The 60,973-nt window shown below is 36.9% G+C and overlaps 1 protein-coding gene and 1 pseudogene across 1 annotated transcript; both read right to left on the bottom strand.

Annotated features, from left to right (window-relative positions):
- Positions 1-1,326: 1,326 nt before the first annotated feature.
- On the bottom strand, positions 1,327-28,134 carry LOC100392340 (pregnancy zone protein-like). The gene is made up of 22 exons (XM_002752296.6): positions 27,860-28,134; positions 18,801-18,968; positions 16,735-16,813; positions 14,916-15,027; positions 14,181-14,409; positions 13,560-13,686; positions 13,237-13,358; positions 12,971-13,022; positions 10,219-10,302; positions 9,555-9,731; positions 9,167-9,254; positions 7,791-7,947; positions 7,043-7,117; positions 6,578-6,755; positions 5,927-6,150; positions 4,834-5,052; positions 4,531-4,661; positions 4,085-4,175; positions 3,499-3,567; positions 3,030-3,132; positions 2,169-2,210; positions 1,327-1,497 (listed from the first exon to the last, which is right to left on the bottom strand). The coding sequence occupies exons 1-22, from the start codon at positions 28,022-28,024 to the stop codon at positions 1,475-1,477; spliced, it is 2,715 nt and encodes a 904-aa protein (XP_002752342.6). The 5' UTR covers positions 28,025-28,134; the 3' UTR covers positions 1,327-1,474.
- LOC103795163 (AP-1 complex subunit sigma-2 pseudogene) lies at positions 21,919-22,595 on the bottom strand (annotated as a pseudogene).
- Positions 28,135-60,973: the final 32,839 nt, after the last annotated feature.

Below are 60,973 nucleotides of genomic sequence, written 5' to 3'. Positions count from 1 at the left end.
GGGAGGTGCTACACACTTATAGATAACCGGAACTTGCAGAACTCTATCATGAGCACAACAGCCAGGGGATGGTGCTAAACCATTAATGAAGGATTCACCCCCATGATCTAATCACCTCCCACCAGACCCCACCTCCAATTCCGGGGATTACAATTCAACACGAGGTTTGGTAGGGACACAAATCAGTAATACAAGAAAAAGTGAAAACAGAGAAATGAAAAGACATCAGCCATAGCAGTTATTAAAACATTTTATTAAGCTACAGTAATTCAAATATTTTAATCCTTATGAAAGAATAGACCAGGTACTCAATGGACTAGAATAGAACATTTAGAAACTAGCCTTAGTATACATGATAATTTATTATGTGATAAAGGAGGCATGGTTTATTTTATTTATTTATTTTTGAGACAGAGTATCACTATGTTGCTAGGCACCAGGCTGCAGTGCACTGGCATGATCTCGGCTCACTGCAACCTCCACCTCTCTGCTTCAAGCAATTCTCCTGATTCAGCCTCTCGAGTAGCTGGGACTACAGGCGTGAGCCACCACACCCAGCCAATTTTTGTATTTTTAGTAGAGATGGGGTTTTACCATGTTGGCCAGGATGGTCTCGATCTCTTGACCTCGTGATCTGTCCACCTCAGCCTCCCAAAGTGCTGAGATTACAGGCGTGAGCCACCGCAGCTAGCCCAGAGTTATGGTTTATTAGCAGGAAAAGATTGAATTGGTTAATCAATGTTAATAGGACCATTAGAAAGCTACATGGAAAAAAAGTCAATTTAAATGCTCATTTACTCACTCACCATTTCCCGATAAATGAGAAAGTAATTTGAGATAGAATTAAATCCAAAAATTGGAAGCAGGATTTTGCTTCCACACATGCAGGATTTCATCACCACAAAAACTCTTTAATGCTAGCCGCTTACAGTCACACCCATAAAAGAAATCATACAGATTGTGACCTTTTGAGATTGGCTGTTTTTTCCCATGCAGCCTAACGCTTTTGAGATGCACTCAAGTCATTGTGTGTGTCAATGGTTTGTTCCTCTGCACTGTCCAGCAGAACTAGTTGTAAGGATGAGCCACAGACTGCCAAACCGTTCAACTATTCATGGATTTATTGCTGTTTCCAATGTTTGGAAAAGCCATTTTCTTTTTCCTTTGTGGGTTTATTGACATTTTTTTGAATTCCACTTTAATTCATCTGTAGTGCTTTTGAGTGTACCTCTTTGTATAGCTTTTTTGTTATTTAATAAATGCTATGGAGAATAGATACATATTCAAGAAAGGGAATATGATATTGATAAGGAACAAAAGAAAAGATAGAGTTATAAATGCCATAAATTTATTCAACACACAAATTTTATACATTTCCAATGATCTTCCCTTCTTTCTCTTACTGTCCTCTCTCAGTAAGTCTGTTCTTCGTTTCTGAAGAAGTTCACCTGATGAGGTCCATAAGTTCCTGTTTTCAAGCATTTCCTTGTTGAGACTCTAAATAGTAAAAGAAAAGGGAGAAATATTAAGGAAATTTTGTGACCTATCTAAGAATAATTCTTTATATTTCAGTTATAAATATTTGAACTTAGTAACTTTTAATGATAGGGATGTTCTCCATTTTTTTGTATTTAAAAATAGAGAAGCAAAGGTTTCATGGCAAATTCTGTGTCAAAGATGAACACTGTCAATCAGCCTAAAGGAAGGTCTTACAGATCACACCTTTCATGCTGTGCTATATGCATAATTACAGTGACAAATTTCTTGACTTTAACTAGTGTACACTTAGAAATATCCTAGAAAGGCTATTGGTGATGAATTTATCACCACTGGGTATAGAATGGAAACCACATATTAGATAATTTAGCTTTTATATGTGGCAAATTCTTGGATTCATCTTCAAATAAGTCACCCAAGACACCAGTAATTCTATTTAACTTGCATTTTTTTCTGATAAATTCTATAATACATTTGATGTAGTTCAATTTATATATGGTACATCAGGGGATTTTAGGATTTGGAAAGAATACATTCATCACAAGAAGCAGCTGTATGCAGAGAACTGAGATACTTATTTATTTTGAAGTTGGGATTAGACTTTACTGTTTAACTGAAATGCTTATTTAGTTTCTTTCAATTGGAGTTAGTTTGAACCATTTATACTTTACCAGCACTGCAAGGGGCATTGTATTCTTCAAAGGTGAATTCATCTGAAACACAGAAATTATTGGACAGAAAGAGTGAAGACATTCAGGCATAAGCACCTAAGATGTGAATTGTAAATAAACTGTGTAAGCTAAGAAAGAAAGTAGAAAGCCTCACTATAGAGCCAATAAAAATGACTTCTCTATTAAGCTGTTTGGGATTGGTGGGAGGAAACTAAAGAAAATCTGGCTTGGGAACAGAATTGAGAGGCAGGGTACATGGTGGTGTGCCTGAGTGTAGTTGCAGGACTCTGTAGATACTGCCTTTTTGCAGCTGCGTTTTTCTCATTGGAATTGCACCTTCCTCTCTGAACCTTTCCTTAATGAAAGAAGAAAAGTTTTAGCACTACCATCGTGCTACAATGCTGGTAACTTTCTAGCTCAAAGCTGTGAGTAAATGAAAGTATTTCCTGATATATTACAAAGTTCCCCAAATTTTGTGAGCCAAATCAAAGCACAAGTCAAAAGCAGATTAAATTTTAGATCTCATGTCACACATCAGCACTGAGACATGTTTCTTCAGTTATTGTACTCTTCTTATCTTTTTGGAATAATTCAGCCCAGGACAAATAACTTTATAGGGAAATTTAGATAGAGTGGACCCTCTCATTGCCTTATGGTCAATGTATAAGAATGACTCTAAGACTTGTTTGCAGCGGACATGAGAGGTTAATATACAAGAGCATGATTATCCAGTGCCCACAAACTCACTTTTTTCCCCAGTGAAAGATTGTGAAGTTTTGCATTTAGTTAAGGTAATCCTTTACTAGGATAGTAGTTTTTTTTTTTTCATTTCAAAGCTTAGCATGTCTGAATCTCACTCACCTGTCTCATAATAATCATAGACTTTTACCATAGCTGGTTTTAAATTCTTTACTTGCATATCTTGTTCCACCAAGAAGGAAAAATGCCGGTTTTGATTGGTTAGCTGGAGAGGCAGGAAAACAATTGGAATCAAAGATTAACTTAGTATCTAATTACTGTCCTCTCTTCATAGGATATAATGAAACCCTGTAGTTATGCTGTACATCTATACCAAAACCTATGAAAAGAAAGCAGAATTCTGTGACCTGCATAACATACTCAGTAATAGATTAAAAAAGGACAAAAGAGACAATTTTGTAGACAGCCAAATGTAATAAATCAAGCCTGTTGACAGTCCAAGCTTCATTTCTTTTTATAGCCACTTTGTCCTCTCCCACCTGTATGTGAACAGCACCATTTGGAATCTGTTATGGTTTGTTAGAACCTCTAGTTGTTATTTCAGATCTAGCAGAGTCACAGAAAATCTTACCTTTTCAAAGTAGATTAGGACATGGTTGGTGCTCACTTCGGTCCTCTGAATCTGAGGCTGTGTCTGGAGCTGTTGATCGAGAGGATAAGCCGGAAATATGGAATGAGAAAATTTTATACTGGCAGCAGTTTTCAGGTATTTATGATCTAAACAGCTTCTCGGAGCATCCAAATGGATAATTTTGATTTCTTCAAGAATGATAATGGTAATAACAATAGTAATACTTATAGAACTTTAATTCTCTATATATGCTATAAGTATATATGCAGATATGTATGCGATATATATATGCATGTATACACACATATATCCTTTTCTCTTCTTATATAAATCTGGAAAATAATTCAATACCATTCCATATAGCTAGGTGTCTTGGGCCTGTTGGAACATTATTTATCATGTTTCTGACTTATGCCCTATACTTGACACCATGTAACCAAGGCACCCTATTAAAATGATAGAGATGCCTACTAGAGAAGCAATTTTGAGGGAAAACATCTCTTGAAAAGTCCATCAATAAAGTCAAATTGACGACAAATGCCAGCATTTATCATGATTTTACTATTGCAAGGGATCCAGGGATTACCTGTTTAACTGATTGTTTTATAGGAATGAAGCCTGATACCATCTTCACATCAACAATGACCATGTTGGAGCTGGGTCGGTCCCCAGTATAACTATAAAATCAAAGCATAGGAATGAGGGATTCAAACAAAATTTTTTGGGATTCATTCAAGACAAACTCTCTCTTTACCTTTTATTTCTAACACTAAGTTACTACATCTGCTGTATCTGTTTCTGTTATGGTTGTTTGGAAAAACCATCACTTTAAGCTCACACTCATCAGATATTGTAATATCATATTCTTAATGTGAAGGCTTTTCCAAAAAAGTTTCTTGTTGATAAGCACTGCAAGAATTCCATATTCATTATGTGTGGCTTTGGATAGTGGAGTTTGCCCACATAAGAAAATCAATTTCTCCATATTCTATTAGGTTGGTGCAAAAGGTCTGGTCATGATCTAGGAGTTACCTAATGTTGATGTGAATCTGGAACTTTCTGCGAGCATCCACTCCATCACAATTCTTGGGGAGCGTATTAACCTGCAGAGTGAAGGGTTCTTTCTCTTTTTTCTTGGGTAGGATGTTATATCTCAGGGATGTCTAAAACAAGTGAAAAAAATCCTTCATTTTTTGCACTCAAATTGTCTCATAATCTGTTCCAGATGATTCATACATCCCTTTAGCACACATTTCTTTTTCTTATTTTGAAATTCAAATATAACTCTTGAGACTTTCTCTCCCATTTGCAGCATATCCTAAATCCCAGTCTCACCTGGAGGTACACACATCCTGACCCTGACACAGTTGTGGTGTACTCCCCTGGAACCTTTGGCAGCTGGACCTCCTGCAGCAGCAGGCGGTTGGCAGCATCCACTTGGAATTCTTTAGAGAACGTATCTGAAGATTTGACAGTAACCAAAGCTGTTTTCTCACTGTTGGTGAAAGTTGCTTTTCCATATTCAGAGAGGGCTTGAAGAGCCACCACTGTATCCTGTAAAAACAATGGGTATAGAAATCACAGGAGAGGAAAGCAACAAACTCACACTGGATGTAAATCACAACAACACTATTAGTTTTCAGAATTATTTAGTCATAAACACAGTCAACTAACTCTATTTCAGTTCAGTTCAATCTGGTTAGTAATGACAAATTATTCTAGGTACTTTGAAGGTAAATTTATACAAAGTTTCATCATTCAGCTAGTTTACAATAAATATATGGAGATAAGACTCAGATATTTGATGCAAGCCCAGGCTATTTCAATAATTTATAAATTTATGCAACCACATTTGTTATAAAAGTTCAGAAAAGAGAGAAGAAAGTATGGGTTAGGACAGTAAGAGAAGACTGAAGGAGGTGAGAAATAGGGTTATCTCTGACTAGTGAGCAGGGCATCACTAGACAGAAGAGCAGCATCAGGGTGGGGGTTGCTCTACGTGAAGTCATGTAAACTGCAGTGAGCCAATTCTGGAAAAAGCAAAGGGATCTGCCTCATCAGATTGGTGCACTCGTGTTTACTGGGGAGAGAAAATATTTTAGATAAAATACTAGATAATTTTAGGCTTTGGGTGAAAAAGAAGACTTACTTTCTAAGGGAAGTAATCCCATGAAGACATTGCTTTGTCAAGACAAACCTACCTGTGTGGTTGGGGGTCCACTAAAGAGTTCAGAAAGGAGAGAATATAAAGAGGACAGAGCAGTAATCCATGTATAAGATAGTAAGACCAAAACTTGTCTGCCAATGGAGGGATGGAGAAGGTGTGAATTAGAAATATGAACTATTCTGTTATTCAACTCCTAGGGGATGATTGTGTCTTCATATTTGTTAATATATTTATGTTTCCTTCTAGAGTCTCCCCACAGACCTGAGTGGAGGAGAAGCCCCCATGGGGGTTTTGCTGCTTGGTAATCCACTTCACAATACGTGATGCCACAGACAGGTCCTCTGAAGATGGGGCAGGCTGGTCAGTAACATAGGCAAGGAGCACATAAGATGCCATCTCCACTTCCACAGAGGGAGCCCGGAATTGAGAATAGAGTGTCTCATCTTCTTGAAGTTTCCCAGGATGTTGCCAGTGGATTGAATCCTCTTTGACATGGAAAAGGGTAGAATTTTAACTTAAAGAATGGTTTCAAAATCTAATCCATGAGTGATGATTATAATTATGGTTCATCTAATAAATTGACCTTTCATTTTAATGAAGTGAAAGCATTAAATAAAATGAAAGCATTAGTCACCATCAAATAAATCTTTGTCCAGAAAGTAAAGTCTCAGAGAATATAACATTGAGTCTGTGTGTCTGTTACATGTGTGTGCTATTAGAAGCTGGGACTGTAGAGTCTATACTGTGTGGATTACTAAAATGATCCATGTTATCCAGTCTTAGATCAATGATAATTATTCTCACTGTCACTAAATTAAGGTAGCATGATAGGCATGAGCTCAGTAGAGGTATCCTCCCTTCTTCTGGTCACTGGTGGTTGTTAGAAGTAAACTTTGCAGTAGCAGCTCTTACCTTCTTTCACAGCCTCTCTGTTTAATGATTCAAGCAGCTCTCTTCGCTTGACCTGGTTTCCTGCTAGGGCAAAGGCATAGGCCAATAATGCTTTGGTGTAGACGAGACTTCCTTGGGCCTCTGTGGTGGATCTCCAGGCCGTTTCAAGGCAGAATAGGGCCCTACTGACACTTGGGCTCTATGAAGAAGACGAAAGGCTATTGTAAAATAGCAGAACCAGGTGAATGACCTTCCCCAGGCTAACTGTAGATTAAAAACCCTAATGCGCCTGTGTAACCTCACAGTTCTGACCAGAGAGGAGTTTCCTCTGCTGCTTCCAAAAGGATCTGGTCCTTTACATTCCAGTGAAATATGCCAAAATTAAATTCCATAAATATCACAATTAATTTCCCTCAGGGATCCATCATATCATAATTTTGTTCTTTACATGTGTGAAGGTGGTACAGAGGATGTGTGTGAACATACCGTGGCAGGCAGTGTCATCTCCAGCAGAGCTATGGTGATGTAGGCAGAGAGTGTCACCTCATCGTCCACCCCACCCTGTAGGGATCAGAGGCAGAGAGACTCAAACACTTCAACAGCCATGAGGCAGCATCTGCTAAAACATCCTTTCCTTTTGACATCTTCACTAGATGATTTCGTGTCTTGTGCTAGAATGTTGATTTTCTCCTCTTCCTCCTCTACCCTAAAATTCTCACTTTTTTATTTTTTGGAAACAGAGTCTCATTCGACATGTTGTCAGGCACCAGGCTGGAGTGCAGTGGCACAATCTTGGCTCACTGCAACCTCTGCATCCTGGGTTCAAGCAATTCTCCTGCCTCAGCCTCCCGAGTAGCTGAGACTACAGGCCCATGCCACCATGCTCAGCTAATTTTTGTATTTTTAGTAGAGATGGGGTTTTACCATGTTGGCCAGGATGATCTCAATCTCTTGACCTCATGATCTGCCCGCCTTGGCCTCCCAAAGTGCTGGGATTACAGACTTGAGCCATCATGCCCCACCCTCACTTTTTATAATGTGGAGTTTGGAGTTTTTTTGAACACTATTTTCATTTAATATAAAACTGTTAAGGTACTGCTAGATTTCAGGAGATTTAGAGTCCAGCATTCTTCCTGAAATCTATGTCAGTAAGACTGGAGGACTCAATTCAGATGTTGTTTCCTCCCACATATCACTATCTTCAGGGACAGAACAGAGATAGAGAAGGCATCACCATAATAGCGTTGTTCAGCAGTGATCCAGAGCGTTGGAAACAGCCATTTTCCTTTTGTCTCTCTGAGAGCCACATGAAGGCATCCCTGAGGTGTGAGTCATCCACAAAGATGTACGCTCGGGCTTGAGCAAAGGACTTGAGCACAAATGCAGTGAGCCTGTTCAGCAAAACAGAGATGCAGACGTGAGGACCACCTCACTTCCACACCACCTCACTTCCACAGCTGACTTTGTCTACTGCCTCCAGACATTGTTCTTCACAATTAAGCAGAGAAGATCACTGGGAGGAATTGATGAGAAAATAGTATATAAGAGATGAATACACTCTAGTCCAGCAAACATCTCAATATCTTTTATTACCTCTCAATTTTATTGATTTCTCTGAGTTGATAATTTTTAAATTTTTTGTTATGGAACATTTGTTGGCGCCTCCAAGCCTCCCCACCACCAAAACTGCATTTCCAGAATGACTTGTTCTGATTTTCCTGCTTCACAGACTCCTCTGTCCTTTCCCTTCTCTCCTTCTTTAATGTAGTGTGGGAGCTTCTTCCTCTATCATTTTATACAATTACATTTTCTGCCTCATATTTCCATTTAGAAGATCCTCATTTCACCACGTTCAGCTGTGTTATCACAGCAGGCGAGCTTTCAGAGATGTCATGGTGAGATTACCCAACAGGAATGATACATAAAGCATATGTGTTATTTAAAGACTAACAATTTCCAGTCCAGTCTATCATCGATAGGCATTTGGGTTGGTTCCAGGTCTTTGCTATTGTAAACAGTGCTGCAATGAACATTCGTGTGCATGTGTCCTTATAGTAGAACGATTTATAGTCCTTTGGATATATACCCAGTAATGGGATTGCTGGGTCAAAACATATACACCATGGAATATTATGCAGCAATCAAAAACGATGAGTTTGTGTCCTTTGTAGGGACATGGATGAATCTGGAGAACATCATTCTCAGCAAACTGACACAAGATCAGAAAATGAAATACCGCATGTTCTCACTCATAGGTCGGTGATGAAGAATGAGAACACATGGACACAGGGAGGGGAGCACTACACACTGGGGTCTATTGGGGGGAAAAGGGGAGGGACAGTCGGGGTGGGGGAGCTGGGGAGGGATAGCAGGGGGAGAAATGCCAGATGTGGGTGAAGGGGAGAAAGACAGCAAATCACACTACCATGTGTATACCTATGCAACTATCTTGCATGTCCTGCACATGTACCCCAAAACTTAAAATGCAATAAAAAGGAAAAAAAAAGACTAACAATTTTCCACACAAACTCCAGGTATTAGAGAATAGCGATTTCTAGAATCCTGGAACATCATGGATCTAGAGAGAGCATAGGGAAAGAATAATCTTACCAAGTGTTTCCCTCGCTTCTACCATCATGGTCCCCAAAGGTGCTGTAGGAACCATCTGTGTGCTTATAATTCAATTGCCTTTGGTACCCTGAAGAGGAAGTGTTCGCAGAGTTATTAAAATGGCAAAGACATTGGAGGATTGTTAAGCTTTTTTTCTCAGTGCTGTTAGGAATAACAGGGTAACTAATATTTAATTAAAATTCTCCCAACCCCCAATCACAGGCTTGCTGATACTATTGAATTTTCTACTTGTATATTGGGCCATTTTATTGAAATTCACAATGACTATCAAATCTTAATGATCTTAATGAAAGAGATGTTGATTTTAGTTCACCATAAAATGTTTAAGAGATAAAGTAAGGCTCTTCCTTTTGAGGTAACATCTCACCACTGATGAGGTAGTTGATCGCTTCGGCCTTGATTTCCTCTGTCAGCTGTCGTGTTGTACTCAGATAGTTCAGAACATAAATGTTGGGAACAAAAAGGACCATATTCTGCTCTCCACAACCATAGGGCATCTGGAGAAGGTTCTGAAGGTTTTGTACCACAGAGCCTAGTATATCACCTGTGGAATAAAAGTTGAAAAGAAATCAGAGATGGTTGGTATTGGGCTAGGAAAACAGATTGTTAGCTGACTGAGAGGCCAAATGATCTATATGGGGAAGGACGAGAAGACTCTAAAAAGTGAAAAACAAAAATATGGAGGGAAACAGAAGGTGATAGGTGATCTGTCTTTTCTCATGCTCTACATGCCTGGTAAAACTCAACCACAACCATTTTCAAATTGACTAGGAAGCATTAGCACCTAGCAAATTGCTTGAAGATGAGGTCCCAGAGAAGCAACCCTTTCCTTTTAGAGTATATCAAGGCATAATATGTAGAACAATATATATTCAACCCCCCTTCCAACTGTAACATAGTATAACCCCTGGCTTAGTGTTTTCTCTCAATTCACTGCCCATTGTCAGAGACCTCATTAATCATGGTTGGCGAGGCCCATGCACTAGAATTATAGAACTAGACAGCTGCTTCCCTTGGGCTGAAAGACTCACCCAAAACTGAATATGTTGCCCTGGGAGATCCTTCAACCACATTTGAAGGAACATTCAGTGACACCTTTTCAGATACTCCAGTATCTAATGAAAGAAGACAAACACATGTAAAGGAGGGGAAAATGAGAGAAATGCTCTATTTTTCTCATGAATCATTTTTCTGTCCATCATCTAGATCCAACCTTTTATTTTCCTTGTTCATTATTTAACATCTTCTTCTTTTTTTTTGAGATGAAGTCTCACTCTATCACCCAGGCTGGAGTGCAGTGGCACGATCTTGGCTCACTGCAAACCTCTGCCTCCCAGGTTCAGGCAATTCTCATGCCTCAGCCTCCTGAGTAGCTGGGATTACAGGCATGTGCCACCAAGCCCAGCTAATTTTTGTATTTTTAGTGGAGTGTGGGTGTGGATGCTTATAAACATCCACAGGCTGGTCTCAAACTCCTGACCTCGTGATCCACCCACCTTGGCCTTGCAAAGTGCTGGGATTAAAGGCATGAGCCTGGCCTTTTTTTTTGAGACAGAGTCTCGCTCTGTTACCCAGGCTGAAGTACAGTGCCATGATCTCACTGCAACCTCTGCTTCTCAGGTTCAAATGATTCTTGTGCCTCAGTCACCTGAGTATCTGGGATTACAGGTATGTACTACCATGCCTGGCTAATTTTTGCATTTTTTGTAGAGAGGGGTTTGGCCCAGCTGGTCTTGAACTTCTGGCCTAAAGCGATTTGCCCACCTCCATCTCCCAACGTGCTGGAATTACAGGTGTGAGCCATCGTGCCTGGTTCAGTTATATATAATTTATTTGAAGCAATCAAGTTTCCCTGAAAACCATGATTCATCTCTCAGTGAAGTTCATATTCATCATATACATTTATGCTAAATTTCTATGGCTTTTCTTCTAGGCAGATACTTGTGGTATACATATTTCCTTCTCTTCATGATGTATGTTAATTCCTACTACTGTTAGTGCTTTTCAAGAATTACATTCCTTCCATTCATTTGTATTTAGTATATGCTATGTACAAGGTTCTGTTTTAAGTACAATGATACTGAAACTTTCAAAACAAATTTCCTGGCCTCCTGGAGATTTCATTTTTAGGGGAGGAGTGAGATAAAGAAGCAAGAGTATATTTAGTATGCTAGATGTTGGTAAGTGTTTTAGAGAAAATTAAAGCAGGGTAAATATTTCTATGGTGAGCTAGTAAAACAAGGCAGGTCAGGAAGTGCAGGATGTGGGGAGGAGCTCCCTATGGAAAACCTCATTGATAAACACTCCTATATGAGCAGAGACTCTAAGTAAGTCAGGGAGCCCAGATTTACTGAAGCCTGGGAGAAGATACTTCCAGGAAAAAGGAACAAAAAGTAAAAGGATTCCAGAGAATGAAGCATGCTGGTTGTATTCCAACAGGAAGAAGGAGGTCAGTGTGGCCGGCACGGGGTGAGCAAAGGAGAGATTAAGAAGATGTGAAGTCATGGGGTAGCAAGGGTTTCTAAGTGGCATTAAAAACTGAGACTTCAACTTTGGGGGATATGGAAGATTTCTGAAAGGGTAGAGAAGAGGAGGGACACGATCTAACACATGCTTTAAAGGATCCCTCTTGCTGAAGGAGAATAAGAAGAGATGATCAGTAGACCAGTTAGAAAGCTATTGAGAGCCTGCAAGTGAAGGACTAAAGCAGTAGAGATGGAGAGGAGGGGGCAGATTCTGGATACAATTTGAGGGTGGAATCGACTAGATTTGTGCATGGATTGGGTAGGGAGTATAAGGAGAACTCAGTAAAGAAGAACTCCGAAGGTTTCTCCCCACCAAGTAGAAGAATGGATTTTTCATCATCTGAGATTAAGGAAATTGAGGGAGGATCTGGTTTGTGAGGATGAGCAGATACTCAGTTTTAAACTTGCTAATTTTGATATGCCTGTGAGACCTAGAAGGCTGTAAGTGGAGAGGAGTGGGCAGTTGAATACAGGAGTTTGAGTTCAGGAAAAAGGTGGGAATCATAGTTGTAAATTTTGGACACTAGTACATAGTTGTTATTAATGCCATTGACTAGATGGTTTTATCCAGGGCTCCTCATGTAGAGAAGAGAGATCTGCAGACTGGTCCCTATCCACAAGATGATTGAAGATGTCACAGAGTTGAATTTTTAATGATCTCTTAAATAAATTTTCAAAAGTGTTAGCTTTTCCCATTCTCTTTCAATATAGTGGTATTTTTTATATTGTTATGTTAATAATATTAGTAACATATTAGTTTTCTATACAAGTTAGTGACCTGGAGTTCCTTTTAAAATAACTTAAGTAAAAACATGAGTACATTTAAACCATTAATTGAATAATAAATCATACTAATGTCACACAGATATTTCAGTATTTTGAACACAGTTTAGGAAAACATTTGAGAAACACAGATATATTAGAAAGAACTGTGTCCTGAGGTCAACAGCCTTAGTCCTTATTATTAAGCAAGAGGTTTTCAGCTTCTTAGAAAGTCTTTCATATTCTCTATGCTCACTTCTTTATTCTTAAAATTTGATAATAATACTTTATCCTGAAAAGCACTGTCTGTTTATTCCCCTAAGAAAATTCATCCTTTCATCAGGACAATGGTTTTCATCAAATGTCCTTAGATTTGGAGGAGGGTAAGAGTTTTTTTCTCTCTCTCAGGAAAAAGCATGTCCCCAAAAGACATTCCACAACTATATACTCTGGCAAGTTACTTAACATGAAAATTTTCTCTATTTATTACACTTACCTGATACGCAGAGCAGCATGTTGAAAGTTTCCTCCTTGGCTATTCCTTCAGGCTTTATATTGACAACAAAAATAAAAAAGTAAAGCAATACTGAATTTACAGTAGAAAAATTAAACACTTGAAAGCAAAGGAGGAAATGTTGGTGAAAAATTGGATTGTAGATCTGTCCACATTCTTGGGAATGAAATGTTACTGTCAGATCATATTAGATAATACCATATGCAATAATAAGGCCTCTGAGACTCACAGAGAGTAAACTCACGTACCTCAACTAGTAAGGGCTTGACTACAGTGTCCTTTGGTGCATGTCTTGGGACGTCAGTCACCTGATTGTCACACATTTCCTGCAAATGCACGGCTTCTGCGGTAGCCGTGAAATTCACCTGTCCTGGGGAATAAAGTTCTCAAGGAGTTAAACGGTAATTCTATATTGAACTGTTTATTCTTTTTAAGTTTCCTCAATGTATCCAGTGGTTGGCTCCCTCTTGATTAGTATTAAAGGAGGAGAAAAAGCATGTATTGGGGTCAGTGCAGAAAACAAATTATCTGAGCACACAAAGTGGAATTTGCTAATAGCATTACTACTCACCCAGTGACTTTGGGGTCACAGTCCAAGACATGGTTTTCCGTCCATTTCTACAGACACAGTGATGTTCTTCATTCTTCTCTACTGGGACAGCCAGGAAATCGGAAGAGACCTCCAGCTGCACAATGACCTGTCCCCCACACCCAACCACAAGTTTGTGAAGAGACACAGAACAGGGTGAACACTGGGGAAGACGCTGGGAGGGACAATGTCTGTCAGTCCAAAGGTGCTGAGAAGCTGTGCAAACATGGTCAACTCTATCAGACACCTTGTTGTTTAGGTGTCTGAAATAAGAAAACTGAAAAACTGACAGGAATTAGGATAAGTGTTTAGGGTTTAGCCCTGTGCCAACGGAAGAAAGAGATGTTTTCTTTAGTCAGAGTGAAAAACATGAAGCAATCAGCTGGACATAATGTCTGAATTTAGGAATACACAGATATAGGAGCCTGAATGAATATAACCTTACCACCTTGGACCTGTCAGGTACCTTTGCTCTTAGTATCAGGTCTATTCCAAAATTAGGATATATCATATGCAGTTCTGATTTCCTGGGTTACCTAGGAGACCTGGTAATGAAAGGTGACCATCTTCTACTCTCATTCACTTCCAGAGAAGTGCCCTTACCCGAATACAAAAGGCCAAGTGGTTAAACACAGTGGCTTTGAGTGTGAAGGCTTCTCCTCGCACCACAGAATAAGGGAGGGTGAGGTCTACGAAGAAAGGCTGGAAGACTTGAAGAGACACAGTAGGAGAGAGGCCAAGGCCTGTGGTTCCAGACAAGCAGAATGCGCTGGCCTTCCACTCTGTGATGGTGTCAGGGACCTGCATCGCCAGCTCACTTCCACCTGATGAGCTAGTGAAGGAGCAGAGAAGAGGACTGTGAGCAAGTCTTTTGTTTTTTTTTTTTTTTTTTTAACACAAACTTTGGCTGATCCTGGAACATGATGACTCAGTAACTAGTCTGGGAAACGCTAAACCTATCTAAGCGTTGGTGCTCCTAGTGAGGTCTTTAAGTGTTTCCCTTCCTCCCTTCTTTCCTCCCTCCCTCACTTTCTTCTTTTCTTCTTTCCTACATTCTTGCCTTCCTTTTGTTCTTTCTTTCAATCTCCCTCCCCTCCCCTTCCCTTTCCTTTATTTAAGAGTGATAGTAACATCCTATTTCTACTATTTTAGATATCTATAGACCAAATTAGGAAAAAATTATCACTGTTTATTATGAGATAAACAAACTGTACACCTCAATATTTACCAGAAAAAAGCAGAACAGAACTAAAAGAATCAGGAATCAAGGATACCATCAGCCATACACAAGGATTCAAACCCTCTCCTAAACTAAATTCCAGGCAACACACAACTTACTCAACTACCACCAAATTCCAGATCCAGGTCTCAGGGAAGTACTTCCGGACTATCTCTTTCACTTGCACTCTCTGAGGTTCTTCATCGAACGTTTGGTACATAATTTCTGGTTCTGATCATGGAAGACAACACACAGGCCCCAGTGTGAACCTCATTTTTATCATCAATTTCTTATAGCTGCCTTTTTTCTCAAGCAGAACTAGGTCATATTATTGGAACAATTTAACCTTGCAGCTTGTTATTTTGTTCACTTTACTATAGAAAGGCTAACCCTATTTTTCTTCAAATAGAATCTAGAGCTAAATATATTGTTCTTTATAAATAAAAATAAATGAACTGTACACGTACCTCCTGAATCTAAAATAAAAGTTGACTTAAAAAAGCAAATGTAGCTCTAAGATGGTTATTCAACTGGTGAAGGGAAGAATAAAGAGTAATTTAATACACAAAATATTGCTCTTACACTGAAATTATGGTCACCTCTTCCATTTGCAGTGAGAATAAAACAAGATGAATGGATCTTAGCCAATCAAGATGATTTCAGGAATGATTTTTTGTTTGTTTCAACATTGAATGAATATGGAGACATAAACAATAAGCAAGAGGATAAGGTAAAGTATGTGGTTTAGACAATGGGAGTCAAGAATGAAAAGACAATCAACTTTAGATAGGCTGGACAAGACTTCACCAAAGCAGAGCCTAAGGTGATCACTGGTGCATTGGAAGCAGAGGCGAATAGGAAGGCATTCCCAGGAAAGGACCGCACAAAAATATACACAAAGGTGGAAGGGTGCTTCATGGGGGGTGAAGAACTTTCTTCTCTAGGATTGTTTCTCTTGTAAGGAAATATCTTTAATGACTCCTCTGTTTTCAACTAGAACATTACTCCTTGCCTTCCCAGCCAATGAATCTGCTGTATTAAAATGTGTTTATTTTTTAACACTTTTTACTGCCATCCTCATTTTTTATTAAAAAGTAAACTTAGCAGACATTCAAGCATGCAGAGAAAAATTTCTCTAGGCCTGATGACAGTAGAAAAGAATTTTGAAAGTTAGGCCCTTTTCAACTTCTCCTCATTTCCAGGTATACTTGAAACACACTAGGAGACTAGGCAGCAATAGAGTATCTGCCAAAAGTTGAATTACTCCCTTTTGTTCAATATTACAAAACTCACTTCAATTTTCATAAGAAGATATGAGAGAGACCATTAATATCCATATGGGCCTTCCCATTTCTCAGCCTGCTTTGCATTTAAAGCAGGAACATGGGCAGAAGTGATGTATACCATTCCTGGTCCTCGCTGTAAGAGTCACATGCCACCTCCTTCCCCATCGGTGTGACCCTGAAAGCCACATTGGTGATGGCAGAGTCACCAGAGGAAAGCAACTGGTTCTCTCTGATTCACTGTTTGCCAGGGAGCTGTTCTGGAGAGTGTCTGAACTTAAAAGTAGATTTTCTATGAGCAAAAATCAAACTATTATATGCTTACCCACTGAGATGTAGGAGTTTGTCTGTTACTGCAATTTAATCTAATTCTGACTAATTCAGGTATTGAATCCACCATAGATAAGGAAGATCTAAAATGCCAAGACTATTAAAGGCAAAAACAAAAAGGTAGTTGATATTGATGTCAGAGAGAAAATAACAATAATTGCTTAAAATCCTATATTTGAGGAAAAAAATATTATTTTAGGTTAACTTACCTAAAATTGCTGCAGTCTCAAGATGCAATACTTAGAAAAATAGCTTTTTATCTTAAACCAACCCAATAAAGCACCATTTTCTTCTATTCTGTCAGACAAATAAATCGCACCCTTACCTCTTCTTGAGCCTTCTTGATATGGACACAAATGTGACTTATGGATTTTTGAGTTGGTGAAAATATCTAATCCTATGGACTGAAAAAAAAATAATTGTTAAAGCATAGTGGCAATCCAATCTTGAGACTAAATAATTGATTGAATTTGTACTGTACTTTCGCTATTATTTTATATATAGTTTCTAGGCAGATTATGAAAACTATACATGAGGAGAGCTATTTATAAATTTGACAATTACACATAATGAGGAGAGCTATTTATAAAAAGTCATAGAGGGTCACGTTCATTGAGCTAGTGTGTGAATAGGATTTGGAATTCAAACCCATTTCTGATTCTTATTGCTAAATATTGTCTGGTATACTTAATACTCCTTAATTACTTTTTTTGCCTCCATAAAACTGAGTATCTTAGACTTAGATGTTTCCTTCTCTTTTTTTCCTCCATGAAACAGGTACCTGTGTCTATGTATGCATACACAGAGCTCTCCTTAAGCTTTTATTACAAGAGAGTATTTTTTGCTTGTTTCTTGTTATTTTAAATTGAAGTCTTGCATATTGGAGGTCATTCTTTTCAGTCTTCGTAAACTCTGTTTTGTTTATGTTTTATCAGAAGATATGGCTTTTCCTGAATGTCTACACTCCACTCATTCCTGTGGTCCTTTCCTCTTTTTTCTCAGTTTCTTTTAATTGTCTCAGATGCCTGCATCTAAAGCCCATGTTCAGATGCCCCCAGTTGTCTAGAGTCCACCGGTTTCCATCTTCCCTCTTCTTCAGTATTAGTCACAGATAAATATTATTCGCTATTTTATCTCAGAGTATTTGGGAAACTGTGGGACTCTTGAGCATAGTTGTCAGGGGGGTTGTGATACACAACAGAAAGAAATAAACCAGAAATAAATGTTCAGTGATAAAACAGCTAGTTAAAGTAAGAAGTGTTCTTTCCATCCTTCTACCACCCGATTAAAGAAATAAACCAGAAATAAATGTTCAGTGATGAAACAGCTAGTTAATAAACTAAGAAGTGTTCTTTCCATCCTTCTACCACCCAATTTACGTTTCTGGAAGGTCCAGAAGGAGAGATTTAAATTGCTTTCAGCTAAGCTGTAGACCTCTATCAGATGAATGATCTGTCTTTCTGAAGGTATGATAAAAGTTCTTAGTGCTGTTTGATAGTGATAAGATTTAATTTCATAACCTGGATAATTCTCACCAGTTATAGTTAATACTAGAGAATTACATTTTTAAGACATTCTAACATTTCTAATACAAGTTTCGTTAATCTTTTTTTTTTTTTGAGATGGAGTTTCGCTCTTGTTACCCAGGCTGGAGTGCAATGGCACGATCTCGGCTCACTGCAACCTCCGCCTCCTGGGTTCAGGCAATTCTCCTGCCTCAGCCTCCTGAGCAGCGGGGACTACAGGCATGCACCACCATGCCCAGCTAATTCCTTGCACCTTCAGCAGAGATGGGGTTTCACCATGTTGACCAGGATGGTCTCGATCTCTTGACCTCATGATCCACCCGTCTTGGCCTCCCAAAGTGGTTAATCTTTTTTTAATGAAAGAAAACTTTAAGTTTTCCTGGAATTTTATTGCCCTGTGAGGACTAAAGTTTTGCACTTTATGCATTCAATCCCGAATTCGTTCAACAAGTGTTTTTTGTGCAAATGCTGAAATGATGGTCACCAGCATGGTGCTCACCTTTCCAAGGGTGTCAGACATGTGTCTGACATATGGAAAATATTTTGTTTTGGTTTTCTCACATATTGGAATCCCCGAGTCACTAAGAGGGCAATATGATGGTAGTAAGTAGCTTTGGGATCCATTTGGTGAAGGTTTGCAGCCTAAAAGTAAACCACCTGCTGTTTAAAGTGGTAGAGAAATTCATGTGTGAACATCTGTGTGTCCACAAAGCTCTCTGTCTCTGAGATTCCTATATTTTTCTGTTACTGATTGCTTTGTTGGAGGGAGGAAAGAAAAAATCCTAGAGCTTAGACCCCATTGTTTCTCCACCTTAACAGAGGCATAGAAATCCATTTTTGTTATGTTTTTAGGAAAAAGAATTACCTTGAAGATACTGTAAAGTTCATACCAATCCAGGACCCGCTCTGTTACGCGAAACGTTCTCTTAAGAGTTATGCCTTTTTCATCGAGACAATCTTCACCATAGTCAACCCCAGGAATTCCAACTCTAAAGGTATGTGAAGAACTCTTTACTGGTAGCAAATCATAGACCTGCAACATTGAGAGAGCAAAGAAAATCTTTTTCTTTTGAACAAATTTTAAAATGTGATAATCAAACACTGCATGTTCTCACTCATAGGCGGGTGTTAACAATGAGAACACATGAACACAGGGAGGGGAGCATCACACACTGGGGTCTGTTGGGGGGGCTAGGGGAGGGGTAGCAGGGCGTGAGGAGGTTGGGAAGGGATACTATGGGAAGAAATGCCAGATATAGGTGACGGAGGGATGGAGGCAGCAAACCACATTGCCGTGTATGTACCTATGTAACAATCCTGCATGATCTGCCTATGTACCCCAGAATCTAAAGTACAATTAAAAAAATTTTTTTAAATTAAAAATGCCTGCTTAAGTTGAAAAAAAAAGTGATAATGTCCCAGAGGGGATTTAAAAGATTACGGTGTTTATTTAACATTCCCATGCTTACATGATGCAAAGCAACACAGAGACTCATGGAGTGATATCAAAGGTCATGGATCCTAATTCTTTTTGTTGTACAAAAGAAAGTAATACATAGAGAGCTGAAATGAATCGGTCAAAATCTCCAAATTCACGTTGGTTGAGTAAAAATAAAACTGTCTCTATTTCCCAGAAAAAAATGCCTACTTTTAAAAGAACATAGAAAATGTGGACATCACAGAGACATGTAATGAAAGAACAAAAGCCACTCACAGCCCCCACCTAAAACAATCCCTATAAATACTTGTTTCATTTCCTTTTTCCATTTCATGTGGCTAATGCTGTACCAAGTTTTCTTTTTAGTCTATTATGTTAGGACCAAGTTTAGCTTAAGAAAAATTGAGGTGCAGGGACAATGGAGAAATAATTCGATTCCATTTTGCTTTTGCCCAGAGCCTAGTGTAAGGCCACCTGCTCAGGTATACAGTGTTCGGGCCATTAAACACATGTGCAGACCTTCTGATCTGGCTTCTGTCACCTGTCATCTGTGCTACTGTAGTAACCTCTTAACTGTTCTTGTGCTTTCATTCTTGCTCACATACTTTTAGCAGCAAACATGATCTTTTCAATAGATTCATCTCAATTGTCCACTCTCCTGCATAAATTTCCTCATTGGTTCACTATTGCACTTACTATCAACTCCAAATTCCACACCAAGTAAACAGAGCTTGCCATAATCTTCCCAGTTTTCCATCCTACCTGCAGCCTCTATCATCCTCCCCTCTCACTGCTACGTATTAGGTGATTACATTTTCCTTTACAGTACACTCCAAATTCATTCTGACTCAAATCCTTTGGCATGCTGCTTCCATTTATTGGTAAGTCTGCTTTGGACTCTATACTATTCTCCAATGTAAAAATTTTAAAATTGCTCAACGATTTCAAAAATTTCTCACCACCTTTATTCTTGATATCAATATTCTGTTTATTCTTTTTATAGTATTTATAAAAATCTGGAATTTTTATGTTTATATGTTTTTGTTGCTTGCTTGTTTTTATATCTCACAAGATTATAAATCTGCACTGGTAAAAGAACAAATCTGGATTGTCCATCATTAGTAATCCTGCTCTCAAAAACAATGTCCATCTTATAGTCAAGATGCAATAAATATTTCTTTTTTTTTACATGCAATACTTCTATTTTAGACATGCGAGGAAAGCTATTTCAGAATCTACTAATGTAAAGCAAGCAGGTGTATACAGATAGCCAAAGAAGCAACATTTTGTTACAGCTTAGCCCAAGGCATCCAACACAAACAGGCATGAGACAATGCATAGTTATGTAGCGTTAAAACCAGATGAATAACATATTGTGGGGCAGGAGGAGGAATGGAGAGGGAAAATGGAAATGAAAGACCAACGTGTTTCAATGCTTCCAATGTACGGTGCTAAATTTCCCATTTGATAGCACATCCAGGTGCTTCAAATGTAGTGCATTACAGTAAGAATGTTAAGAATGGAAAATCTTATCTGTATACCTGCCTAATGCTAAGTGTGGTCAAAATACATTTTCTTACAGCTTCTTTCAGTGGTAAATCAGTTTGAACATCTTGTGAAGTTATTGTTTAATAAGTTACTTAACTCAGGCTTTATGCTCTCTAGATATAAACAATGAGTTGTTTTCCTTTTGTAATAAAGTATGCAGCAAGTTTTATTAAGATAATATGCAATAGTTATCAATATTAAAGGTTTTAAAATTCAGAAATATAATGCCACAGTTAACAAAGCATTAAGTATTTAAATAAGGACTTAATATATTAGAATGCCATCACTAGTAAAATATAAATATTTAGGTATTAAAACTGAATATTAGAATTTTTGAACTATATAAACTCAGGATTAATGCTTTGAAAGAGTTTTTGTTAAGCAACAGATATTGCAGAACAGACTTTTCAGACATAGCTCTCTAATAAGTTCTTAAAGGGATCGTTTGATATTATATAGCACAAGTGTGATTCAATAAATGTGGCACTACAAAATTTCCTCAGACTGAATGTTTTAACCTTAAATATATAATAGCATGAATTAATTTTAGTTTCTTGTATTATTTTCACATATACTTTTATGTGATGCTTTAGAACCCATTAGCTCATATAGATTGTAAGATAATCACACAAAATAGTTTCTTTTTTTAACCTCAATATTTGAAGACCAAACCATACTGTGTATTACGGTACTGCTCATTTCAACCTAGCACTTCAGCTATATTTTCTTTGGTAAGTATTTTAACAATTGTCATATTTTCCTCTTGTAAGATTAATCATAGGTGGTTCATTAACGATATGTATGTGTTTAAAATTTTATATTACTCAAAAAACTTCTAGGTCATATTTTATCAAGATGAAATAAAATCAGTTTCAGAGAGGAATGAGCTGTATCAAGATCACGTATAGAAAGAAAATAAAACAGAAAAGTTTGGAATGTGGACAGGAAAAAAATGCAATAATAAAAGTACTAGTTCTAAAATATTCTACTATAATTATACAAGATAATAAATCACCATGCTGAGGATATTTTCTTTCATATGTATATCAGCATTCTATTTCCTCTGTGAAATTCTGCATACTCGATGGGTAGTCATTTAGTACACAGGGACATTAAAATATTCATGACGTGGCTCCTGCAGTAGATCGGCCTGCTCAATTGCTTTAAGGACATTTTTCTTGGATGTTTCCTGAACTTCCCCTCCCAAAAAAAACTCATCCAAAATAAAATAATCCTTCTCAAAATTAAAGATGATATCTAGTTCACAGACACTGCCAAAATACTTGTCAAGTAATTCCACATAATGATGAATTATTTCCAGAGTAATTAGTTCATTGTCCTGATCCTCAATAGCACAGCAAAAATACAGACTTGCATATCTTTTGTAAACAATGTTCAGATCTCGCCACTCAAGGAAGCTGCAAATTTTAGGTTTCAGTGCTAAAACGGTCTGAACAAGTTCTCTGGTGATCTTTTTCTTCTCTTTGTCTGATAATGGGACATACCATTTTTGCAGTCGAAGCTTTCCCTGACGACTAAAAAGCAGCATAAACTGCATGGCGGCCGCGGGCCGCGGGCGCTGCGGAGCTTAGCCGGCAGCGGCGGCTAAAGGGGAAGCCCCTGTCGCCTTGCTGAGGAAGAGAAGCCGTGGTGCTGTGGGGAGGGGACCCGGCTTGCAATAAATATTACTTAAGTAAATAAGTGAACCAAGAAACCAGCAAAATATAGGGCTGTTCTGAAAGTGCTTCATTGCAAGAGACATTTTTAAAGACAAGATTGAATGGAAATTCTCTTTTGTCCACACTTAAAACCAGTGAGTCAGTGCCTGGATTTTCAGAAAAGCATAAAAATTTTGCATAATTACTTGAAGTTATATTAGTGGTGGGTTGGGAAGTGGACTTAAAAGAAAAGAAATTAGAATCAAATTCCTCCTTTAAAATGTATTGTTTTTATCATCAATGTCTTATAGCTGCCTTATTTCTCAAGTGGAATAAGGTCATATGCTCAGGGAATGTTTATTATTGGAACAATTTAACCTACCAGCTTGTTATTTTGTTCACTTTTCTGTGGAAAGGCTAACCTTATTTTTAACATATTGTAGTTATATTTTCTTCATTCATAATATTAAAGTAATAATTCCCATCTAAAATAATTATTATTCATTTACTCACTCATTAAAAAATGTGTTGATAATTTGATGCACATAAGATTATCTGTGGGGCAGGATGGATAGAGTCAAGATCTATCAGTATGCTATCTTCAAGAGACCCATCTCATGTGCAAAGACACATATATGCTCAAAATAAAGGGATGGTGGAAAATTTACCAACCATATAGAAAACAGAAAAAAGCAGAGGTCACAATCCTAGTTTCTTTTTCTTTCTTTCTTTTTTTTTTTTTGAGATGGAGTTTTCACTCTTGTTGCTCAGTCTGGAGTGTAATGGTGTGATCTCAGCTCACTGCAACCTCTGCATCCCAGGATCAAGAGATTCTCCCGCCTCAACCTCCCAAGTAGCTGATATTACAGGCATGCACCACCATGCCCTGCTAATTCTGTATTTTCAGTAGAGATGGGGTTTCTCCATGTTGGTCAGGCTGGTCTTGAATTACCGACCTCAGGTAATTCACCCGCGTTGGCTTCCCAAAGTAACTTTGGAAGTGAGTCACCATACCAGGCCCCTAGTTTCTAACAAAACAAACTTCAAACCAAAAAAGGTGAAAAAAGACAAAGAAGGGCATTACATAATGGCAAGGGGTTCAATGCAACAAGAAGAGCTAACTATCTTAAATACATATGCACCCAGTACAGGAGCACCCAGCTTCATACAGCAAGTTCTCAGAGAATTACGAGGAGCCAGTCTCCCCCACAGTAATAGTGGGAGATTTTAACAAAGGTATTACAGGTCCTGAATATCTTTGTTGATTTTGTGTCTTGATGAACTGCCTAATATTGATGACAATATTGATGGAAATATTTACCAACAATATTAGGCAGTTCATCAAGACACAAAATCAACAAAGATACTCAGGACATGAACTAAGCTCTGGATCAAGTGGATAGATATCTCTGGAACTCTCTTCAGTTCTTTTCAGTTCTTTTGCATTTGCTGAGGAGTGTTTTAATTCCAATTATGTGATCAGTTTTAGAGAAAATGTTATGTGGTGATGAGAATATATATACTATATATATTAAATAGAATATTGTATATAATATATAATTATAATTATATGTAATATATAATATATAATTATAATTATATGTAATATATAATATATAAACATAATATAATATATAATGTAATATATAGTATATAATATATAGTATAACAATATATATTTAATAATACAATACATAAATAATATATAATTATGTCATATATAAAATATTTTTGTATTATATGTACTATATAGTCATCATATAATATATATTCTTTTCATTACCACATAGCACTTTCTCTAAAATTGATCACATAATTGGAAGTAAAACACTCTTCAGCAAATGCAAAAGAACTGAAATTGTAACAATCAGTCTGTCAGACCACAATGCAATCAAATTAGAACTCAAGATTAAGAAACTTGCTCAAAACCACACAACATGGAAATTAAATAACCTGCTCCTGAATGACTCCTGGGTAAATAATGAAATTAAGGCAGAAATCAAGAAGTTCTTTGAGACTAATAAGAGCAAAGAGACAACATACCAGAATCTCTGGGATGCAGCTGAAGCAGTGTTAAGAGGGAAATTTTAACATTAAATGCCCATATCAAAAAGCTAGAGAGATCTCAAATCAGCAACCTAACATCACAACTAAAGGAACAAGAGAACCAAGAGCAAACCAATCCCAATGCTAGCAGAAAATAAGAAATAACAAAGTTCAGAGATGAACTGAAGGAGATGGAGACACAAAAACCCTTCCAAAAAGTCAGTGAATTCACCACCAACCCCACAGAAATGCAAACAACCAGTAGAGAATACTAAAAACACCTCTATGCACATGAACATAAAATCTGGAAAAAATGGATAAATTCCTGAACACATACACCCTCCCAAGACTGAACCAGGAAGAAGTTGAATCCCTGAATAAACCAATAAAGATTTCAGAAACTGAGGCATTAACAAAAACCTACCAACCGAAATTCGAGGACTAGACAAATTCATAAATGATTTTTACCAGAGGTACAAAGAAGAGCTGATACCACTTCTTATGAAAGCATTCCAAGAGACTGAAAAGGTGGGACTCCTCCCTAACTCCTTTTGTGAGGCCAGCATTGTCCTGATACTAAAACCTGGCAAAGATACAACAAAAAAAGAAAACCAAGCCAACGTCCCTGTTGTACATCGAAGCAAAAATCCTCGATAAAATGCTGGCAAACTGAATCCAGCAGCACATCAAAAGCTTATCCATCACAATTATGTTGGCTTCATCCCTAGGATGCAAGGTTGGTTTAACATATGCAAATCAAGAAACGCAATTCAGCACATAAACAGAACTAAAGACAAAGTCACATGATTATCTCAATAGACTCAGAAATAGCCTAAAATAAAATTCAGTTAAAAATTCTCTTTGCGTTAAAAATTCTCAATGAACTAGGTATTGAAGGAATACACCTCAAAATAATAAGAGCCATTTATGACAAACCCACAGCCAATATCACACAAAATGGGCAAAAGCAGGAAGCATTCCCACGGAAAACCTGCACAAGACAAGGATGCCCTCTCTCACTGCTCCTATTGAACACAGTATTTGAATTTCTGAGTAGGTCAATCAGGCAAACAAAAGAAATAAAGCATATTCAAACAGGAAGAGAGGAAGTCATATTATCTTTGTTCACAGATTACATGATCCTCAATCTAGAAAACCCCATCATTTCTGCCCAAAAGCTTCTTAGGTTGATATGCAACTTCAGCAAAGTCTCAGACACAAATTCAATGTGCAAAATCACTAGCATTCATTCCTATATACCAACAATAGACAAGCAGAGCCAAATCATGAACGAACTCCCATTCACAATTGCTACGAAGAGCATAAAATACCTAGAAATAGAGCTAACAAGAAAAGTGAAGAACCTCTTCAAGGAGAACTACAAACCACTGTTCAAGAATTCATAGAGGACACAAACAAATGGAAAAATATTTTATGCTCATAAATAAGAAGAATCAATATCATAAAACTGCCCATGCTGACCAAAGAAATTTATAAATTTAATGCTATTCTTATTAAACTACCATTGACAACTTTCACAGAATTAGAAAAAGCTATTTTAAAAATCACATGAAACAAAAAGAGAGCCCAAATAGCCAAGACAATCCTAAGCATAAAGAACAAAGATTGAAGCATCATGCTACCTGACTTCAAATTGTACTACAAGTCTACAGTAGCAAAAACAGCAGAGTCCTGGTACAAGAACAGACACATAAACCAATGCAACAGAACAGAGGACTCAGAAATACGACAACGGGGAAAGGATTCCCTATTTAGTAAATCCTTCTGGGAGTGCTCGCTAGCTGTATGCAGAAAATTGAAACTGAAACACTTTCTTACACCTTATATAAAAACTAACTGAAGATAGATTAAAGACTTAAATGTAAAACCCAAAACTATAAAAACCCTAGAAGAAAATCTGGCCACACCATTTAGGACATAGGCATGAGCAAAGATTTTATAGCAAAATCTCCAAAAGCAGAAACAAAAAAAATTGACAAATGAGACTTCATTAAACTAAAGAGCTTCTTCACAGCCAAAGAAACTATCATCAGAGCGAACAGACAGCCTACAGATTGAGAGAAGATATTTGCAATCTATTCATTTGACAAAGATCAAACATCCAGCTTCTAGAAGAAACTTAAATTTACAAGAAAAAAACCAGCCCTTTTAAAAAGTGCGCAAAGGACATGCGCAGACAATTCTCAAAGAAGATATTCATGCAGCCAAAAACGTATGACAAAAAGCTCAATCTTACTGATCATTAGAGAAATGCAAATCAAAACCACAATGAAATACCATCTCGCAGCAGCCAGAACGGTGATTATTAAAAAGTCAAAAAAAACAGATGCTGGTGAGGTTGGGGAGAAAAAGGCACATTTTTACAGTGTTGGTGGGAGTGCAAATTAATTCAACCATTGTAGAAGACAATGTGGCGATTCCTCAAAGATCTAGAAGCAGAAATACCATTTGACTCACAATCTCATTTCTGGGTATATACCCAAAGGAATATAAATTATTCTATTATAAATGTTCATTGCATCACTATTTACAATAGAGAAGATATGGAATCAACCTAAATATCCATCAGTGATAGACTGCATAAAGAAAATGAGGTACATATATTGGAATACTACGCAGCCATAAAAAATGAGATTATGTCCTTTGCAGGGACATAGATGGACCTGGAAGCCATTATCCTCAGCAAACTAATGCAGGAATGGAAAATCAAACACTGAATGTTCTCACTTATAAGTGGGAGCTGAATGCTGAGAACACATGGAGCAGACAACAACACACTCTGGAGCCTGTTGGGGCAGCGGCAGGGGGAGGGAGAGCAGAAGAAGAACAGCTAATAGATGCTGGGCTTAATACCTAGGTGATGGATTGATCTGCGCTGCAAACCTCCAACTATGGCAAACGTTTACTTATATAAAAAACCTGTACATCTGGCATATGTATCACAGAACTCAAAAGTTAAAAAAACAAAAAATTCTGTGCCGGGCATGAAGGTTGTTTTGGCAAGCAAGATTGCTCCATCAACGAGAATATAACAGAATACAGCGAGATAAAATACGTAAATTACTTCATGCAATTTATGCTTGCTGTGGAATTACACTATGCCTGTCACACTGAAGAACTTGCTTTTTGTAAACATTTTTGGAACATCTAACTTCCAAAAATGATCTTATCATGTAAGCATTTCATGATCCCCAAGGTTGAAATGGGACTCACAGATTCAGGTGAGAGTTCAGCTTTAGGCTTCATTAGCAGCACACTCTGGTCTACAGCACGGAGGGCACAGAGGGAGAAGGGGGTGGCTGTCACCTTCAGGCGGTTTTCTGAGGCTGGTAGGCTCTGAGCTGAGGAGAATCTCAAATTTACCTGTAAAGAGAACATGATTAAAGCAGACAGTTTTATAATTATTACAGTAACCAGCCCTTCTTCTACTCCAGAGTAAGAGTAGGCTTTTCTATACTTTCTCTTTATTCATCTCAGAGCAGAATTAAGAGGTGAACAGCTTAGGAACTACCAATTCAGTGTTTCTGGAAAACCTGGACATTTGATTCCAGTTAACTCAGGTTTTCCATTCCTTGTATAACTGGTGAAATATAAATGGACTTTAATCATATAGAAATAGAACTCTGAATAGAACTGAAAACACACATACAAGAAAGATGCATCCCTTGCTATCACTGACCTATCTCTGTGCCATGTTTTTGTGATGACTGGATGACTGTGTGTAGTTTGCGCAGTGATGTGAAAATCACATTCCACCCCGGGACCAGCCAAGAGGCATCTCCTCCAGTTGGCAGTCTCAGTCATCTGAAATTCTAAAGCAGTGTGGGACTGTTCATCATGATTGGGGATTTATTGGTCTATTTAAAAAGTTAAATATCCAATATACAGCCTAAGAGTTAATTGGTTCAGACGATTCAAAAATGGTGAATAAAAAACAACAGAAAATTGTACAGAATTTTCCCATATATTTGATTCTACTTTGGCCAAAAATATTAATTGGTAAGTGAATCTATTAATTCCTTCTGTGGATATAGACATTTCTTGAGAAGAATCTGAGTTATATAGTCGTAGCATCAGGTAACTTCCTTGATTCTTGTACTGAAAACTGATTTGTATTGGAAAGAAATATCAGAATGTTTAGCTAAACTAGGTTGCTAAATTTCACTATGACAATCCAGCTTTGTGGTCTGCCGAATTAACATAGCAGTTTGGAATCGCTTATCATAAGACATATATGAAAAATAAATCAATAATTATTTATCTTCAAGATGCAGTAGTGTTCATCTTTCTAATTCAAAACATTATGAAAACATTGCTTACAGCGAATATCTTTGAAATATACTTGTTTTTATTTTTAGAAAATTTCAGTTCATTAAAATGTATTAGTGACTGTCTATGTCAAAAGCACAAGTAATTTGAGATTATAATAAACTAGAAACACTATTAGCAAGAAGGGGACATTTTAGAATATAGAAAATGTTTTACTGATATGAAAACTGAAACAGAACTTTAAGGTATATTTCCAATGAAGTCTGTACCTCATATATTATATTAGTTATTACCAATGTTATTCTTAAGGAATAATTATATCCAGTTGGGTATAATAAACAATTCCAACTATTATATAATATTTAATGTGTGCACTAAATCTGTTGTTTTTAAATGAAGAAGTAAGTATATGAAGTTTGAATAGAAAACTATTTTCTCTGTCTCAGCAAAGATTTAAAAAAATTTTAAATGTATCATTTTGCAGGGATTCGCGTCTGACTTGGGATCTTTTCTCACATCCTCTGTGCACTGTTTATTTCCTCACCATCTCACCAAGATGTCTAACTTTTAAGGTGCTTAATTTGTAATTTTAATAGATCTGCTGTTTTCTTTAACTTTTGTGGTAGTCAACTTTCTTCTGAATCGTCTTATGAATCTTTGTTCATGTTATTTTTTATAGCTGATCTTCAGTTCTGATCAATGATGATTTAAAAAGTATTTAACATGAAGTAATTGAATATAATGTCCATGGGCTTTTGCTTCTCTGGTGAAGTTTTATACTGTTGCACAGGGACTATCATATGTTTTGTAAAATCAGAAGTGTTTTTCAGACTTGGAGTCTGGGGAGAGAATTACTTTTCTGCTGATTCTGTTTAATAATACTTCTCTAATTTCCAGAGTGTAAAGAGGATACTGATCCAGAAGGAGACTCTACTGCTAGAATGAATGAGGTGTGCTGAAAGCCAGAGCATAACATGGCAATTTCAAGATGGGACAACCAACTAACTACCCACCATTAACAGTAAAGGTATTGAAGCATGAAGGAGTCTCTTCTCAGTGGCTATGAAACACACAGAAATCTAAACAGAACAGACACTATGCTTCTTAGACACACTGTCCAAGTTTAATAGCACTCTTTAGTAAAATGGAGTTAAAGGTTTACATCGGGATCCACTGTGTATTTTTCTTATTACACTGTATATTTAAAACAAGATAATCTAAATATAGGTCTCTGGGCAGAAATGTTCACTTGCTATAAACATATTTTATTTTAATCTCCACAAAGCCCTTGTTAAAAAAAAATCCTTCCAGGTATATTTGAAAACAGGTATCTGAACTAGGCAACTCTTTTTTTTTTTCTCTATTTTTTTTTTAAATTGCATTTTAGGTTTGGGGGTACATGTGCAGAACATGCAAGATACCATCTGACAAAGGGCTGATATCCAGAATTTACAAAGAACTCAAACAGATTTACAGGAAAAAAACAAACAAGCCCATTCAAAAGTGGGCAAAGGAGATGAACAGACACTTTACGAAAGAAGACATATATGAGGCCAACAATCATATGAAAAAATGCTCATCGTCACTGGTCATCAGAGAGATGCAAATCAAAACCACATTGAGATACCATCTCATGCCAGTTAGAATGAACTAGGCAACTCTTATCTGATTGCTAACGTTATGATTATGCTGCTAGAGTAGTGAAAATCAGATAAACAGCACCAAATTCTGTCGGAATAAAGCATATTTATATCTCGGAGAGCTTCACCTGGCAGCTTTGAATTCCTTAAATAAAAAAGATGCCATTTGAACCTATGTTAAAATTTTAGGCTATCATTATTTTTCAATTTTATTTTTATTTTTTTGAGATGGAGTCTTGCTTTGTTGCCCAGCCTGGAGTGCAGTGGTGTGATCTTGGCTCACTGCAACCTCTGCCTCCCAGGTTCAGCTATTCTCCTGTCTCAGGCTCCTGAGTGGCTGGGATTACAGGTGCGTGCCAGTATGCCCAGCTAATTTTTTTGTGTTTTTCATGAGAGACGGAGTTTCACCATGTTGGCCAGGTTAGACTCAAACTCCTGACCTCGTGATCTGCCCGCCTTGGCCTCCCAAAGTGCTGGGATTACAGGATAAGCCACCACACCCATCCAAAAATATTAGTAACAAAACATTTAAAAATTAAAACTATTAAAGGTTTGTTTATAGATTACTTGATTTTGAAATCCATATGAATTTTTTTTTTTTTTTTTTTGAGACGGAGTTTCGCTCTTGTTACCCAGGCTGGAGTGCAATGGCGTGATCTCGGCTCACCGCAACCTCCGTCTCCTGGGTTCAGGCATTTCTCCTGCCTCAGCCTCCTGAGTAGCCCGGAGTACAGGCACGTGCCACCACGCCCAGCTAATTTTTTGTATTTTTAGTAGAGATGGGGTTTCACCATGTTGACCAGGATGGTGTTGATCTCTTGACCTCGTGACCCACCCACCTCGGCCTCCCAAAGTGCTGGGATTACAGGCTTGAGCCTGAATTTTATAACAAAACAAGAGACTTAAAAATTATGTTTGTGGTTGCCTGTTTCATACTAGACTTCTCAGTATGACATCACTCTACCATTAGAGGTAGTTGGGAGGAATGTTTTAGGAGCACTGTCTATTTGTCTCTTTCTTTCTTTTCCACACATCACAATGGGAGAAGAATAAAAGGACTAGTCTTAAACAAACAACCCACCTTGTTGGCAAAACAGTTTTCAACCACAAAGTAGTCAATGTCTGCGACGATCTCTCCATTAGGTAAAATAGTATAAACAAGCAGATGGGCCCTGGGACCACGGACTGATTCTACTCGAAAGGAAAAGGAAAACACCCCTTCCACTGGAGAATTTAAAAAGAAGAACAAGTCCAGAATAACACATTAGGAACAGAATTATCAATTTTTTTGTTTTAAGAAAAGGCGTTTCCAACTATGGACTTTATTTACATGTGGAGCACACTGAAGTAAGAAAAGACTTACATTTATACCACTGTGCAGGAAGTAGTGTTCGATACATGTATGCTGAGCTAATGATATTTTCCCTTAAAGATATAGGTTTAATTGTCCATTTCCTCTGCTTAAGTAGGAAAAAGACATTTAATGAATGTCTCTATTTCTAAATTTAAAAATATTATTCAGAAAGCAGTCAAGAGGGATGAAAGAGAACTTCTAGACACTTTTGGTTATAATTCTTGTGTATGTAAGGGCAACACAAACAATGCAACACAGTCTTTTCCTTCAGGCCACTTATAATACAGCAGGGATACAGACACGGATCACATGCAAAGCCTTGTGAGCCTTTGATTTTTAGAATAGAATTCTGTGTGTTCATCTTAGTAGTTGTCCTCTGTGTGAACTACATAGTGCTTATGTAACATTCCCCTTGAGTTTTTTCATAAATGTTCTAAGTTTTACCTTTGTAGCATAAAATTATTCTCTACAAATTGTACCTTTCCTGTATATATGAAAGATTTGAAGACAGCTTTCATGAAAATACAGATAAACAGCCAAGTCAAAATAAATCTGAAACAGTCAGATGAAAGCCAAATAAAGGTCGAATTCTGGAGCAGGGTTAGACATAGGCAGGAGTTAATTTTATTAGGAAGCTGCAATAAATGGTTATTACACTAGAGTACTTAAGATTTTCATTGAGTTTCCTAAATCTCAAAGACAAAGTCAAAACAACCATTTACATAGCTGTCATTAAATAAAATGAAGTATATTTTTTCTTAAAAAGAGAGCCACTCAGCCGGGTGCAGTGTCTCAGGCCTGTAATCCCAGCACCTTGGAAGGCTGAGGTGGGTAGAACACCTGAGGTCAGGAGTTTGAGACCAGCCTAACCAACATGGTGAAACCTTGCCTCTACTAAACATACAAAATTAGCTGGGTGTGGTGGTGCATGCCTGTAATCCCAGCTACGTGGGAGGCTGAGGCAGGAGAAGCACTTGAACCCAAGAGGCATACATTTGAGGTGAGCTGAGATCACACCATTGTACTCCAGCATGGGCAACAAGAGTGAAACTCTGTCTCACACACACACGCAAAAGACAGAGAGAGAAACGCTTCTCCCCACCCCAGCACCTTAGTATTCAGTCCGTACAGGATTTAAACTCTACTGCAGAAACAAACTTTGAAGACACTGGTTTGTTAGGCAGTTTATTTTTCATATGTTATGAGAGACAATCTTATCTGCTTTAAAAAAATCAATATAATGTTCAATAACATAAAATCAAGGATTAAATGAAAATTTAGAGTCAATGTTTCATATTTGAATGAATTGATTCAAATGTTATGCTTTATTTCAAGCAAAAAGAAAACAGCGTAAGAAATTATATAGATCTAAGAGATGTTACAGACCTAAGAAGAACCTATGGTGAGCGGGGTTTCAGAGTGTGGGTTTTACATCTTTATCATGACCTTAGAAGCCTCTTGCTGGATCAAAAAGACTGGGAGAAAGTCTATGAAAAAAAAAGTTTTCATCTAGAAGTAGAGTTACAGGAAATTTCTTTAGAGGCTAATCTGGAGCTCAAAAAAATTACAAACAAACATCATATTTTGAAATCAAACAAATTCATGATTAATTAAAAGGGTATTTTAATCAAACTTTACATGACTATTTAAAGGAAAAGTTGTAAATAATTGAGTTAGGTGACTAATTAAAATCAGTTTTTATTTGAAAACATGTACAGGATATTAGGGTATAAGTTTTGCTTGATGCTGCATTGAACTACTTAAGTAAAAAGAGGCAAAGGGGAGCTAGAGAAATATAATGACTGAGAGGAGAGTCTTCTTGGCATAGGCTTTTACTAAGTTGAGCAAGTAGAGATGCTTTTTTAGGTATCAACTTTCACACAAAATAAAGTGTACGGAAAACTCTAGGGTTTTATTTAGCTCTTCTATTAAGAGCATTTAGAAGAAATGGGATTTGTTATAACTTGTAAGTGTTTAGGTGCTTAAACAGAGGCAGCACCTCATTATCTCTACTTGACTGTGGGCATCTTGAGGGCATAGAGCATGCTTTATTAACACTTATCCAAAATTTGTATTACAGAGATGCATTAAGACAGGAATGTATACTCCCTTTGGATATAATTCTGATGGATTTTTTTTCACAGTTGGGCTCTGGTAAATTATAATCCAAGAGATAACTTATCCTTGATTTATGAATTCATTTAAAAAGATTTATTATCTCCCCATTGTGTGCCAAGTGTTAATACAAGAAACGATGTTTCAGAGTCAAAATATAAAACATATGCCAAATCTTAAATACATATTCTTCACTTTTTCCTGGATATATTAACTGACTCTAGAGGTATGGGTGTTTTGATCTTTCTAAATGAGCTCTGTTAATAAAAGTTGCTTCAGCCAAATGATAGCTCAAAAATATTCAATTTTGTTTTAAATTTTAAAACAAACTAATGAAAAGAAGTCTATTATTTCCTTATGAGATTTAATGTGGGGACAATAGATAACAAGTAAGTAGGCCAGCTGCACTTAACTTTTGTTAAAACAATTTTACTTATCTTTCTATGAAATGTTAAACATACTTCCCAGGATGACAGAAATTAATAAGATATTTATGACTCAAGGAAATAAAAGAAGAAAAGTGTGATCTAAGATAGAGAAATTCTATTAACCCAGTTGATATCTGTGACATTCAGAGAACACGTAACAGCAGCAGAATACATATTCTAACATTTACCAAGATAGACCGTATTTACTGAGCTGTAAAATGTCTCCATAAATTTAAAAGAAGTAAAGTCATACGATCACAATGGCATTAAATCAGAAATCAGTAATAGAAAGATCTGTAAAATGTCTCCCATTTAGAAACGAAATAACACACTTCTGAATAATTCATAGTCCAAAGAAGAAATCAAAAAGGAAAGTAGAAAATGTTTTAAATCGATTCAAAATTAAAGCATCACTTGTAAATGTTACGGGATGCAACCGAAGCATTATTAACAGAAAAATGTGTAACACTAAACACTAGTACTAGAAAAGAAGAAAGTTCTCAATCAATGACCCCAGCATCCTCATGAAGAAAGTATAAAAAGAAGACTAAATTAAAATCAATCTTTAATTGATAAAGATCAATGAATAACACTGACACAAAAATAAAAAAAGAAAATCAATTAAACCAAAACCCAGCTGTTTGAAATTACAATTGAGAAGCTTCTAGCCAACCTGATCAAGAAAAGACATAAATTATAAATATCTCGAATAAAAGAGGTGCTGTCACTATAGAAATTACAGATATTTTAAAACCATAAAAGAATGTTATGGACTATTTTATGTCAATAAATTAAACAGTTTAGAAAAATAGACAAGATTTTAAATGACATATACAACCAAAAATTTACTAAAGTAGCAGCAAAGTTAAATTGCACTTAATTAAAGAAAATAAATTTGTATTTAAAATCTTCTCACAAAGAAAATTTTATGTCCAGATGGCTTAACTGGTAAAGTCAACAAAATATTTAAGAAAAAGAAATACCAAATGTTAATGAATTTAGATATTTAGGGAGAAGCTTTTAAAGAAAAGTGTTAAAGGGTTAGTCTGACTCCTTCTTCCTGTTTATAATAAAACTGGAAAGAAAAAACTTAAATTGAATGAGGAATTCATCATCAAAAATGAACTAGGACTTGATAATTTGGAAATTTCCCAGCTTATCTATAGTCAGTAAAATTAAGACATTCATTGTCAGGAAATTGTGCTCTAGAAAAAAAGCTATGATGTGACTGGAAAATTGTTTGCTAAAGATTTGCTTTGCAGAAAAACAAAAATGTCAGAATAATTTAGTCACAGAATAGGGCTATTTGAAAATATTAAGTGCATGACTCTTAGATACCCTTACTCATCTCAGCAAAAGCCAAAATAGGAGACAGAATGATCCAGCCAAAACGGGAGATAGAAGAAGAATTTTGTTTAACAGAATTCTCTGTGACACACAGGAGACCTACGTGGTTCTTGAAAAATTTATACTGAGAGAAACACTGTCAGCTTCAGCTAAAAGGGACAGAGAGAGCATAGAATAAAAGAAGAATGTCCTCTCATATTATGCAAACAGGAAACAAGGTCTGATAAAACACAGCTGCAAACACATTCTTCATGAAAAATGGTGAATGATTCCAAGAGTGGATCCTGGAGCCCAGAGGATAGAGACATGAACTAAAGGGGATTTATTCCCAGGTGTTGAAACTATGTTGTTTTCCCAGTCAGATTTCAGCACTTCTTGGGACTAATGACTCTTTTTGCCCTATGATGAATTATGTCCAGTGCCTCATTAACACCTAATTTAGATGATTGAGATGATGAGATTTGGATCTTTTGAGCTGATGTAACTGTGAGCTTTTAATGTTGTGTTAATGGTGTAATGGAGTGAGGCTGCTAGGGATGATGGGTAGAGTGAATGTACTTTGCATGAGGGATGAATGTGAATCTCGGGCCAATCAGAAGACAGTGGTAAATAGAATAATGGCCCCTGAAGACATTCAATTTCCAAAGCTTCTGCATATGGTACTTTATATGGCAAAAGGGCCTTTGCAGAAATGATTAAGGATCTTGAAGTGTGAAGGTTAGTCTGGATTATCCAGGTGGGCCCAATGTAATCACAAGGGTCTTTCTAGGAGGAAGACAGGAAGGTGAGAGAGATTTGAAGACAGTATGTAGCTAAATTTGAAGATAAAGAAGGGAACCACAAGCCAAAGAATGCAAGAGGTTTTTAGAAGCTGGAAAAGGCAAGAACGGTCTCCCATCAAGCTCCAGCAGGAATGCAGTAATGACACCTTGACTTTAGCCTAGTGAGACTTCTGACCTCCAGAACTGGAAGATAGAAGTGATGTTTTAAGACACTAAAATGAAGAACTAGAAGTATTGTTTTAAGCCTGTAAATTTGTGATAATCAGTTACAGTAGTAATAGGAAATGAATATACAAGCATAAGAAGTAAACTTTTCTTGCGGTTATTTTCCATAGTTTTTCGGTTATTTTCTGCCTTTTAAAGACATTTAATTATAAAATGAATATATATTAGTTTAGGAATGCAATTTAAAATGTAGGAATGCTATAAAAGAAGAAAAAATCTTAACCGGGCTAAAGCAAACCCAGTATGTCATCTTATTACATTAGCTTCTTCATCTTTGGATGAAGAGGTTGGTGACTGTTTCTTCTAATGTGAAAATAGCTCCAGATTGCTAACTTGTTCAGAATATGACAAGGTGATAGAGAAAAGAAAAATGAAATATCAAAAATACTTACTGTTTCCTTGTTCAATGGATAACACATGGATTCCTGATTGGGCGATGCTTCCTCTTGCTTCGATCTGAAGACAGAGGAAAATATGTTCATCATTGTTTTAAAAAATACATTTTAACCTAACTTTAAAAGTCATGTTATATTGGTGAACCATAATTTTATTACCCCAACCTATTTTGCTCACTAAACTTCCTTTTCAATATCTTCATATATGTGTCTTTACCTACTTTAAATAAAAAATGTATAATTTTATAATGTTTTACTCTTTAAAATTTTTCACTTCTAATAAATGTATTATTTGTAAATATGCAAACAAAATTTATGCACTTTTTAAACAAACATCTTCCTTATGCAAATATGTAGTGAAGGCAGACATAAAGTATACATAAATATTCTCTATTATTGCCTCTATTTTTAAAATACTATATGTATTGAGCATTCTCTATATGCCAGGAACTTAAGTAAATTAATATTAATTTGTTTAATTTATACTATAATTCCATGAAGTAGGTATTAATATTATCTACAGGACTAAGTTGAGATGACTGACATTTCTCTTTCCAGATGAGACTAGTAAACTATCCAAGGTCCTATATCTAGGAAACAATCAACCTAGAAAATTCAAATTTATTGTTAATTTTTCTATTTTTCATGGAATTAAGAAAATGTTATTGACAATTAATGCTCTTATACAGAATTTCCTACATTTAACCTTTTCTTTTTAAAATGACTTAGTTGAGTTTTAGCCTTGGACATTTTAAATTTTGGGGCATTCATAGGAATATTGGCTTCAAAATTATCACTCCAACTTTTGGTCTGCCTGCTAATGTATCACTTCTCTGCAATCACACCAGTCATGAGCTTTGTAAAATAATTAGAATGGAATATTTTTCCAGAAAATTGTTTATAAGTTTTGTTTCCTTTTGAATTAGTTCATGGTTCCTAGCCTATGGTTATTTATCTACTGAGTTCTTAGAAAAATTTTTCTCTTGGACTAAAATCATTTTATCCTAGGCTCTTTCCTCTCCTGTTCAATAAGTTGCCACTGGGACTGTGGAAGGAAAAATTCTAAAAGTTTCAGTGGTGACCAGAGCATAGAGGAGATATTAAAGCATTCATACTTGTTAGGAAGTAACTTCTCTTCGAGAATAAAACAACAAAAAATGTATTATTGATATCTTGTAAATGGCATTACTTAGACAGGAACCCAGCAATTTTGGAGTCTACACAATCAGAAAGAGTTACAGTGGCTCTTATTCTTACCAAATAGTAGAAGGCGAATTCTTTTTCATCCTTGAGAATCTGTTTATTCAGGAGGTAATGTGCTTGAATCTCCTGGGTTTGTCCACAGGTCAAGGTACCGAGAATAGGTTTAAGGTGAATATAACTGTTGCTTGGGGAAACAAAATGCTTTGCAACATAAACTGTTTGCGCATGTAATTCTCGAACCCGCCAGTTATCAAAACGATTGTCATTATCTCTGTGTTTGACCTAATGGAAGGAAGAATAAATAAGCTGTTTATATATATATATATGTACATACATAAAGTAATATAATAAACCCATATCAGAAGCTGCTTTCTCAAATATAGCGCAATCTATAAACTGCTTCCCCTTGAGATCATTTAAGCTTATGCTATACTGATTTAGTAGATGGTATTCATTCACAAACAAGGTCAATTACTTTTTCTTAGCACCCTATGGCTGCAACTTGCATAAGGAGAACATTTAAACATTCAACACAAAATGAAAATAGTAGTATGCCAGAGAAACCAAGCAATATCTAACTTGTACTAGAATCATAAAAATATTCAATTTTTCAAAGGAATACCAAGATGATATATTCAATGTCTCCTGAAGCTAAATCATATTGTCAACAGAGTTTACATACAAGTAAAAGATTTCTGACAGATTTTTCTGTTTTTATAATTTAGGTCTCCACATGGCTTAATTTACATTTTACTCATTATCACTTTTTTTTTTTTTTAAATTCCTGGAGTTCACGTGCTTCTCAAATATCTTTAATTCTGACCACAGTCATATCTGTCTGTTTGATCCCAGATGCCTCTTTCCACTTACTAAAACTGTAATAGAAGGTGATGTGTAGTTGGTGGTGTCAAGGGAAATGTTCACTAAACCATGCTCATCCGTAGTTGCACTGGAATGGTATCTGGCTTCCTCCACACTAACAAATATAGTTTTGTTGGGGATTGGCTGATGCTTTTCATTGACTAGAAGAACCTAGAAATATAAAAGTCATAGCTGGTTAAAGTGTCATATGGCAATAATGTCTTCCACTCCATCATGTTTACCTCGAGGTCATTCCGTATTATTTACCAGCAGTCTTAGAATCTGAAAACAAAACTTGTTTTCTGAGCTCTATACTTTGGTTTTTCTTTTTAATACTACTTCTTAAAAATTATTTTGAAAGATAAATGGCAGTTTATTTTCTATTATTATTCTAAATTCACGAATCATAATTATATACACTTCTGGGGCACGATGTGATGTTTTGATATATATATACAGTGTGGAATGATTAAATAGACTAACATATATCACCTCACTTATCATTTTTTCAGATGAGACATTTATAATTTATTTATCATCTTGAAATATACAACATATTATTACTGACTCTAATCATCCTGTTATGTGATAGATCTCGAAATCTTGAATCATTTTCTTGGATATCTCATGGGCACTCAAATTGAGAATATCCAAAAGCGGGATCATCACACTGTCATCTCAGACTTTCTGCATCTCCAGTGTTCTCTCTTTCAGCATATGGTTCATCCATCTGTTAGATAATTGATGCAGGAATACTGAGGAGTTGGGTTTTTAAAATGAGTCATTTTCCTCTTTCACTGCTTATTTCTGACTCATTGTCAAGTGTTATCTCTTCTCCACAGCTCCCACCAATACATGTTAATTCTATCTACCTCTCTCCAAATCTGTTGCTACCATTCTAGTTAAACCACAATATTTTCTCCCATCTGGTTTCCAGTAGCTTTCTATTTAATCTTCTGCATTTCCTTGCTGCTTCATTCTTGTCTGAACCATTCTACACAGCCTGAGCTAACCTATGTTACTCTCTTAAAACCATCAGTCACTTTTCAATCCAAAATTCTTACCATATCTTGAAAGGCCTTAATAACTGTTCTTGCTTGACTGTGATTGTTCGGTCAATTTGGTCATGTTTTTAACCTTTGCGGTCATTACACTGGCTGCTTTTTAGTTCTTTGCTCTTGAAAAACTGTTTCATACCTAGAGCCTTTGGCATTCTCCCTTTTATCTGACATTTCTGGCCATGTCATACTCATCCTTCAAGTAATCAGTTCTTCTCATGATCTTCGCTCTACTGAAATGGCTATACAAATCTATATCTGTATATTTATTAATTTCTTGATAATTTGATATGAAATACTAGGATAAATGAAGAAAATATAAAATCCAAGAATACAATATCAGTTATACAGTTCAAAGTATGACCTGAAGCATTTGCTCATGAATTGTTAATTCAAAAATTAGTTACTACAAAAGATAATTTAAAATACCTAGAAATTTTACATCTCTTATATGAAAGAAAATTGATAGTTTACTAAATGTTTGGCTCCAAAATGTGCCAATATTGATACCTGTTTTAAACTTTAAAATGAAAACTACTTAAAAAAAGTACCAGCAATAAAGCATTCAATCATCTAGATGACTGTGTTTGAATCTTCCTGTAAAAATTGTTATAAAATCATTGTTTATAAAGAGAAAATCAGAATATGCAGCTGAACTACACAAATGTATAACAGAGGTATGTGAGGAAGTTAACAAAACATGCTTTGTTTTTCTGAATTTTGCAATTATATTTGCTTTTAGAATTATAATTTGCTGTACTTTTTTCTATTTGAAATATTATTTTTAAAGTAAATTTTGATTTTGTGATTTAAAACTTATTTTCTTAAAAACCTCATGCCCCAAACTATGATCATGTTAAAAATATTGTTTTTTTACCTGTCCATACCAGGGGAGTCCATGTCTGTACTGTGAATTTGCTTTAGTAAATCTCAGTGTGCTTAAATCATTTGCAATTCCACATGATCCATACCCAGTTAATTCCAGCCCTGAAAAAGAAATGAAGTTGAACCATTCTGTGTATTAAAAACTCTCCTCCTACCTCCTCCCCAGCCTCACGTCATCATAGCAAAATACCATCCACATTCTCTTTTCTGTATTCTTCCCAGAGTTTCCCGCACTTACAAGCTATTTGACTAGCAATTTGACATTAGCCTCACCTGCACATGAAACAGTATTGGTACCCATAATCCCTAATTCCTCTGGTTTTCCACCCATGTTATTGATTCTCTCATCTCCTCTATAATCTTGCTCCATCTTGGTTTCCCCCTCTCTCACATCCCTGCTCTCCCTCCACAACTTTCTGTACATGGTTGGATTCTTCACAATCACACTGGCCTAAAATGTGCTTTAATTTCTAATACAAATTTTGTTTCCAGAAAGACCTGTCATTTCACTGCATCACCTATCCAAAGGATGGTGGACATCTGGTGCTTTTTCATTCCATGATGTACACTCTTCATCTTGTTCTCATCAAAAACACAGTGCCATCAAACTTTTAAAAGATCCCTTCCTTGCCCTCCATATTGAATTCTCATCTCAGACTTCATGGATGAACTCTCAGTAGTACTCCGCACTAAGTATCACTGAAACTCTTCCTTCCAGTGGCTTCTAAAAAATTATCCTTTTTTTTTGCCCCAGCTCTATGATTCTTACTTAATTATGCTGATTTATTTGTTACTTTCTATTTCTGAAATTCAGTTGTTTCTGTCCTTGTATACCTATTTGTCCTGTCTCTATCCTAAATTTAGCAGTGCTAAATGAGCTCACTTTCAGAGTATTTGCACTTACTCTTAATAAGACATAGACACAATGAGAATGGATTTAGATTTACACCTCTGGTCTTAATTTAACTCTGGCTCTCTTTTAAAATTATCAGCTAAATACATCCCCTTGCATTTTGATATTCCAAATTACAGTTAATTATCTTTACACATCTCATCACAATAGTTCTTTTTCATCAACTCAATATCCTGGTTAATGGCATTTCCATTTCCCAGGCGCCAAATTTAGAATCTTTGGGATCACCTTTATTAATCTTTTGATGTACCACATTGCAGCACATTTTTTTCAGCTAGCCTATCCTCTTCAGGTCTGCTAGACTTACTTTTTAAGAACAGCAATTTATTCAGATTATTCTTGTCAAATATATTGAAAGATATCCAAGCTTTTCAGAATAAATTTAAACTCTTTAGTGTATGATTTGCTTTTCTTCACACTTTAGCACCAGCCTACACTTTCAGATTCTTCTGAGATCAAACAGTTTTGATGCTTATCACATTTTCCCCCTCCATCATTAATCTTTCAAAATATTACCTCCCTCTATAAATCAGTTGAAATGCTATTTTATCTATAAGATTTTCTTTGGGCTCTAGAAGGTATACTAGAATGAATTACCACTCTCATATTCACTTGGCCCTCAATTTTGCATTTCTTGCAGAGATTTGATTGTGGCTATGTGCACACATACACTTAATTTCTGTGTTTAGATGCACAATTCCTTGAGGGCAGGCACCATGTTATTTTCATAACCTCCAGAAACTATAAAATGCTTTACATGAAATGAAAGCTTGATAAATAGGTATCACATTAATAAATATTTTAAAATAATACAAACCAGTTCCCTCCTCTTTGACCTTGGCTTCCACTTCTATTTTCATGTCATACCCTTTTCGTTTCAGCTGAAATATTTTAGTTTTTAAGAGTTGTGTGAAACATCCTTCACTGTTTGCCTGAAGAGAAAGGAAGAGAATACTTGGGTCTTCCAATTTGCTACTTAAAAAGTTAGCTGTCAATTTATGAGAATTATTCATTGGTCATAAAAATAAATGTAACAAATATTCTGACCATCCTTTCAGTGCTTATCTTTTCCCAGCCCAAGAATGACATAATGTTTCTTCATTCATCATTAATTTACTCATTATCAACCTTTGGCTTCTCCCCTTTCTTCTGAAAACTGATCCCATTTCTGCCATATTAAACTTCCTAGAGTTTCCAAACATGCCATGTTAGTTTGTAATTCTATCTTCTTGCATATGCTGTTCCACAAATGATAAGTTTCTTTCTCCCATTCTTACTTTAGCCAACAGTTAGGCTCCTCAAAACTTAGACATAACGTATTCTGAGAAGGTGTTCATAACCACCATTACCTAAATATTGACTAAGGATTGCTATGTTTGAATTTTTTGTTGTTTGTTTGAGACAGAGTCTCACTCTGTCATCCAGGCTAGACTACAGTGGACATGATCACGGTTCATTGCAGCCTCAACCTCCTGGGCTCAAGTGATCCTCCTACCTCAGCCTCCCAAGTAGTTGGGACAACAGGTATGTGCCACCACACCTGGCTGATTTTTTATTTTTTATAGAGGCAGGGGGGTCTCACTATATTACACAGGTCGGTCTCAAACTCCTGGGCTCAAGCAGTCTTCCCACCTCAGCCTCTGAAAGTGCTGGGATTGCAGGTGTAGGCCACTGCACCCAGCAAGGATTGCTATGCTCTTAACTGTATATTCTCGATATCTAGGGCATTAATAGGAAGATATCCATTTATTAAATAGATGAATCCTTGCCATAAACAAGTTTTCAAACTAAACGTTGGGGTACATGTTTTAATAAAGATTTGTTTTCATTTTATATGTTTTTATAGGAAAGTCTTTATTGCATAATAAAATATAATCATATTTAATTTATTTTTATATAGATGTCATGATTCACTTGAAAATAGTCTCCCTGATACATTACAGATTTGGGTAGCTAGATTCCTCCGATGGATCTTGTTTATCAGTGTCTGCCTTGGTGTTCATTATTATATTAATTACTCTGGCCTCTCATTCATTTGCTCTCTGCAGCTTTGATAATGTTCTTTTCCATATCCTTGAGGTAAGAGGTGGGACTCAGCTTTGGAAGTGGATCTCACACACTGGACCAAATTGAGAACTCACTAAAACAGGGATGCAGGAAAGGCTGCTTTCCATAAGACATGCCCGTCGGTGTGCCAGGTCAGTTTACCGTTGCCATGGCAACACACGAAGGTAATGCCCTTTTCCATGGCAATGGCCTGACAACCCAGAAGTTACCACCTTTTTCCTGGAAATTTCTGTATAATCTGCCTCTTAATTTCCATGTAACTAAAAGTGGGTATAAATGTGACTGCAGTACTCCCTTTGAGCTGCTACTGTGGGCACACTGCTGATGGGGTAGCCCTTGTCTGCAAGGGGCAGTACCTCTGCTGCTGCTGTGCACTGCTGCATCAATGAAAGTTTCTGTCGCTAACACCTCTGGCCTGCCCTTAAATTCTTTCCTGGGTGAAGAAAAGAACCCTCTTGGGCTAAACCCCCATTTGGGGTCTTGCCTGCCCTGCATCACCCTTCCAGCGTCTGTGCACACTGCCACACTCTGGACTTTTTCACATTCTGCCTCTGAAATCAGTAATTTTTGCCCCCTTAAAAATTACATCACATTCTACTTCCAGCTGTTTCCCTTAATTATTCTTATTTCACTTCTTCCTTATGTGTACTGGGCCCCCGATCTGTCGTCCATCGAAGTCGTCCTCTCTTCAGCCTTAAGCCTGTACTGCTTTAACTTCATTCCTCCAGTGCGGTTTACGTTCCATGGCATTGCCATTTGATTCTCCCACTAGCCAAATTCTTAACACTTGCCACATATATTTTTCTGTTACCCGTTTGATAAAAGCCAACTTTGGATCCTTCCACATCCTTCTATGCCCTTATGTCTGGCATTTTGACTGCTGTTGGAAGGAAATTACCAAACTGACCAAATAAATACCACTCTGCACCCCTGAGCCTAGCCCACAAGGAAGCCCCTGACACTGCCAGGCAATCTTAGAATGTTTCCCCTACTCCTCCATTTTGCCTGATGGGTATTTCAAATTCTCTGTTGTATTTTACGCACTATTGTAATCCATGAGAAGAGAAAACCTTGGTATTAGTGTCCTGAGGAGAGCGGTTTCCACATACCTGTTGACTGAATTCTTCACAGATATCACATGAATAGTTATTGTTGCAGGTAGGCTGGGATGATAAACGTTTTCTGCATACACTAAGTGTCACCAGACCAGGGACAGGCTCTCCATATGTGTACCTATAACAATAAGGTGGTCACGCAAAAATCTATTTCATACGAATAATACAGATGTTTCTTCACCTGATTTGATGCATTCATACCATCCACCTTAAGCAATTGTATTGCCTCCCATACTATTTGCATTTTACAAACACGTATTCTGAGAGACTGTGTCTTAATTGTCTATAACTCTAAGAAAAAATACTGAGAGACTCTTTCTGAAACAGCTACAAATGGAAAATTACCAATTTAGTTTTTCTCAGATCTTCCTTCCCTCTCAGTAGCGGTTTTACTATAAGATGGTCCTATTTCCCGCTTTCTGCTGTCAGACTATCTCGATCCTGATTCCAGCTTTGACAACACATTGTTTTAGGGCAACATATTAAGAATATGTACAGTGTGTTTCTGAGTTCTCCTTGATTTATAAGTACTTTAAGAGGGTAAATGAGAAGTTAGATGGAAAAGCAGTAGCTATAAAACAAAAATGTTACATCATAATCAATCAGTTTAATTCTGCCTAATATGATCGAAGAATATGACACAAAGCCATAACTAAGTTGTTATTTCTCAGAGCATGTTTTGTGGCCCACCAGCATTGAAATGATCTGGGATACCTGCTGACATGCAGATTTCTGAGACTTTCCTCAGATGTATAATTGGAATCTTTGGACATGGGGCCATGGAATCTGCATTTTTAGTAAGCACACACCCACACCCATTGATTCTGATGAATATTGATGTTTGGAACTATTACCTTAGCCCAAATGGTGGGGCAGATAAGGTTTAGGGTCAGTTCTTTAGGGTCAGTTCCCCAAGCTTCCCCTTTGTATTGTTTTTTCCCTGAATTCCAATAAGTGCTGATAAAGTCATAAATCATCTACTAAATTGCAGTTACTTTTGGAATCTTTAAATCTGGATCAAAAGGCTTTCCCTCTGATGAAAAATTTAAAGCACTGAGTGTAGTGAGAAGGATGAAAACATGTTGTTCATACTACCCCCAAAAGCAAGAGGGGACTTTTCTCTCTTGTGTGTGGAGGATGCTACAGTGCACTAAAAGGCAGTAAAAGGCAATCGAAGGAAGAAATAACTACAATACATATTTTTAACTCTATCATATGCATCCAGGACTTGAGCCTAGCTTCCTCCCAATGATTTTCCATCTTTTCCCATAGTTTAAGAAATTAGAAGCAATGAAGAAAAGGGAGATAATAGGACACAGAAGGCATGAGCATGAGATTCCCGAGTAGGATGGACTGGATTCAGTTTAGCACTGAGTCTAGGATACATACATGCTTCATAAACCTAGCTTGCTTTTTAAATTGCAGAAGCAATATAGAATAGTGATGAAGAGTTTGGGGTCTGGTTCTAGAACATTGGATTTAAATTCCAGTCTGCCATTTACTACCTGCTGTAATGTGAGCGAATTTCTTACTCTTTAAATGTTATGGTTTCCCCATTGTAGAGTGAGGATAACAATCCTTCCCATCTCACAGGATCACCTTCAGAATAAAAATGTAAGTAAGCATAAGGCACTTAGAACATTGTCTGGCACATTTTAAATGTCCAGTAAATGATTTTATGATTAGCAGACATGTCATCTGCAACCGTCCCTGCTCCCTACTGTGAGCTTAGGCCAGCTATGAAATACTTCCAAGTTTAGTAACTGTTACGGGCAAAACAACCCCTCAAATAAAGTATGGAAATAGAAATGAGATGAAAAAAAATGCAACTCACAAGGCACAGGCAATTACCGCAAATTCTTCATCTAGAAAACCAATAATCTTGGGCACTTTTACTTGGACCTCAAATTTAGGCAAAACTGTTTTCATAAGAGAGAAAAAAAAATGGTGAGAGTGGGCCGGAGATCTTGCGAGTATTAGTAGTAGATGCTATGACAGAACCTTTACCATGTGATCACATGAAATGACTTCAGCTACAATAGGGAGCCCGGGGACAATACTGAGACAGAGATGACATCCATAACCATGAGCAATCTGTACTATGTTCACTTGGTTAAGTTGATAACACATTACTCTCCTTCCCTGAATTTGAGCAAGATTTCCCAAAAAGAGGGAAGGCAGCACCATTAGTCCCTGAAGATCATCACAGCTAGATGGGGTAAAGAGGGACCAATAGGTTTCAATATATTCTTATTCTTTCCCTCCCTATGCCCAGCTCTTCTTCCCAAATGCTAGCCCTGCTGACTAACAGAGGTCCCAGGCCCACCATCTGACACTTGGCTATGAGCCTACTGAAGTGCTAGCTATGCAGAGCACAGAGGCAATAGCCTAGCATAGATTCTTCCATCAGCGCCTCTGCATGGTTGGTCCACTTGGGCAGCTGAGAGTACCTGTCTTCCCAGACCTTTTCAAGCTCCCATTTATATACCCACAATCATACTTCAGAACTGGCTAGTAATTTTCTCATCTGTCAAATCCTCCTGATGGCCTCTTACTTTCCTAGGTTCTCTCACAGTTTTCTAAGGTGTTATTCCTGTAATATATTCCTATTCTGGGATTCTGATGGCAGTTCTGGTGAGTTTTGAGAACCATGTTTTGTGACAGGACTTCTCAGCCATGTCATGAAACATTTAATTTACATCACAAAATCCACACAATTGATGGCTAATAAGATGGCTTCAATGTCTGACTTAGTAGACTATGGTTGAGTATTAACTAAATCAACTGTGTTAAAGTTTAGTTGATTACTATACTTATTTGAACTATAGTTTAGTTGATTACAAAATGCTATGATTTAAGAATCATAGTGGATTCGAGTAGTACAGGTGTAGGTTATAGATAACCATAAAATAATCCCAGGAAATACTTTCAGTTATAAAATACAAAAAACAGGCCAGGCACGGTGACTCATGCCTGTAATCCCAGCACTTTGGGAGGCTGAAGCAGGCAGATCACAAGGTCCATGGATGGAGACCATCCTGGCTAACACAGTGAAATCCCATCTCTACTGCAAACACAAAAAATTAGCCAGGCAGAGTGGCACAAAGCTGTAATCCCAAGCTACTCGGGAGGCTGAAGCATGAGAATCATTTGAAGCATGAGAATTATTTGAACCCCGGAGGCAGAGGTTGCAGTGAGCTGAGATCGTGCCGTCGCACTCCAGCATGGGCAATGAGCAGGAGTCCGTCTCAAAAAAAAAATGAAAACCCCCCCAAAACAGGTATATAGTGTATGTAAGTGACACAATGTATTGGTTAACAACTTATGTTTGAGAGGGACAGCAGGGGGTGGGTATTGGGGAGAGATAGTATGGGGAAAAATGCCAGATAGGTGATGGGGAGGAAGGCAACAAATCACACTGCCATGTGTGTACCTATGCAACAATCTTGCATGTTCTTCACATGTACCCCAAACCTAAAATGCAATTAAAAAAACAGGAAAAAAAATCAAAGGGATCTATTCAAATCTTTTTTGCCTCTTAATGACTGAATTTTTGTAAGTTACTAACTTTCCCAGTACTGATATGCTCATTTGCAAAATGGCGTAATAGCAGTATCTGCCCCAGAGGGGCATTGTGAGAACTAAATGAGGTAGTACATAAAAAGTACTTAGCAAATATATAGGTACATTTAAAAGCTTGCTAATTTTCAACTGTCATATGCTAGACCTTTTATTTTTACAGATATGTAAAATTTATCTAATACTAAATACTCTGATGTTATAAATGCCCTACACATGTAGCATTCTTACCATATTCGTTCACCGTAAATGAGTGCTTTATATTCTCCCCTGACTTTTTCTGCAGTATGATGTTGTAGGAACCCAGAAATGGCTCCACTGAGAGTGGGAAAGAGAGTTGGCTGAGTCCCGTTTCCAATTTGAGACTTTGCCACTGGAAAATTCGGTCACCTTTGGGGTCCTATAGGGAAAACAGTATGAGTTCATAGAAACAATTGAAATATATACCTTTGAGTAGAACGGCAGCTTTACAGGTAAGAATGGCGTAGGGAGCTATATCACAGGTGGTCGGTAAACTGGACCAAAGGTATTAGCAAATGTTTATAGGAATTCCAGCCAGAGATAAGGCCAATAAGTTTACTAGGTGTGAGATATTGCAGATAACATTCCATACTGATGCCTCTTTTTGGTATTATGTATATTTAGGTTGGTCAGAAATATTGGACAAGTCACTAAATTGCATCATCTCAAGAAACGTTCCTCCATTTATATCTTACCCACTTAGAGTTTAAGGTGGATAGGGAAAACGATATTTGTTTAGCTTTGGTGAAATGGGGTGGGGAGAAGGGAGGAAGGCAGTTCAGTGTAACCTGTAGTGAATCCTCATTCCAGCTGTGATGTACAATATAACACTTACCTCAATATAAACCACTGGAAACTGAAAAGAAAAGAAGCTAGTATGAGCACGTGGTAGAATACAGAAGGACAAAAACCATGGCACTAGCACTGACAGAGCGTATGGACAAAGAAAGTGAGCTTCTGTTTTCCAAATGAGGACAACCCTGTTTGCTTCACAGCACTTTATACGTTTAGTTCGGGACACGCATCTCTCCAGAAGTCAGGACTTTCCTATTGTTAAATAACGTACAACTGAGGAAACCTATTTAGATCAAAAAGTCTGAATAAGTTTATTATTATTTCATGATGATCTTCGTGTAAGAGGGAAATCAAATTCACACCTTTATTCAATGAAAGTAACTGGAATCTTTAAGAGGACAACCTCAATTGCATGCTGGATTCACTTTAAGAATGCAGTGTATGGAGTACCTTGATTCTGACCTCTTTTCTTCTTCTGGCAGAGGTACCCTTATGAAATCTTTCTGTAGTGGGTTTAAAGTACCTCTTTTATTGGTCTCAAGTTTCCCAAAAGAATAGGTTTTACATTTTCCCTCAACCTTCACCTATCGTTATGGGACTCACCATTTCATCAACAGGGTGGAAATTGACGTCCACAGAGACAATACGGAATTTCACTGAAACAGAGATATTTTTCTGTGAAATACCCCAGCAGAGCCTGAGGGAGTAATAGCATCCCTGAATTCCCAGTACTGCAGAATAAAGTAATGAAGAAGCTCTTCCCCTCTCCCAAAGGTCCACTTGCTTATTTGGTTCCGCATACCTGTTTGCCCTGGTTTGTATATGTGTTTGTCTGTCTGGACAAAGACTAGGTTGTCTGGTGTGGTTACGTATACTGGTTTCCTCTTTTTGAAATGCAGAGTTGGCCCCTTTACCTCCATAGCAATGTCCGCCCAGGAAAATGGTAATTTTGGAATCTGTAAAACAGAAATGAGCTGAAGAATCTGCCCAGACTCGCTTCCAAATTTCTCAGCCATTAGGAGTTTCTGTCTTCCCTGTTAATCCCTGAGAATTAGTAAGGGACAAAGTCAAGGATTATGCTCCTTGTTTTAAAAGTAGATTATTATGATGTTGTAACATAACAGTAACAAAATTGAAGGCGAAAATATTGCAATAAAATGAGCGAGTTCTTCAAGCCAGTTATGACTGAAATGGGATGCCTGCACTTTCATAGCAAAATGGTGATATTAAAATCATTACTAAAATTTATTTTTCAAAGATCAAAAGCATTACATATTATCTGACTAGGCATGGTGGCTCATGCTTACAGCCCCAGCACTTAGGGAGGCCAAGCTGGGCAGATTGCTTGAGCCCAGGAGTTCAAGACCAGCCTGGGAATCATAGTGAAACTCCCACCTCTGCAAAAAATAAAAAATCATCCAGGCATGACAGTGCATGTCAGTGATCCATGAGTCATTATATATTTTGAATCCAAATTTCAAAATTTTAAGATATGAATTAATCAACAAATCATCATAGTTCCAGCTACTCAGGAGGCTGAGGTGGGAGGATCACCTGGGCCTGGGAGGTCAAGGCTACAGTGAGCCATGATGGCACCACTGCACTCCAGCCTGGGTGCCAGAAAAAGACCCTGTCTCAAAAACAAAAAATGTATGTTATTATTTGTGGTAATCATGCATAATTAAGCACTTAATACCTTAAGTAGTAAAAGGTCAAAAGGACGGTACATCAACTATCAACCATTGGTGAGATCTTAGATAAGTCAGTCATTTGACTTTATAAATCTCAGCGTTTCTGTCTGTAATGGCACGAATGTTATTTATCTCAGAAGGTTAAGATCAGATTAAATCATTTCTGTAACTACTGTTACATTTTATGCATGGCACTCCGTAAATATGATGTGAGCATATTCAGTAGAACTTCCATTCCTAAAATCTAATTTGAGATTCACTCCGTATTCCTCATTTTTCCTTCATTATGCATTTTTATTTTCAAAGGATCACAAACAAAGATATCAGTTAATATGCTCTTTCTCTACCCATCCCCCTTATTTCAAGGAGCAGTACTGACAGTGAAGGGACGGCAGTAGAAAGAGTTTCTCCTGGTCACCCGGTCTGTGAGGAGGGGCCTGCTCTGCATTTCATACATCAGAGTTACATTCAGTGTCACTGTCTCATTCAGGTGATTAAGGATGACACAGGCCTGTTCAGGAACTCCACTGTAGAGGTGAGATGGGACCAGCAGTAGGTACTGCCTGTGGAGGAGAGAGGGCCAGGTTAGCTATGGAGGGGTCAAAAAGACATCAACATTATCACCATATTCTAGATAATCTTTGCTTTTGTCACCAGTCACAGAACAGAGACGTGTTTCAGCAGGAGTATCTTCTTCAAAGGCCAACTCAAAAGATCTGAGGAACTGAGAAAACCCCAAATTAAACCCAAGATATGCTTCTCTTTTGTTGTGGAAATATTCACCCACATAATATTAGAAATCCTGTCAATAGTCATGGATAAGTAATCCATGAGTCATTATATATTTTGAATCCAAATTTCAAAATTTTAAGATATGAATTAATCAACAAATCATCATTGAAAGCATTAAGAACCTCTCTGCATGTGGTCTTGGGTTTGGCATGGATGATACTACAAATCTCTTTGTTCCAGGAAACTATATAAAAAAAATGTTTAATACATTGGGAGAAGCTGAATTGCCTATCACTACAACTTTGGGAGTAGCCATATCTTTTCTTTCTTCAGCTCTTTGGTGATGGAGACAAGGCATGCTGGGCTAGGCTGACCACCAGATATGTTGCCATATACACCTGGAAGAAAATACCACTCTCCTGTCACCAATTGCCTCTCACAGTCACCCAAACAGAATATACCTTGGGATGCTGTACGTGTGCACACTATTCTCTCTCTTCTTGAGTGTCCTTGTCTACCTGGAAAACTTCTATGTGCTTCATTAGACTTATCTCAAAAGTGACTTCTCTGCACAGAATTTGGTGAAGCCCTCTCTCTCACATCAGGCCTCATGAAGAGTGAGGTTTCTTTGGAAGTAGTCTGTCAGAATCCTGCAATGCCTGCTTCTGTTTGTGTTCTATAGTTCATTCTCTGTGCACCATCTCTCTACTTTTCCATACTGTGAGATGCTGAGAGCAGCTTCTGACTTTTGTTAAACTGTAGATTCCCAAGACCTAATGCCAGCTCTTAACAGTGTGCTGTTAGTTGAGTGAACTGCCACACAAATCTTAGCTTGTTTGTGGATCATGCATTCATCTTGGCAATCCTTGACTTGAGGAACAGATAGTTATTGAGTCATTTCACAACTGTTACAACATGCAATCCATTTTATGAATCAATAAAAAATGTATCCCTTTTTGGGTAGAAATTCTGTTTTCTTTTCTGGTAAATGTTTCATAGATGTTACTGACCTATGTCTGTGAGTTTCCTGAAATTGGTGGATGTCTCTTTTCACATGAGCAGTAATGACTTACAAATTCTTCCTAGCCCTTTTGACAGCAGAAAATTGTGTAGGGAATTAGGAAACACAGATCAAAGAGATAATACAGTGGGAAAAAAGGAGGACAATGTAATTTTCTGGAAATAGTGCTTACGGTTCTGAAGCAGCTGAAGCATCACTGGGAAGGAGCAGCAAGAGCAGGATCAATACCGGCTGGGGCAGTTGATTTCCGGTCATGGTGCTGCAAGGAAGAGGGCAGACTGGGAGTCTGAGCCCTCAAGTCTTTGAACCATGTTCTTATACCAACTCGCTGGTTTTTATTTTACTGGATGGGCAGTGAAAGTAAACTGCCAATCATTTATTTTTGTAACATATTAACTACTTCCAGTATAAAAAATCAATTCCAGATAATTTTTATGACCATATCTATTATTTTATTTACTTTCCCAAATTTTCTAAATTCCTAAAAAATAGTAGTTTGAGGCTATCACTAACTCAGGTCATTAATCAGATTTTAAAATATTTTCATAGTTTGAATTTCTGGAATAGAAGAATAAATATCAAGAATTATCAAAACTTTATCATCTTAATTTTTAATTCAAAATTTTAGATGATACATTTGAAATATTTGACATTACAGGGCAAAAACAATAATTTCTCAATACTGTCAGCTAAGGCCTCTATACTCTTGTGATCTTCAAACATTTTCCTTGTATTCTTTAAAAGAATTTTATTAAATATGTAATATCTTACATATACTTGACAATTCTTAACAATTAGCAAGATGATAAAAAAGTATAGTACAGTACAATACTGACATTTAAAAAATAAAAGTGTAAGGGCTGGGCGCAGTGGCTCAAGCCTGTAATCCCAGCACTTTGGAAGGCCGAGGTGGGTGGATCATGAGCCTCGGTGATCCTGGTCAACATAGTGAAACCCCGTCTCTACTAAAAATACAAAAATTAGCTGGGCGTGGTGGCGCGTGCCTGTAATCCCAGCTACTCAGGAGGCTGAGGCAGGAGAACTGCCTGAACCCAGGAGGCTGAGGTTGCGGTGAGCCGAGATCGCGCCATTGCACTCCAGCCTGGGTAACAAGAGCGAACTCTGTCTCAAAATAAATAAATAAATAATAAAAAAATAAAAATGTAATATCACTTTTTAAATGTATCCAATGAAATGTAAATACTGCAGTAATTTTTTTTTGCCTACTTCTGTTCCTGTAAAACACATGTGAATACTTTTTTCATGAGTAAGAAACTTTATCAGTTTTGTTTCTTTTTGATCTTGTGTTTTCATTCAGCTTCCTCAGGTAATTTTATCCTCGAGTTGCATACTTCAGTATATTTTATTGAATACCCTATTATATGTTTCTGGAATTAAATATCATCAAAAATTATTATAGAAAATATTCTTGAGCCTGTAAAGTTCTAATTAGTAATAAATGTTTTCTACATCACATTATCATTAAAATTATTATCAACATACTATTTATAAAATTATATATATCTACTATAATCTTAACAGATATTAAAAATGAGAACATGTTCAAATTTTTTTTAGTGAAATAAATTGTGTATTTCAGTTGGCTCCCTCAAATAAGATTGTGTATTCTTGGATGAATATTGCTTATTACTGGATTAAAATAAGCTTCACTTATTCTCTATTTTTTCTACTCTGCTGTATTTCAATTCTAGAATAATTCTATTCTCTTTTCTATTGTATAGATGCAAGCAGTAAGAAAATCTAGTCACATAAGAAGAGAAATAGAAATAGAGGACATTCTATTATAACAATGTTGTTTAATTATTTAGGCTTCCAAGTTATAAGCCTATAGATCATTTTAAAATCATTAAAAATTGTTTTAATGATCTATGAGCTGATAAATCTTCTGTAATTTTACTGAAAACAAAGTACTAAACCAGGTCAATTGCAAAAGGATTTGGAAATCAGTCATTTTGATCATCCTTATTCTCAGTTCCTAGAAAGTATTCAATAAAAGCTTAAAAGGACTTATAAATGGCCACCAATTATTACTCTGCTACTTAAAAACACGACTTTTACCATATACTCAAAAAGTTTGGAAATTTTATAATATCATTAACTTTAATATACTTTTGTCAATATAAAACCTCATAAAAATCTTTCATCTGATTAGAACCATAACCTGTACATTTAACTCATTTCATTTAAAGAAAGCATCCACCAGTGACCTAATTTATAAAACCCGTCCTTATTGTCAAAATGATCAGTCAAATTAGACTCATTTCTGATAGGAAAAAACGTTGTTTTATTTTTAGTTTCAATAAACCCACTAACATATATTCCTGGGACGACTCTCCCATTCTGCAATTCTAAGATAAAGAGTTTGGCTGAATATTTGCTACTTAGATAAAGTAAGACAACCCGACCTTGATATTTCTTTCCATGCTGTCTGCTTAATTCTTACAGAAATCTCAGGGGGAATATAAACATTGACAAGAGTTGGAAAAGAAAAGAGGGGAATTTTAAATGTAAATTGTAATTTTACTGAAATTCGTCCATATTGTAGAGGTATCTGTCACCTCTGCAATATGAACAAAGACAGAAAATTTCAGAACAAGCCAAAAGAATCCATTTCTGACATCATGTTTTTCTTATACTAGAAATTGTTTTAAGACAGATGGGTATATGATACCTACAATGGGCTTATGATGCCTTGATTAAGAGAGTTTGTGCAAATATCAATATTTTGATTAATCTTTTTGCAAGACATTTTTCACTCCAAGATACATCTAAAATAGATATTATAACTGCAAGAGAAAATTGTTGCATTAAAATGAACTCATAAGTTATGCCTTGATTATATTACAGCATGATGACAGTGATTTTATATCATTACCTACTACAATTGTAGGATTATTGATCATGCACAATTTCGAGGATCCCTGAAATGACATTGACATAAACAGAGGGCAGAGCTGACTGTAACTAAAAGATTTTAGCCAAATGTCAAAGTCAAAGATAAATGTCATAGTGCCCCAATAAATAGTATGTGTTTATCAAAAGTGATAAACCTGAAGAGTTCATCACAACATCAAAGACTTTAATGAAAAAGACAAGACAAAAGCTAAGCTATGGCCATAATTATAGCATTAAATATAGGGTCTATAAGAGAAGAAATATATGTGAAAAAAGTTGACTTTGTAATCGCAAATAGTTTTGACATGTTAATTGTATAAAAGATTTTTCAAATGGTTCAAAATAAAGCTATTTTTCAAAGGAACTCTACAAAACACATCATTACCTTTGGACATGTTTCCAAACAAACTTTATTTCCAAAGACAAATGTGTTTACAGAGCATTGAGCAACTTTGAGTGGGTTGAGAATGAAAGTGTCCTTGCCACCTGAGTATACACTGGGGAAGGCAGAGTTGGAATCATTGGCTTATGTGGAGTGAAATTAATGCTTACACCAGCAGATTTGGAATGTAACTAGCAATACTTTTAACAAACAAAAAAAAGCAGGATTCTTGGTTGTAAAATTTGTCTACCATGACAATATGCTGGTTAATCCTGTATGTTTTCTCTTCTTGTGAATACTTGGCCTGGCAGAGAGCAGGCTGGAAAAATCAGGAGATTGCTGACCATGTTTCCATCTTTCAAGAATTTCCCTGCATGGATTCTGAGAGGCAGAACAAATGATAAAAAAAAGATGAATGTGCTTTTCATCTTATAAGAAAGACTCACACTTAATATGACACTATACTAATATTCAGAGATCAGGCCAGAGGGCTTGTCAGCTGAGCTGTAATTCCACCTGCCTGCTTTAGTCAATACTGCAGTAGCACTTCCTTCTGTACACATTATTCAAAACTACCCTGGTGGAAAAATAATCTTCTACCAGCCCAGTCTTCTTTATTATATTAAAATTAAATTCTCGATTCATTAAAAACATTATTAGGAGAGTGAAAGGAAAAGTCACAGAGAAGAAAATGATATTTTCTTTACATATAATTGACAAATGCTTATACCTAGAATATATTGAAGACTTCCAGAAATAAGTTAGAAAAAGACCTAGCATCTTACACAACAGAATACCCAAATAGCTAATAAATATATGAAAAGTACTTGGTCTCCAGAGAAATGCAAATTAATACCACAATGAAATACTCTACATACCCTAAAAAATGGTTAAAGTTAAGATTCATAATGCCAAGTTTTAGTGAGCATGTGGAGCAACCGAACCTCTCATCCAGTTATGAAAATGAATCATCATTATCTACTAGAATTCACCATCCACATGACCTCTGCAGCAGCAATTTTTACCATTACATAAATACCAAGGAGAGTGACAGCAAATGTGCAAAAAGTCCCGAATGAGAACATTTGCAGTTGCATTATTTGTAATGGCTCTAAATTGAAAAAAACTCAAATGTCCAACAACAGGATATGTAAATTGTGGTATATTCATACAATTAAAACTATATGGTGTTTTTCAATAAAATGGAATAATGTCATTTGCATCAACGTCAATGAATCCCATGAATATAGAACTAAGCATAAGATTCCACACACACACGTATACACAAACACATTACAAATCATAAAATTCCACTTATAGAAACACAGGTGTGTTCATTCTAAGTCATTCCAGACTAGTCTTTCTTCTTCTTAGTGAGTCAGCAATCGTAGTTTTGCTCAGGAGAATGAAATGTTCCACATCTGCATATGCATACCCCGGGAGTCCCAGTTACCACAACTCCAACCTGCTGACTCTTCTACCTTCGATGCCTCAGCCATACGAAACTTCTTGCTTTTCTTTGGCAGTTGAGAATCTTTCTACTTGACTTGAAGCCTTCACATCTTTTGTTATCTTCTCCTGTATTGTTCTTCTGCAGATGTTTTGATAGCTAACTTCTTCACCACCTTAAACCTTTGTTCATCTATCAGCTTCTCAGTGAGGTCTACCCCGATCACAGCATTTAAAATTGTAAAGTCTAACTCCCAATCTTGTGGTACTCTTGATCTTCCTTGCTGTGCCTTTCAAAAAAATAGCACTTGTCATTTTATGACATATTATATAATGAACTTACTTATATTTCTTATTTATTGCCTATCTCTCCTCTCTAGAATATAAGGCAGAGATGTCTTGTTTTTCACTGTTTCTTGCTATTGAGAAGTATATCCACTAATAACAAGCATTCTATAATTATTTGTTGAATAAATAAATGAAAGAATTATATGACCATGAGACATAACACTTGTTTTTTCTCTCTTAAAAGTATAGCATTTGACCCAGCAATCCCATTACTGGGTATATACCCAAAGGATTGTAAATCATTGTATCATAAAGACACATGAGCACATATGTTCATTGAGGTGCTGTTTACGATAGCAAAGACCTGGAACCAACCCAAATGCCCATCAATGATAGACTGGACAAAGAAAATGCGGCACATATACACCATTGAATACTATGCAGCCATAAAAAATGGTGAATCTGTGTCCTTTGTAGAGACATGGATGAATCTGGAAACCATCATTCTCAGCAAATGGACACAAGAACAGAAAACCAAACACTCATAGGCAGGGGATGAACAATGAGAACACTCGGGCACAGGGAAGGGAACAACATTCACTGGGCTAGGTGTGGGGGTGGAAGGGAGAGGACTGGGGGACAGCAGGGGGGTGGGGAGGCTGGGGAGGGATAACACTGGGAGAAATGCCTGATGTAGGTGATGGGGTGGGAGGATGGAGACAGCAAACCAGCATGGCATGTATGTACCTATGGAACAATCCTGCAGGAAGCAGGACATGCACATGTACTCCAGAACCCAAAGTACAATTTTTAAAAAAAGTATATGAAAAGATCAATAGACAAATTGAATTGTATGCGCATATTTAATAGAGAAAGAAGGAATAATATTTCCAGAAGAATGAGTTAGGAATAACTAAAGATGATGTGAAGTCAGTCTTTGTGCAAGCAATAATATAACAGAGTCAATTATATGGTTTTATCAGCAGATCACAGGGCCTTCTTCCCCTTTTCTTAGTGACATAGATGAATACACACACACACACACACACACACACACACACACACAAATATATTCTGCAAAATCATTAAAAATATTACTTAATGTAAGAAAGAAAGAATGCCATTCTCTTTTACATTCTTCTAGTTTATTATTATTTCTTGAAAAACGTTGCTGGGGATTTTATAGAATGGTGCCTGTGTTGTGTGCTGAAGAGGGCTTTGCACAGTATTGATAATGCCAAGGCTGCAGTGAGTTAACTTGCATTTTTCTATTAGCTGAGGGTGTAGTGATAGCTGGGCACAGTAAGATTGTGAGTTAGTTGAGCAAGACGGCTACATGTCCTGGACCAAAAAGAAAGTCAAACACATAGCTTATCGGCTTTTTCCTCTTTGCTGTCTTGTTCTCCTGCCAGCCTCTTTCTCCTCAGTTAGGACTCCATAGATAGTATTAAAATAAGGATTTTTCTTTTACCAAGGACCTGCCAACTTGGGGCATGTATCACCACACCTGGCTAATTTTTTTATTCTTAGCAGAGATGGGTTTCTCCATGTTGGTCACTCTGGTCTTGAACTCCTGACCTCAGGTGATCTGCCCGCCTTGATCTCCCAAAGTGCTGGGATTACAGACATGAGTCACTGTGCCCAGCCTTTCTTTTTCTTTTTTTCTAATGGGAAGGGAGGAGGAAGCTAACACCAGGTCTCTGGGTGGATACTAACTCTATACACAGGAAAGGAAGGAGGAATCCAGAGGATCTGCCCCTGGAGACGGGGGTGACCCTGAGAGCCAGTGGCCTGCAGAGAGGCTCAGTGCAACCTCAGAGACCCAGAAAGCCAGTGACCCCACCATCAGAGCAAGTTTCTCACCCTATGCACTTTTGAAGAAAACAAACCTGGATAAGGTGAAGCCAGTGGGCTTAATAGTTTCACTGCCAATCTGAACCCAGGGCCACAGCTCCTTGTTAAGCCGAATAAGCATTGCAAAGAAATAAATAAAGTTACTGAGAAAAGAGTTATTCAGTGATTATGGGGCCAAATTGTGAAAAAATAGTAGAAGCACAGTTCTTCACTTCATCCATTACTCATGCAACATTTTGAGAAATCTTTTCTTCTTTTTATGGTGCAAGATTACCTTAATAAAAATACAAATCACACCCATCATTCAATTTAATTTAATGTAATGTTAACTAAATTCCAAAATTTATGACTTCATTTTCCATTTTATATCACTGTAAAATGTTCTTGTTTGTGTATTCTTCACATTAGAACTTTGGGAAATTTCAAGTATTTGAAACCACTAGCTTTTACTCCCTAGTGTTATCAAGTTGGGAGCAATTCTGTCATGGAGGCCTCTCTGCTGCCATATAGATGGGTTCCATTTTGGGCGATGACTCCGACTCACCAGTGGCTGTTGCCTTACTTCTCTTCTAGCACTAAGCAAGTTTTCCTTAGTATCTTCTCTGTTCTCAACTCACACCCTCCATCATAGTCACTCTCAGAAACCAAGGAATTCTTTTCCACTTCCTGATTGCCTGGCTTTAAATTTGGTCCTTCAAACAAACCAACCTTGGTGGGGGCAATGGCAGATGTCTGTTTTTCCTGACTCAGTATTAGTGATATTTAAAACAAAAAGGAGTTTGAAATGTGTTTATCTGTATTTTTGGACTGCTGCACTAATATATGCTTTATTTCAATTCTAGTCTGAGGCAAATTCCTCCATTTGTTCAATCATTTTTCCCTAGTTTGCTTACTTTTTACATGATTTTTCTCTTTTACACCTAAAGGTAATCTTGAAAAACT

This window comes from Callithrix jacchus, chromosome 9 (assembly GCF_049354715.1).
Source record: "Callithrix jacchus isolate 240 chromosome 9, calJac240_pri, whole genome shotgun sequence".
Taxonomy (NCBI): domain Eukaryota; kingdom Metazoa; phylum Chordata; class Mammalia; order Primates; family Cebidae; genus Callithrix; species Callithrix jacchus.
Note: the sequence above shows the minus strand (reverse complement) of the source record. Positions and strands in the feature narration are given on the sequence as shown.

Excerpts from the sequence above, each read along its gene's own strand:
- LOC100392340 (XM_002752296.6), bottom strand. The coding sequence starts at position 28,024 with ATGTTCTCTTTACAGGTAAATTTGAGATTCTCCTCAGCTCAGAGCCTA. Across the intron at positions 13,023-13,236 it reads TCAAGCCCTTACTAGTTGAG|CCTGAAGGAATAGCCAAGGA; the intron begins GTACGTGAGTTT and ends GTCAATATAAAG. Across the intron at positions 6,151-6,577 it reads CAGAGAGGCTGTGAAAGAAG|AGGATTCAATCCACTGGCAA; the intron begins GTAAGAGCTGCT and ends TCCATGTCAAAG.